The 72,089-nt window shown below is 37.7% G+C and overlaps 1 protein-coding gene across 2 annotated transcripts; it reads left to right on the top strand.

The window, feature by feature from the left end:
- The first annotated feature begins 31,624 nt into the window (after nt 1-31,624).
- On the top strand, nt 31,625-57,604 carry SLCO4C1 (solute carrier organic anion transporter family member 4C1). Of its 2 annotated transcripts, none has more exons than XM_048932288.1 (13): nt 31,625-32,082; nt 37,424-37,687; nt 43,560-43,754; nt 46,172-46,268; nt 46,566-46,687; nt 47,533-47,648; nt 47,943-48,087; nt 49,754-49,949; nt 50,636-50,726; nt 52,557-52,744; nt 54,446-54,510; nt 55,448-55,585; nt 56,711-57,604. In XM_048932288.1, the coding sequence occupies exons 1-13, from the start codon at nt 31,851-31,853 to the stop codon at nt 56,833-56,835; spliced, it is 1,974 nt and encodes a 657-aa protein (XP_048788245.1). In that variant the 5' UTR covers nt 31,625-31,850; the 3' UTR covers nt 56,836-57,604. The 2 variants fall into 2 exon arrangements, with proteins under 2 accessions (XP_048788245.1, XP_048788244.1); XM_048932287.1 differs by having other exon boundaries at nt 31,626-32,082; nt 50,573-50,726; nt 56,711-57,603.
- Nucleotides 57,605-72,089: the final 14,485 nt, after the last annotated feature.

Here is a 72,089-nt window from a genome sequence, read left to right as displayed (position 1 = left end):
CCTTACATATGCTGAGAGGTAATGGTAAATATGCTGGAAGATATATTCATTAGTTCAACTGAAAACGAAAGTTACGTTAGTGATAGGCATCAGAAACCTTCTAAATCTTCTATGAATCTCCTGCTTTTTTTTTTTTTTCCTTCTACTTCTCATGCTGAGCCCTTTGTTGCTCAGTAGACATCCAGAGAATCAGATACAACCATTCTCTCTTTGCAGCACGAACCTCTTCATCCTCTTATCCTGGATACCAATTTTGAGGACTTCTTCTGAGCAACTGTGTAGCAGAGAGACCTATTATTTGAAGCCTCTCTTGTGCTTAATCGGTAATATCCAATACAAATGGGACTGCTGGATTTTAGAATTGCAGCCTTCTCGAAATTGAGCCAGCTTGTGACAGCCAATTTGAGGAGATAATGCCCAAAAGTTTGAGATTAAACAAAGCCCTTCTATTCCAATAATAATAATAACAACAACAACAAATATAAATTTTATAAAAAAATATGAAAACTTCATAAGAGTGAAACCATCCTGGTCACTGAAGACCTCCTAGATTCTGTTTGTTAAAACAGTTTAAGCCTCCTTTCACTTCCGTACTTCTACTTTGATGACAACTATAAATGAGATAATCTCAGTTTACATTATTGCAGCTGACAAGATAAAGAGATCTGAAATGCTGTCCCATGCCACTAAATGAAGAGAGAAAGAGCACCCAGATATTATTCCACTGTAATAGATCTAGCAGTAGTCAAGCTACTGGAGATGTGGTGGTTTGCCCTGAAGACATTTAATATTGTGTAAAATGTCCAGATATATGCTTTCATACGCTTGATTTTAAGCAACAACAACTCTTACCATTCTGAAAAATGTGTTGTTCTTTAGAGTCTGTAGTTCTTGTGTAGTGCTTGCTTTCCTTTATAATGGGAGCAAGGATTCTGCAGATGATTTCTGTGTTACAGATGAGGCCTTCTGCCTCTCTCCTATATCTTGGTAGGCTGAGTAGATAAAATCTGTCATGGATGGTCAGTCTCTGCTAGTATTCTGTAAGTCTTTGGACACTGCAACTTGTGTTATATGGGACAATCCCTAGTCTTGAGGTTTGGTGAAACTCTGAAATACCAACAGTTACCTAAATAAACTGAAATAACTGCTAGTGCTGAAAGACTTCTTTCACTTCTCCTTTCTTTGTTGGGCATTTCCTTCCTTCCCCTTGACTTCTAACAGTTTTCTTTCTTTTTCTTTCTTTTACAGTTATTTCAAGATTTCTGCTTTCCTAATACACCCCCCAAAAAATAACCACTGTGACAGATGTTTGAAAGCCTCCCTCTATATCCATAACTTCTAGTTTGTACGAGACTAAAAAACAGTTACGGACATTAAAAAAATAATGTACCTCCTGCCATAGTAAGGCATGTTGGAAAGAACTTACACTTTTAGAGAAAAACTACAGCTTATCCATGAAGAAGGAGAAATAAATTGTGTGAATAAAAAATTTAGTACCCAAGAATCCTTGCACATTCGGAAATGAGAAACTGAATTTTTATTCCTTAGATGAAGCCCCTTTATGAAAACTTTGTGAGTATACAGTGGAGCAGGATAATAGTTCTCACAATATCTCCTGCTCCTGAGTTTAATCTGAGTGCTTAACTCTATCCAGTAATACATCCCTTATGACAAATCTGATATCTGAAACATCATAAACTTGATAACTTTAACACAAGTATTCCTGTTCTTTCATACTTGGAATCAGATTAGATATGATGTTACTATACTACTTTGTTTAAATAATCACTTTCTTCATTTTAAATTATTAAATTTAGAATTTGTTTTGGGAGCTTTCGAAATTTATTAAAAATACACAGACAACTTCCTCCTTTACATTCTACGAACCAGTGGACAACAGTTAACACTAGAGAACCTCTGGTCAGCAAAAACTAATTGATGCCATCTTGTGGTAAGTAAAGAAAATGCAAAAATAATCAATCCACGTTGCTGCATCCTGGACAATTATTTACTATTTCCTTTTCCCTCGCTTGCTTTTTCCCTATTTCTTCATAAATTTAGTATTCTTTTCAAAGTCTACCTTAGTTTTGAAGAGATACTTATACAATTGAAAAAATGTTAAAGTAAAAAAATAATTTATGCGGTCCTCAGAAAAATTCTTTCATCTGAACTATCTAATGTGATCAGATTAAAATATGGAAATATACAGCAAAAAGTTAAGCCTCCATTTGCTGCCCAGGTAATTTCTTGAGAGAGGTTTCCTGTCTTCTGATGGCATGTAGAGACATAAAGAAGACTCTACCACATCTAATAAAACAAGAAGACTCTTACCCACTTGTTGTCATTCAAGTAGGGTCAAGAAGACTGTAATAAGAAAATTGCAGAACATTAGAAGGGATTTTACATCCCTTGGAATGATGCTGAAGGGATCAGAAGCACAAGTAGCGTTCTCCTCTGTCCTCCCAACTGACAGTTGGGACCCAGAAAAAAGGAGAAAAGGTCAGGTAATTACGGGCTGAGAGGTTGGTGACAGGATCAAGGCTTTAGGTATTTTGATCTTGGGCAGGCCTTGGACACTGACCATCAGGTAGAATGTGTCTGAGCAGATGGGGCAAAATTGTTCTGAGGAGCAATTTGGCTGAATTGATTCCCAGAGCTCTAAACTAGATCCAGTGGGGGAGGGAGATGGTGTTCCTTGTGACAGAGAAGGGCCTGAGAATGCTGTGATTTTAGAAAACTGTGGGGAAAAACCTCTCAACTGTCCAAAAGGATCTTGTGAGGATCCAAAAGGATCTTTCAGAAAAAAATAAAATCTTCAATAGCAGAACTGAAATCTTTCTGCATCTTGGTAGAGGTACCTATGCCCTCTGCTTCCCTGAAGTACCTCTATAGCAATGCATGCAGCATAGAAATTAAACAGGGAGAACTAGAGATTTGTGTATGGTCACAGGCCCATGATCTCACTGCAATCATGGAGATATAGTGGGACATCTCATATCATTGGAATATTGCCATGATGGCTATGATGGTTCTGTTCAGGAAAGAGAGGGTGGAGAGGTAAGGTAGTGGAGCTGCTCTTTATGTGAGGGAGCAACTAGAATGTGTTGAGCTCCACCTGGGGATGAATGCTGAACAAGTGGAGAGCTTGCTGGAAAGAATTAAGGGGTGGGATAACATAGGTGACACAGTTGTGGGTGTGTACTATAGGCCACCTAATTAGGTGGAATAAATTGATGAGGCTTTCTACGAACAGCTGGAAGTAGCATTGTAATCCCCAGTGCTAGTAATTATGGGGGACTTTTATCATTCTGATATTTGTTGGATAGACAGTGCAGCCAGGGACACACTATCCAGGAGTTTTCTGCAATGCATTGAAGAGAAAATAACTTTTTGATGCAAATAGTAGAGGAACTGACTGGGAGAAGTGTGCTGCTTGGCCTTGTTCTTACTAACAAGGAAGGGCTAGTCAGAGATGTGAAGGCTAAAGGCAGCTTGGGATGCAGCAATCAGGAGATGGTGGAGTTCAAGGTCCTGTGTGGAAAAAGCAAGGCAATATTTAGGATTGCTACTCAAGACTTCAAAAGAGCCATCTTTGAGCTCTTCAAAGACCTACTTGGAGGTATTCCATGGTCTAAAGCATTAGATGATAAGTAACCCATAAAAGCTAGTTAACACTAAAACTTCACTTCTGAGCTCAGGATCAGGGTTTTAGATCTTAGATGCATCCCTAAGAGTAAGAAACTGGGGAAAGGTGACCGGAAGCCTGCATGGACGAGCAAGGAATTCACGGGTAATCTAAAAGGAAAGAAGAAGGTGTGTGAAATTTGGAAAAAGGGCCTGTCCACCTTGAAAGAATATACAAATGTTGTCAGGGCCCATAGGGAAACAGTGAGGAAGGCTAAGACCCTCTTGGATTTAAACCTTGCAAAGGAGGTAAAGGATAACAAGAATAAAAATTAAGTATGTCAACACTAAAAGGAAGACAAAGGAAAATGTGAATTCTCTGTCAAATGAGCTGGGTGCTCTGGTAACAGGGACGCTGAGAAGGTGGAGATTCTGAATGTCTTCTTTGCTTCAGTCTTTAATGCTAAGACTAGCCCTCAGGAATCCCAGACTCCGGAGGTAAGAGAGAATCTGGGCAAGGAATTCTTCCTGGTGGTCGAGGAGGATCTGGCCAGAGAGCATCTAGCCAAAATCTGTACACAAATCCAAGGGCCCTGATGGTATACTCCCACATACGCTGAGTGAGTTGGCAGAAGTGATTGCTGAATCATTCTATATCATCTCTGAAAGATCTTGGTAAGTGGGAGAGGTGCCTGAAGACTGAAGGATAGCCAGTATCACTCTGGTTTTCAAGAAAGGCAAGAATGAGGATTCAGGAAACTACAGGCCAGTCAGCCTCATCTCTGTCTCTGGAAAGGTGGTGGAACAACTTATTCTAGATACACTCTCCAAGCAATTGGAAAAGAAGAAAGTTATCAGGAGTAGTCAACATCAATTCACCAAGAAGAAATAATGCTTGACCAAATTGATAGCCTTTTATGGTGCCATCACTGGCTGGATAGATGGGGGGAGAGCAGTGGATGTTGTGTACCTTAACTTAAGCAAGGCATTAGACATTATCTCCCACAGCATCCTTGTTATGATGAGTGGATAGTGAGGTGAATTGAGAACTAGCTGTCTGACAGAGCTCAGAGGGCTGTGATCAGCAGCATAGAGTCTGTTTGGAGACCTGTAACTAGCGGTGTTCCCTACAGGTTGCTACTGAGTTCAGTATTGTCCAGCATCTTCATCAGCATGATGATGGGATCCCTGGATGAAGGGATACACTGCACCCTCAATGAGTTTGGTGATGATACAAAGCTGGGAGGAGTGGTTGGCACATTGGAAGGTTGTGCTACCATTCAACAAGTCCTAGACAGACTGGAGAGTTGGGCAGGGAGGAACCTGATGAGGTTTAAAAAGAGCAAGTGTAGATTCATGCATCTGGGGAGGAATAATGACATGCATCAGTACAGGTTAGGAGCTGACATGCTGGAGAGGAGCTCTTCAGAGAAGGACATGGGTGTTCTTGCTGATAGGAGGTTGGCCATGAGCCAGCAGTGTACCCTTGCGGCCAAGAAGACCAATGGTATCATGGGGTGCGTTAAAAAGCGTGGTCAGCAGGTCCAGGGAAGTGATCCTCTGCCTCTGCTCTGCCCTGGTGAGGCCACATTTAGACTACTGTATCCAGTTCTGAGCTCCTCAGCTCAGATAAGACATGGATCTCCCAGCAGAGGGCCACACAGATGAGAAGGGGCCTGGAGCATCCCTTGTGTGAGGAAAAGTTGAGTAACTTGGGTCTGCTCAGACTGGGGGGTTCTGACTAATGCTTATAAATACCTCAAGGGAAGTGGGGTGCAAATGGATAAAGTCAGGTTCTCGGTGATGTGTAGTGATAGGACAAGGAGCAGTGGCCTAAAACTTGAACACAGGAAGTTCCATACAGCTATACGGAATAAATTCTTTGCAGTAAGGGTGACAGTGCACTGGAACAGCCTGCCCAGAGAGATTGTAGAGTGTCCTCAAGACTTCAATACTTTCTGATCAGGTTTCTACACTTGAAAATATACTATATTATCCCATTTGCATTCAAGAATATTAAAACAGATCCTGATAAAACCTTGCTCCTGAAATGTGTCTGAACACCTATCATTTTGTTTTTTTTTCTAGAATAAGAAATTTCCCACTCAATTTTTTTATCTCTTACTTTTAGCATCTTAATTGTACAGCTAGAAATTTAATAAAGAGAACTTAGTGTGAGTGGCGTATTTGCTTAACATTCTACTATATCACCACAGGGAATGAAAAAGACAAAAAAAATATATTTGTATGAGGTGATTTTTAAAACCAAAATCAAAGATTCACCCATGTTGAAAATGGTACTACCTATGCTAAAAAGAAGAATCCCACATTTGAAATGTCTGAAAGTAATCATGAAATGAGATTAAGTGTAGCAAACGGATGTAAATATATGACTATGAAAACGTACAGATTGCTAGTTCTGAAAGCTTCTCACTAAAACTTCAATTTTTCATTTCATGTAACATTTCTAGTTTAAAATTAATCAACATTTCATGCAATTATATAAAATCCTTGGCTCACAGTAACTTGCTTTAAACCTGTGAATCACACCTTTCAGCTTTTCTCACTAATGTTTGTTTAAGCTGGTCATAAGAACCTCCTGCAACAGTATAGCAACACCAGAAAATCTGTTCCAGTTCTTTACTATCTTTATTGTTACCCTATTTATCCCATTGTTTAATCCAAATGTTCCCTGCAGCAAATTTGCTATTCAGCCTGCACACACAGAACAGGTTTTCCTTTTTTAACAAAAGAACTTACAAAGTTGGGAGTTTATATTCCTCTTTATTTTTCTTCTCCTGAAGCTGTTCAAGCTTCCTCCTAGAACATGCTGTCTAGACTTACATCTTTGTAGCTCTCATCCTTATTGATCTACATGTCCCCTGAAGCATGGTGCCAAAACACTCTATCAGTGCCCAAATACTTACTGCACTACAGAAGCAAAAATTCACCTCATGCTCTCAGTGTCTGCTCCTTTCTGTTGAATCTGTACACTTCCTTTTTCTTCAGATATACATCACTACTCACACAGACTGCATTGTCAATGACTATGAACTCAGATCCTGTTTTATAATCTGTCACCCAAGCTTTTGTCTCTTTTGTCTTACATTCTGTATTTATGCAGCTGTCAATTTCTGCCTACAAATATGCTTGTTAATTTGAAGCCATTTCGTTATAGCTGGCTTTGGATTTTTTATTTTTATTTTTATTTATTTATTTTTTTATTTTAAGATCAGTTCTCCAGTTGATGAAGATTCTTTTGCATTTTTGTACAGTTTTCCAGATGTTCTAGATTATAGTTCTGTGCCATGTATAATTACAATAATCATACTCTCTGTAACTAGAAAAAAGCACAGTGTTTTCAATCAGTTTTAAAAATCTGAAATTGCTACATTTTTTTGAAAATGATTTTTGTCCTTTAGTTTCTCATGTGCTGAAAAAAGGAACCCCGAATTTAGAGCAGTTTTCATGTACAGCATTTAAAAAACTTCCTGACTTCTACTCATAATCTTGCTTGTAAGCAAGAACAAGCTGGGACTATGTAAGATGCTCACAGCCCCTCAAAATTGTTTCTTTGCACTGCAAAAGGTTAATATCTGAATTTTTGCTTCATGACTTGAAGAAAAGTCACTGAATGGTGAAAGGAAATTTCAGGTGTTCTACAAGAATGCTTGCAAGAGACAGGTTTCCTTACTTCCTCATTTTTGCTCTGACAAGGTTTACAGGTAGAAAATTCAGCATCTGTCTCATGTATTATTACTCAGTACTCTGTAATCACTTATAGCTGTAAATTATAGGGCTGGTGTTATTATTATTATTATTATTATTATTATTATTATTATTATTATTACTGTTATTATTACTGTTACTATTATTATTTTCAGTGAAAAGATGTGATATATCCAGCCTCAGCTTCAGAGCCTCTTGAATTTGATTTGGCTTTTCACTGTAAAGTGTGGGACAAGTTAAACTCTTTTTTTTTTTTTTTTTTGTTTTTGTTTTTGTTTTTGTTTAGCATTGTTTCTTTCAGCAGTGTAGATTGCATTTGTATTTCCATGGTGTTTTTTTTTAGGATCACTGTTATCTATCTTAGTTATAGTCATAGCATTGTGGGTGGAAAGAAACTAGGGTTCAGTGGTTGTGGAATGCTTCTGGTGCAGTCAGCCTTCTCAGTCATTGCTTTGTCACTATGTCATGAACTACAAAGGCTCTTTGATGAGTTGAAATATTTATAAGAAGGAAATACCTTGAAGCAGCGTGTAAGCAAACATTTATTTCATATTGCACAAAACTTCCAGTGAATACAGATTGAACTGGCTCGTCCATCCATAAACCAAACAAAAGATTATATCCTTTTATTGGAGGTCTACATTAAGCAATACAATAAATATACCATAACCAATCTCAGTGTAAGAACTGATGGAAACTGAGCATTATTTCTTTGATATCCATTTTAGGAAATAATGAAAATTACATCAAAATAATAAAAAAAAATCAAAAGTTTATTCACCTGCTTTTGTACTTCTGAGATGCATCCAGGAAGAACAGTCAAGTATTGAAATATTTAATCTTTTCATGTACAAGTTCATTTCTATCTATAAGCATTATTGCTAGGAAGAGAATAACAGGTGTCCTGTAGAAATATCTACTTACCCTAGCAGTATGAATCATCACAACAAAGTTTTCTGCATATTCAGGTTTCAGTAATGAAAGCAATGTATATGTGATCATGGCTATCCCAAAGAAAGCCATTGAAAAGCATGTTGTTTAAAAGAAATATGACACATTCAAGTATTCCTGGGAGCTTCTCACAATATACTCAACATACAAAATACTTATTCAAAAAGAGTTAAAGCTTGAATCTCCTTTTTAATCCTCTAACAAAGGATGAAAAGACAGAAATCTGACAAGATAATTGATTTGAAAATGGAACTGTATACCTGAAAGACTATTTGCTTTTGTGGTCACATTCATATTTTTAAAGAAAAAGGCGTCTGAGGAAATCCAGATGAAACAGTTGAAGAAATGCCTACCTCACTGAATTACTGCCATAGCAGTTTGTAATCATAAATAAGATCAATGATTTCAGTGCTCTCTCTGTCAAACAGGGATATTTCATATTTTCTTCTACACTATTTCCACGTTACCCTTTTTTTTTTTTTTTTGAAAGACAGCAACAAGAGATTCAACACTGCAAACCAGAAATAAATTCTTACAATATTCAAGCACAATAATCATGTAGTTGATGTGAGTTATATACCACATACCATTCATTGATTTCATAGGTAATATTCAGTGATTCTCTCTTTCTTTCTGTCTATCTCCTCCCTCCTAAAATTAAAAATAAAAAAATAAAAAATAAAAAGTCTTTTGGATATTTTGGTTCTTGACAGATTTATCTCTTCTCTTTAAACACAGATCAAGTAAGTACTCCATCTTATTGCAATTCTTTTTTCTGGGAAAAATAGAGAACTAATGAATCATACCAGAAAAGAATCTACTGTTTTTCTCCAGAAGACAATCACTCTTGTTAGAAAATGCATGGCTTTTTTTTTTTTTTTTTTTTTTTTGTTCACAGTTCACAGGATTTGCTGCAGTCACTGTAATCAAAGTTTCATATCTGCATAATAAGGAAGTATCTACACAGAGATACTGCTGCAGGAACTGTAAAAATATCTGCAAAGATCTGATGAAGCTTTTCACAAGACACTGCTAACAGTTCATTCTCAAAGTGCATGCAGTTTCCTTGGTCACTTGTATTAGCTGGGTGGTGAGCTTCTGCCTAAAGTAATACTATTCAAAATAAGTGGGTGCTATCTGGAACAGTACATTCAGCAGAAAATTCGCCTAAATGGGGTAATGGAATCTGCTGAATATTTTAATATTTTTTATTGATGTAGTGGTTAACCTCATCTAGCTCTAAGCACCATCTCTTGCCTTCCCTCACTTGACAGAATCACAGAATCACAGAATCACAGAACTGTAGGGGTTGGAAGTGACCTCCAGAGATCATCAAGTCCAACCCCCCTGCCAAAGCAGGTTCCCTACAGCAGGTCGCACAGGTCGGCATCCAGGCAGGTCTTGAACATCTCCAGAGAAGGAGACTCCACCACCTCCCTGGGCAGCCTGTTCCAGTGCTCCGTCACCTCACTGTGAAGAAGTTCTTGCGCACATTTGTGTGGAACTTCCTATGCTGCAGTTTCCGTCCGTTTCCCCTTGTCCTGTCTCCACTCACCACTGAAAGGAGTCCGGCCTCGCCATTCTGCCCCCCACACCTTAGATATTTATAGACCTGGATCAGGTCCCCTCTCAGTCTTCTTTTCTCAAGGCTGAACAGACCCAGTTCACTCAGCCTTTCCTCATAGGAGAGATGCTCCAGGCCCTTCACCATCTTCGTGGCCCTCCGCTGGACTCTTTCCAAGAGATCCCTGTCTTTTTTGTACTGGGGAGCTCAGAACTGGACGCAGAATGGGGAGAGAATATGAAGAAGAGCAAGTAAAATTGTAGATCAAGATGAAGGCTATTTAATAGGTGAAGGACAAAAGAAGTGATGGAAAGACAATCAGTCATCATCTCCCAAAACAGTTTGATACTCAGCCACTCTGAGCAACCTTGGAAGCTGAAACTGCTCCCATCCTTATTGTACTTCGACGTTTTGTTGGTGAGCACAGTGATGTATGGTACGGCACATCCCTGTGGAATGTTCAGTTCAGTTCTCCCATCTGTGTTCCCTCAGCCTTCTTACTGAGGGACTTAGTAATGTAGGGGAGGCCAGAGTGGGGAAAAGGACAGTCATGATGCTGTGCGAGCACTGTTCAGCAAAGCACAAAACAGTGGTGTGCTACCAACTCTGTTTTAACCAGAAACTCAAAATGTCTGATGTGAAAAATCGTATGATAAAATGAGAAAAAAATACTCTGTAAGTACATCTGCCAAGTTGTTGCATGTAGTCTACTGGTCTGTAATTTATTCTTTTGACAATGATGACAATGACAGCTGCAGGAAAAAAAAAAAAAAAAAAAAAAAAAAAAAAAAAACATAAGCAGAAACATGAAAAATAGCTTACGAGTGTTCTTCCTCAATAAAAGGTGTGTTGTTTCTATTGACAGTTCAACTTGCTTAACCCTCCTTGTCTGGACTAGATCCCCTAGTAATAGTCTTTGCTAGATGACACTGAGAAAGAATAGCTGCTATCTAAAGAATAAGAACTGAAAACATTGCCACACTAGAATATTAAAATGTCCATCAAAGTGTTCTTATCAGAACTGCAGCAAAGTAGCTCGTACATTTAATAAAAATGACAAAATGGAGCATTATGAAATTCTAAAGGTAAACCTCCGTGCTAATACTTTTTTGCTGGTGCTCTCAGAAAAGCAGCAAATCCACTCAAAATTAGCTAACGAAATAAAATCTCATAATCACCACCACCAAGACAGAGAGTAGATATACATATTAATCTAATTCCTCACACAGATAAGAGCACCTAGACAGGAAACCAATCAACATGAGTAAATAAAAGACTAAAGACCTCTAGCCTGACTTAATCACAGTTTCTTTATTTGAATAAAATGGAAGAATTAAAAATGTTAGGTAGCTGTGAAGAAGATTCTTGCAATTTCACTGACCTTTACAAGGCAGAACAAATAGGGCTTTGACTTTGGTGAAGGTCTCACAGCAATGTACAAAGACATAGTCAATATTAGAATATGTCCACGTGGTATTTGTGTTGTCTAAACACACAGCTTAGAATACACTCTATGCATTACTATCCATCTCTTTGTAATGCATTCAACTTCTGAAGGAATAAGTGATTTTCAGTGCTCTCAGTTATTGAGTTACTCCCTCTGAGAATTGATTTCCTGGAATAGAGGATCCTCAGCAGCCTGTTCAGTAGCATCCCTCTCATTTTGTGCATGCTTATTCATTGCTTTCTCTAACAGTATCTTAAAGTGTGAAAAAATTCCATGTAAAGCTTGATTCTTTCAGTTGTTTTATTGGATAGTTTTCTTCACAACAATATGCAAGGCAGATCATCAGGAATGTTCAATTTAGTGAAAGGATAAAAAGTAACCATGGTTATGGTTCCTACTGTCAGGTAGCAAAAAGCAAGGTCAGTGGTACCTATAGGACAATCATTTTTCTGCTTCTGTTTGAATGAGTTAATTCGTATGAAATGAATGCAGAATCAATCCCAGTGTATACATAAGTACATTTGATCCTTTATTTCTTACTTCAGTTCTAAAATTATGAAAAGCATGTCATTTCATTTCAACAGCCATTCCTTTGTTCACACAATAATTAGTATTTTAGCTCTAGTCTTAGCCTTAGTATTTCAATTTAGTTTTTATTGCTTTCTAAGAATCAGAAATGATCTCTTATACAGAAGCCTAATATTTACATTTTGTTTCCTTTCATCAATTTTTATATTTGCTCACTGGTATTTAAACTATTCTATTTGCTAACTTCTAAGATCACAACTATAGCAGCATAGAATGTGAGGAGAATTATCTGTCTCTTAAACACACCATTCCAGCATTTTGTTTTTAGCATATTACTAAATTTGATAAGTGCTTAGTCATGTGAAGTCAGAGACTGTCCTATAATCTTCACATAATGCTTTCAGAATTTAATCATGTCCTAGTTTTCTTGAGTCAGAAGTAAAATATTCAATTTATTTACTTGAATAATTATAATAATAAAAATCACTGATATTCTTGCTATTTCCATTTCCTTGCAGCTTGTCCCAGAGCAATAGCCAAATTCCTCAAATCAACTTTAAAAAAAATTGAAATTAAAAAAAGAAAATGCTGTATGTTATTCATTAGATTTATATATTGCTTGAATAGTAAGAACCCAAGAAAAGGAATGGGTATAATATAGATCAGAACAATTAAATACAAGGGGAATGGACACACAGGGGTAAGAAAGGGTAGTAAATGAATTAATAAACATTCTTTCCTCAGGGTTTTGGGTAACAGTGATAATAGCAGCATGACTTGTAACTTGGAAGTGGAGAGGATTTCAGAGAAAAGATGTGGTATTTGCTTTTATTCATGTTATTTTCACGTTATGAGGACATCTAGGAGAAAATGAGGGACAACATAAAATACAGGAATGTAGTTTCTTCATTCTGGAGTGAAATTCTATTTTAAGTGTAACCAAATTGGTATTACAGTTTTTACAGCTTCCTTTTATCTGAAAAAAATGTTGTCCTAAAGAGAACTAAATTACCTCAGTTCTAATCCTGCTAGCAATAAAGTGAATCATTGCTTAATACAGCAGTAATTTTTTTTTTTTTTTCTGAACAGATGATTTAGGGAAGTAAATGCTGGGAGGTAGACTTGAAATTGTGAAATTTGGGAAACTTTCATAATAATATCTACTATTTGGTTTCTCCATTTTCATCTTTTTCCTCAGTTACCACTGAGATCACTGACGATAGAAGTTCTGTTACTACAGTAACTAAAAGAGTTTCCATCCATGCAAATGCCAGCACAAAAAAGTACAGTTTCCCTAACTATTAGTCCATCTAAATCCAGACATCTCCTCTCACTGCTATTTTAACATTTTAGTTCCTGTGTAATTGCTAACTACTGAAAATAAAGGTCAGAGAGGCCCACATGCAAACCTCCATTTAACTCCAGCTCAGTTTAGTGAAGGAGCTGGTGCTTCCACAAAAGATGGAGCAGCCACAGTGACTGAATTCTTATTTTGCTGTTAACAATAGCCTTGAAAAGAGCATTAGGAAATCCTAAGTAATGTCTATTGAATAGAGCTGCCTATTATTAGTTTTTAAACCAAGTGCTGGGTGTGCTTGAAGTTACTGACAGCCCTGTGCCTGCCCCCAGGACCGTCCCACCTGCCCAGGCCCAGATTCCTATGCCGGCCTTTCTTTCATCACTTTCTGCCCCAGCAAGGCCACAGCACTGCTGGGCTCCAGCTCCAAAATGCCCTGCCTGGCCTGGGCTTGAGCCCTATTCAGCTGGGCCCACAGCCCCATGGAGGTGCCCAGTGTCAGGGCAGGGGCTACCCTGCTCCCAGCTGGGTCAGGTCCCATAGGGTATTGTTCTTCAACAACTCCATTCCACCAGAGCTGCTGGCCCCTACAGCACAAGGGATGGGCTCCCACTGCTGCATAGCATGCTTCAGCTTTCCTTCCCACCGTACTTGTATCCATTCACAGTGCTGGGCTCTTATGCTGAAGGGGCTTCCCCTGGGAAATTAGTTTTAATCCAGGAATCAGTATCAGAGAAAAAAAGAAAAGAAAAGAAAAAAAAAAAAAGAAAAGAAAAAAAGAAAAAAAGAAAAAAAAGCAGAAAGCAGCAGGAGCAAAGGAAACACTTTTTTTTTTTTTTTTTTTTTTTTTTTTTTTTTTTTTAAGCTGCTGCACCTTGTTTTAATAAACAAAATCTGAGGTCAAATGAAGTTCTCAGGTCCTTTCACTAACTTTTAATTATGACATTATTATATTTCACACTTGTTCTCTCTCTCTCTCTCTCTTTTTAATAGATTATTAGAAGTTACCAGTTCATTAATCATTCTGTGTGTGTGTGTGCGCTCTGGCAAGATATACAATAGTACCAAAGTATCAACTTGTCAATTGAAACAGTGACAATAATAAATGTGGAATGTCAAAAGAGGCAAATTTCTAATGAAACAATAACATTACTAAACACAAAATATTTGTTACAGCCATATAGTTTATACCCAACCCATAAACAAGCCTTTCTAGAATTTTCATTTGCCTGCAGAGACAGAATGACATGTACTATTATACTCTGTTTAGTGATTGAGGAGAAAAGAATTGCTGGTCTTACTCTGATATCTTGTCAGGGACTTACAAAGTGAACAGAAACATTTCACAAAGATGGTAGTTCTCTTAGTTAGATTCTCTTAAGCAAAAAAATTGCCTAAAACACAGTGCAAAATAGCCATAAGAACTCTAATTCCTGCAATTCATCATCCCAGGAATTATTTCAGAAACTTATTTAAATTCAGATTTCCATATGTAGCTCTTTAGAACATGCTTATTTTGATAACAGTGCTGAATAATGCAAATAAAGATCTTGTCTTATTTTAGCTCAGAGTATGAATAAATAAAATCCACTAGCAAATAATTAGCATCCAAACCAGTGACATTACTTAATTACAAAGTAATACATCAAATATGTAAACTATATACCTAACTTTCCTCTGTCCTGTAATTGATTCAGATTACAGTCTGTTTTGACAATCTTGACAATGACCAGAGCATCAGTTTGGAGTGCCATTAAGACACGATTTAATTTTGCTTTACTATAGCTTACTATACCTAAGTCTTCAGGTAATAGTTTTAACTAGACACAAACGCAATAAATTGCTTCTTAGATCCCTGTTCCAAGCAGTGGTACAGAGTTTTTTTGTGCTTACTTTCTCCACTTTGGGCTGCTACTCAAGTATCTCTTGTGAAATTGTACTGCCTAAAATTGGAATAAATCTACTCAACCTTCCCTCTAGTTTCAAGCCAACTGAAACCCAGAAAGATTTCTGAGACTAGAGATGGAATGTTGAAATAGGGGAAAATGACTTCCTTTTGGCTAAAAAATTTTGCTGAGCCAAGCCCACTCTGAAGGAAGAAGTGAAGTTAAATGTAGCACTATTCCTTGCCTGGGACATTTAAGTATACTAACATAAACAGTCTATTCAAAATAATGTTGAATATTTCATGTTTAAATGTTTAAAAAGAATGTTTAAAGAATTTTTTTAGTGAAAAGAGTCATTTTACTTAAGCAACAAACACATGCATATTTTTTATAATGTTTTATACACTTTGTACAGACATTACACACTTAAAAGAGTTTCCAATAAAAAAGATACCATCAACATTTCTTTCAGTTTACAAGTGTGACAGTCCAGCTCATAATTTCTTTGCAGCAAAAATCCAAAGAGTTCAGAGCCAGGAAAATACCAGAGCAGAGATGGAAAGTCTCAATCAGGCCTCTTTGACTCTAGGAAGGTGACAGATGTAAGGGCCCATTTATTAATGAGGGGAGGATTTGATGCCCCTGGAATAGTTGCCATCTGACATCTTATTGCCTGAGTTCTGAAGACTTTGTACTGGTAAGGTACTTAGTGGCACCACCAGAAGCACCTTGACTATTAACTAGTCTTTTATCTAGAAGTGGAGAAGTTAATATTTAAAGCTTTGTATGTGTTTTCGTTAGAAGAATCAGACATGCTTTGAAAGTAGAAGTGGGAGAGGCTAGAGATAGGAATAAAAGATATAAGGAACTTCCTTGACAACCCACCTTCCCAGCTGTCCCTGGCTGATTGATTATTGCTCTAAGCTTCTCTGAGAAGGGCATACAGTGACAGCAGAACTGATCTCTGCTTCTCCGTGCCTGCTTTCACAAATACAGCTTTTGGAATGTTCATTCAGTGCAGTTTCTGTGATGGCCCATTCTTGGATAAAGACATGGGCCATTGCACTTTGCATAAATGTACATAAAATAAACTGCAGCTCAGTCTTGTGGATTCTTCTTTCTGTTTTCAATAGCAAAGCAGGAACTCACCCTCTTTCAGAACTATCACTGAGATTAGATGCCTCTTTTTTGCACCGCAATGAGTTCTATCTTAGGGGCACAGCTAGAACTAAGAATGATATGTTAGCATAAAAAGTCAATGCTATAAGGTCATAATTGGAAAAAAATAATTGCTTTCTTGACAATGAGTTCCTTTGCATTTTCCCAAAAGGTAACTGTGAACTAAGTACCTGCCAGTGTCTGTTACGAATAATATGAATATTATGAAAATATATGAAAATATTGTGAAAAACATACGAATACAGGAATTTTATAGGTATTGTTCTGCAAGAAGTTTCAGTAATACCACTGTTTTCATACTGCAACATAATTTCAGAAATAATATCTAAAAAAGTGGCATTCACACAGTCAGTTGTAATATTATGCTTCCCCTCCCCCCCAGATAAAAACCACAAAAAAAAGAAAACCAACCAGCCAAAACAAACAGCAACTCCACAGTTTCCTTAGTATTAAGGAAAGATACTACTGTGAAAGTAAACATATGACTGATGATATTGTAGGTACCAAGTGTGCATCACAGTAACAAAGTGGTTACCATAGAGCAGACTATAACTGGGTCCTGCATCTGCTGGTGTTTCAAAGAGAGGATGTAATACTTTCTGATGCTGCAGCTGTGAACACTGCTGGAACGTGTGTCTGTTGAATATTTATATCATATGCATTTGGCAGTTCACTTGTTTTCACAAGTTTTATGACACTGTAGTAAAGTTGTCCTCTTCAGAGGCATACCCTGACAGTTTTGCCTGTTGATCACACCAAGCTGATCAATACTGGGATGCATATGCAAGTTCTTGACACACCACTGCCAGTTTAACAGGGTGGGCAGTAGCTAAACAGTTGGCTGAGGCATAGATACTAATTTATGACCTACTAACTCATAGCATGGACTAAACCTGCATGTGCTTTCAATTCATGCTGCAATCACAGTGTAATGACCACTGCTGAAATGAAGCACTCTATTCATATTTCGACAGAATTGTTCCTAGGCCTTAAAAACTTGGAAACTCAATTCAAATAACTGCAAGATATTTAATGTGTTGAATTCCATCCTTCTTTTTCTAAGAACTTTTGATAAGACAAATTTGTATTTTTAATTTTGCCTTTGAAAACAGAAATACAGGTAAGCCAACAAAATAGGAAAAATAGCTGCAGAGATTCTAAAGCATTTCTTTTATGAAATAAGTAAACACTTTCTTAAATACACAATTACAAAAAGTTTGAGGTCTAAATCAATTAATGTGTTGTTAAACAATAACATGTGGCTGATGAGGTGCTAGATTGCAAGTAGACGAAAACCAGAATAGCTGTAAGTTAAGTACTTCCAGAGTATACTAATGTTTGTGAATCTAAGCCTAAACAAAATAATAGTGAAATAAATAAATTGATCTTTTCAAAATCTGGGCTGGTGCTATCACACAATGTGGGGATGATCATAAACTCCACCAAACGTGTTCTTTTTTTTTTTTTTTTTTTTTTTTTTTTTCCCTTTTTTTCTCCTCCTAGGAATGAAATCTTATTTATTTACATTTTTTGAGTCCTCTCTTTGAACTTTCAAGCATCAGGAATGCCAGCTGAAATCTGAAATTCCAGGTAACTCTGAACACTTGAGACCTCATGCTGTCATTATCGTTTCTCAGAAACAGTGTTCTTCTTTACTCTTTCACTGTATTTGAGTTCCATTTTCATGGCAGCTCCATCTGAAATACCAAAACATATATCCATTTTACTACTGAAACTGGAACAGAGAGAATTCTCCATCTATTATCCATTTTAGAAAAGTAGAGAATTGACAATTTGAGACAAACTACTGATTTTTATATTCTGAAATATTATTTTCTTAATATTAGCATCAATCTAAATTTTGGTTCTTTGGAAAAAAAATAAAAATAAATATGCTAGTGGAGAGAAAGAGGACTTCTTTCCCACACCTGTAAATGATAAATACTAGAGTTTTGAAGTGATGGTCATGTACTTAACTGAAGATAAAGAAGTCTATTGCTTCAGCATTTTAGTAGAATATAATGCTTACAACGCAGAGTCCTAACACTCATAGAAATTTTTGGAAAAGTTCTCACTCAGATATATAGATTTGAATCTGTCTTTACATTTTTTCCTTCCTCCAAGGAGAATTTATTAAAAAAAAAAGGATTATTTAGTGGCTAGAAGTGGCTGATCTCAATGTAAAGTACGAATTGAGAAAACAACAGTGGAATGGAGTATAAATACTCTTTTCCCTTTAAAACTTGCATTTATTTTTTCCTCTCTCCTTCTTCATCTTCTCCACACTTATTTTGGCTATTTCCAACAGATCTGACTAATCAGATTTCTTCTTGAGGTCAAAACCAGAATCTTTGACAGCTTAATCTAGTTCTGAAAGAGAAACAGAGTTTCTGTGGAATAATACTGATGTACAAGGTGATACCTGAGTGGACACTGCCTACCCACTTTGTTCAGGCTAGATGCAAACCCAGTGGTTGATTGTGTGAAAAATTATTCTGCATAACTGTTTCTGTATTTAATTTTTTTCTTATGAACATTTTAGTCATTAGCTGCACTGTTGGCTTTAGTACTGTGGATTTAACTTAATGCTTATAAACAAATATGACATAAGATTACCAATTACTTATTGCATAATTTGTAGATTCTGTGGATTGCATTTATGAACTACATTCTCAAAGATGTCACATGCAACACAGCTGTCCCTGTGAAATATGATTCATAAAAACATTCAGCAGCTTTTTTTTCACCCTGCTGAAACATACAGATGATGAGATTAGTTTTAAGGTCTTGTGGTTTGACTCCAGCAGACAGCTGAGCTCCGTACTGCTGCTCACTTACTGCCCGCCCTGGGCAGGATGGGAAAAAGAATCAGAGTGGTGAAAGTGTGAGAATCCATGGGTTGACACAAAGACTGTTTACTGGGTCAAGCAAGCAATTGTAGAATTAGCAAATAACTAAAGCTATCTATCTTTCTTCTTCTCACAAAATGACTTTTTCAATCACGTCGTCTATTGTTAAAAGCATTTACTATTATTCCATTAATATTGGCATCCACTGTCCCTTCACATCCCGTGCAAAATATTTCCTAAACAGATTCATCTATATTTATGGAAAGATATTGCTGTATTTGATGGTTGCTCATTGGAGAATACACGCTGTGGTGCTCCTACTCACACAGACAGTCCTATTGCTGTCAAGGTGAGACCATTAGAATAGATAAAGTGTACAAAATGAGTATAGTCAAAGGAAAAATAAACCTTGCTTGATGATGTAAACAACAAGATATCTTTCAGCTTCAAAAATATCAAACTGTCATTCTTATGTCAGGCTTTTGAAATAAGTCCAATCTCTGCGATACCTACCTGAGATTCCAGAATACTTCAACTGAGAATCAGCATTTGCAATTCCACCATGAAACTTACTTATTGAAAAGCTTTTTCTCTTTCCCTTTTCCTGTCTTTATGAACAAATTAAAATTCTCTTTTGAGATTGATTCCATTAAACTATTATTTCAAATGCATACTTACATTATATTTCCAGTACTCACATGTTTTTGAATGTTCTACCCAGACAACGGTGCATGAAGTTGTATGTGCAATTTCCCTAGGGAACAAATCCCCCAGCAGAATTTGATTTAGAACATTTTACTTGTGAAAAATTATGTAATAGTTCTGTGAAAATGTCTGACAGTACACCAGTTCCCAGTGTCCACTGGGGCATGCACTACTGCAACTTGTAATTTTGACAGTTAACACTAGTTGCAAAAATAATGGAATCATAGCAAGGACAAGCTAACATGGTGCAGGGCTTGCTAGCAAATTCCTAATGTGTGGTCTCTGTAAACTAGTTTCAGCTGGTATATTTAAGCAAGATATGTTCTTTCTTTGCCTTTCCATTCAAGCTGAGACATCTATCTCTTGGATAACATGCCAGTCTTAATTTATTTATAATGCTTTCCATTCTGCTTAATTCCTTCTCCAAGTTTCCCTTTGATGACTACCAGTCTTCCAGAAGCATATACTCTTCAGTGGAATCGGTTTGTCACTTTCTCCTCAGTAGTTACCTACTATTCTGAAATATTCTTAAAGTCAGAGTACATTTTAACAACTGTAGTAGGTGAAGGCAATGCAACAAACAACTTAAAATTTTTGTAGGTCCACAGGTGTAAGCTGGATGCTTGGAACATGACACTGCTGAGTTCATCTAATACTATAATAAAGCTTGTAATTGGAAGTAAAATAATAGGACATTGAAGCAGACGGAGCCCCTGCCCCTTCACAAGCTGCATCCAGCTCCTGCTCCTGCCCCTAGGCCTAGCCTAAGCTGTGTTGGCAGCATCCCCTGTACCCAGCACATCCAACTGACCAGACTGAGTGGCTGCAGCCAGCAGTGGCACTGTCACTGTGGGATAGTGGGTTGTTGGTGAGGACCTGCAGGCTGTCAATGGCTGCCATCCCTGCTCCTGGTTCTCCTGCCATCCCCCAAATAGTGCATCCCTCTGTCTGCTTCCCTGGCCGTGGGCTCCCTACAGCAAACACTGTTTCTCCCTGGCAAGACTGACCAAGACTCTCTTTCCATTGTGCCTATGAGTCTAGCAATGATGTATCCTTATTGTCTCTAAGCCTGGCTTGCTGTTCACTTTCTTTGAAAGGCCCTTTGTAAAAGTCTTTGTAAGGGCTTTCCTTACCTTTGTTATTCTTTTTCTTGCTACAGGTACACAGCTAGGTTACAAAGCCCCACTACTCATCCTGTGTTTTGAAGGTCAAACAGACAGCACTAGGGATGTTCTCTCTGAAGTTGATATCCAGGAGCTAAGGAGTTACTCAAATTGGCTGATCTAACAACTCCCGTTGCCACTTCTTTCCAGAGCAAACAAATATTTTAGACTTTCTGCTATTTGGAACATGGTTTTCCCCACTCAGGCCACCTGACATTTCACAACCAAAACAAAAACACTAGAAGTTCGGGCATATGTCATTTTTAACTATACAAACCTGAACTACAATTGTAGTTCAAATGAAAATTGGTAATTGGACTAATAATTATTTCTGTTAAAACAATATTTGTTTTGCACTCAAGATGGTTCATATCAAATTAATGCGAATTCAAGCAACTGACTCTTAACTTATAATCCATAAACTGGTGACAGAATGAAGCACTCCCTGATCCATGAAGATCTTAATGTGCACTGTTGATAGTGCTATGTCTCCTGCCATTTTTTATGGGTATGTTGAATGTTGTATGTTCTTCTGATATAGTTATTGATTCACTGTGAACTAGATGTGTTTTTTCACATCTTTGGTAATTTGGCTAAAATTGATTTGATAAAAATGAAAAATACACACTATTTTTTGCTTACATCTATTTTAAATAATCTGCAAATTCAATCTACTTCATCAGTAAGATATTCAGTGATATGCTGGAGCAGGAAACTCTGTTTATTTACAGGTAAAAATATTTTAAACTCCAGTTCAGTGAGTTCGAGTTTTCATTTTTCTTTTCTTTTTTTTTTGTTTTTTGGTTTTTTTTTTCAGTTACAATTCTTTGTTTTAATGTTTGATTTTTAAAGTTAATATCACTATCGTTATTTTTTTCTAGTCTAAGATAAACATAAAATGCAAGCACTGCATTAAAAAGCTTCCATTTTCAGATCCCTGTCTAGACAAGGCAATTTTTTACATCATAATTTAATAATGGATTTATTTTATAAACATATTCAAGGGATTTCATCAACTTGACAATTTTCATGCACAAACAGCTTTTATATTTCAATCATACAATTATAAAGACTGAGCACATTAATTAGAAAATAATCTATCCAAGAGTCATTCACAGAAACACAGGTTTTGGCCAGGAGGATAATAGCTAGTGAATGAAATCAGACTTAAATCTCTTAAACAAGCAAAAGTTATATTTTTGTAGAAGGAGGGAAAATCATGGGAAAACCTCAGACAAGTTTTGCTGCATTAATAAAAGAAAATAAAAATGCAGGATTGTGCAATTTCAGCTTTATTGCACTTACTGGAAAAAAATGTGCAGGAGAAGGCTAGAACAGTTGGAAACGTTTGACATAAAAATACTTCTGGAAATGACAGCAACAGATTCAACGCTTGTACATTTATGTATATTAATTCCCTTTAACTACCAGCCATCTAGAATGAAATATTTAACTGTTTCTAAGCCTTGCTTGTGCACTGCATGGCTTTAATAGAAAAACTGCTTTAAAAAAACACATATTTTTAAAAAATCTTGATCCTTTGCATTTCAAAGGATGTTTGGTCAACTGATCCATACCTAAAAAACAAATGACTTTCCAAAATCGGAAATGTCTCAGAAAAAATGTGAGATTCCTGATAAAATCCAGCTATCTCTTCTTAAGATTAATTCTTAAGATGAAAGACACCAAGTGTTGAAACTGAGCTGCTCAAATCTAACAGTCATAAGCACTCGGACTTGTTCTCAACACTCTGTGGGATGCAGGTGCCTGGTGCAGAAGAGGCACTGTCACAGACGTCAAGGCACATGGGGCAGCAATTGTCCATGTCTACACTCTCCAAGGGCTGTAGTTGGCTGGGAAAAAAACAGAGGTGATGAGCTGCTCACTGTCACCAATGCTTCAGCAGTCAGTGTCCTGCTAGAAAGGGAAGAAAAAAATCACAGTCATTTGTTGTTCTGGGGAGGGGTCCTTCAAGAGGGCATCTGCCTAGAATGAAGTGCCCCTGCACATATCCGCTCTGCTGCTGCCAGCGTTCCTCCTGAGTGTCCCTGCCTTGTTCTAAGCAGGACTGGGGAAAAAGCTGTGATGGCTCTGAGAACTGGCACTGAAAACCACAGTTAACAGCTTCCAGAGTGCACCAGTGCCAAGGCAATCCTTCCTTATCATTCCGGTCTTGTGAGAATGCTCAGCTGGAGAGAAGGCATGAGCTGGCTCTGCGTGCAGATGTAAACAGTGAGGGACATACAGTCTGTAGGAACACAAGAAAAACTGTTGAGAGCAGCAGCTGTGGAGCAAGATAAACAGCATGAGAGCCAAGGACACTTCTAGAAGAAGAAAGAACATCTCACAGATCTATTTGTGCCTGCATGCATGGTTGAAGAGTGTTTTGTAGAATGCTCTGTTGACATGTAAAGGTGGATGGGAAAGCTAGAAAAAGAAAACTTGTGAAGGTATATAAGAGATGTGAGAACTTGTAATAAACGATGTGGATTGTTCACATCTGAGTCCATGCTCCAGATGCTGCAAGATTGTTCACATCTGAGTCCATGCTCCAGATGCTGCAACAGTCATAATCTGCAATTTGGGAACCTCACCTCCCATTGCTTAGGGAAATCATCATCCATCATACAGAGATGTCACTGTCCATGATTTGTGGACATCACAATGTGCCATCTTCATCTGCAGCACTTGCTCCAGCAGCATCCTGACCCCAGCACACATATCTGGTTTTTTTCTACAGTGTCCTCTGTCCACTCCATTCCCCACATTTTGTGTACATCATATTACTCTCAAAGGTTGAGTCTTCTCAAGGCTCCATCAGGTCATTTTGGCTATGGCATACAATCTCCAGAGACATACATCAGGAGAGCTTATCCCATAAAACCTCATGTTTCCTTCTAAGGCTTCAGGACAAGTCCTACAGGCTCTCCCCACACTACTATGCTGCTGACTTGCCCTCTGGGCTACCCTGTTTCATCCCAGATGTGCTAAAAGTAACATCTGACTTGCTCTCAGGGATTTTCTCCTACCTCCAGGGCAATTAAACTGTATGGCTGCTTCCAGCCTTGTGATTTTGGTCTCCATTTGCTGAAAGGGGTTGCACTCAGCCCCCTCATGGAGGTGCATGGTCATTTTTCCAGACAGGTTTCTGGCCACCAGACTGGGATTCATGTAGCAGTCCTGTAGTGCTCTTAATATAGTGCTTCTGTAGTGCTTCCTGTTCTCCACTGCTCTGCCCAGAACCAGCTACTTACTAATGGAGACCTCTTCCTGGGAGACTGGGGTAAAGTGGGCAGCTACAAACAGTCTGGCTCCATTTGTCTCTGATCTCTGCGATGCAGCAGCTACCAAAAGTGATGAGAAGCTTGTAGCCCAGCTGTAGAAACCAGTATTTTTCTAGCTCTCTTTGGGTGCTGTAGGCCTCAAGGTACCTCCCAGTCTTGCATATGACAATGGCAAGCAGCACCTAAAAAAACACAGAGCAGGACCTGAACAGCCTATGGCACTGGTGGAGACATGTGGAGAGACATACACTTGGTGAAGAATAAATTCTTAAGACTCTTGGAAGCCTGCATCCAGCTTGAAAATTTTTCAGTGCCAATCTTCCTGCTTCACTTGCCAATGCTCTGGTTAGGGCCAGACACTAAAGTAGATCTTTTCCTGTAAGTGAGGGGAAAACCCAACAGCCTCAGAGGATATTGCCTGATCACAGAGTTATAAAATTGTTGAGGGTGGGATGGACTTCTGGAGGTCTTCTGCTCCAAACCCCTCCTCACTCAGCACCACCCAGATCAGATTCCCCAGGACCATGTCTGGGCAGCTTTGAAAATGTCCAAGGAAGACTGCACAGCCTCTCTGGGCAACCTGTGCCAGTGCTCTATCACAAAAGTCCTTCATGATCTTTAGATAGAACCTCCTGTATTTCCAGTGTGTGTTTATGCCTCTTCTTTTGGCACTGGACACCACAGAAAAGATCCTAGTTCCATACTCTTTGCACCCTCCTTCATAGAATCACAGAAGCCTTAGGGTTGGAAGGGACCTCTAAGGCCATCTAGTTCAACTTCCTTCGATGAACAGGGATTTCAGATATTTACAGACATTGAAGAGATCCTCCCTAAGCTTTTTCTTCTTCAGCCTCTCTCCTCTTGGAAAGGTGCCCTATTTCTTTTGACATTTTCATGTCATTTCATAAGACTCACTCTGGCATGCTGAGGGACCCAGGGGCTGAACATAATACAGCAGGTGTGACTTCACCAGAAATGGGTAGGGGGGATCTAAGTACGAAGTAAATTTAGCAGAATGAGCAAAAAGATGTACATTTTCACGTGCAATATGAATGTTACAGGTTAAATCCACTGCTTCAAAAAGGAAGGAAGGAAGGAAGGAAGGAAGGAAGGAAGGAAGGAAGGAAGGAAGGAAGGAAGGAAGGAAGGAAGGAAGGAAGGAAGGAAGGAAGGAAGGAAGGAAGGAAGGAAGGAAGGAAGGAAGGAAGGAAGGAAGGAAGGAAGGAAGGAAGGAAGGAAGGAAGGGAAAATAAAAAGGAAGCAGCCATCACGGTAAGTCAAGCAAGTCTTTAAAAGAGAAATGTCTTGGAGTGTCTGCTCTTCCTCTCCATATGCAGAATTTACATCATAAATCATTACTAATCGCTTGCCACTAGAGGTCATGTGTTTGCTGGCGGGGGGGAAAAAAAAAGACTGATGAAATTTCACTCATTTTGTTCCAACAAGGAACCAGGAAAAACTGAACAAAAAAGACTACTCACCTCCAGGAAATAATGAAATGAATGTTAATGAAAATCAGAAATTATTACTTCTGCCTTTATCTGTTCATTAAATTCCAACAGCTGATAACAATCCATTGAAGTCACTATGAAGAAATTAATGACTGATAAAATACTTTGTAATATTATCACTGAATGTGCTTATAGGTCAAACAACATCAAGTTTGCAGAAAACAAACAAAGTTTGACAGAAATGGAAAAATCATGGCATCAAGATACAATCAGAAGATGCCTTGAGTTCTCATACTGTGGTGCATTCATTAGGCCATATAACAATAGGAATAAATGTAGAAATTAATTGTAACACACAACTTTAACCTCTTTACTATCACTAATCATGTTTAACAAAGCATTATATTGTTAGGTGTACTGGTGAATACATTTAAATGTATATATATTTAAATGTATATTAATGTACATTTAAATGTATATAACAAGATAAATTGGATAGTCTTCCCAGGGATAAAATGTCACAGAATTGAGAACAGAAGACTTTCTCCTTCGGTATATATTCAAAACAGAAAAAAAAAAATAAATAAAAAAAATAAAAAAAAGACATTTCTGCTTTGGGCACATAGTATTGACAGAACTAGACATGGGGCAGAGTAAGAGCTGCATTACTTTAATTAGAATGGATACAACGTAGAAAGGATACAAGGCACTAAAGCTGTGAGAACTCCAAGGTTAATGTTGAGTTGGTGGAAGCACGTGACTGCCCTGAGGCATGATGTAATTTAGACTTACCTTGAGTTAGGAGTTATGAGAAGTGCTCATAGTTATCAATGTGCTTTGTTCATTTTGAAAAGAATAAATATGTTAAAGAAGAAAGAAAAAAAGATCATTTTTGCTTAATAATATATGTCTCTGGATTGAGCTTACGTGTCACTGCTCCAGCCCGTTATCAGTAGTAACTAATAGTAGTCTCCCTGTCCTTGTTTTCCTCTTTTTTTTTCAGAGTATTTTCTCTCCCTGCTGTCATGAAGATGAGGATTTTGAGACTAGTATGATGGTGCTTGGAAAACTACTACTGTTAAGCTGCCATGCAAACCGATCCATATACTTGGAGAAGTGTTAACTGATTCTTTGAATATCATAAAATAGATAAAAATTCAAGATCCAAGGTTTCTCTTCACTGGAAAAAAATCCATGTGAAAGAAAGAAATATAGATCGCTACAAAAGTAATGCCTCCTATTTATTATCATGGATACAAAAGAGCACAATAACAGTTCTTGATAGATCAAATTTCCCCTGGATGGGGAGCAGAATAAACATGATTCAGGAGGAGACTGTTATAGACCTACTACTCCACCTACATTGCTACAAGTCCATGGAGCCAGATGGAACCTGAAGGTGCTGAGGAAGCTGGTGGAAGTAGCCAAACCACTTTCCATCATCTATCAGCATTCCTGTTCAATCAGAGAGGTCCTAGATGACTGGAGGCTTGCCAATGTGACCCCCATCTACAAGAAGAGTCATAAAGAGGATCTGGGGAACTACTGGCCAGAAAAGGTTATGGAGGAGATCATCTTGAGGAGGATGATACATGTGCAAGACAACTGGGGGATCAGGTCCAGGCAGTATGAGTTCATGAAAGGCAGATGATGACCTGAATGAGTGCTTTAAGTGCACACTCAGTGAGGTTGCAGGTGACACCAAGTTGGGAGGAAGTGTTGAACTATATGGGGGTAGGAAAGCCCTTACAGAGGAATATGGACAGGCTGGATTGCTGGGCTGGGGCCTGGAATGAAGTTCAACAAGGCCAAATGCCGGGTCCTGCACTTTGGCTACAGCAACCCCATGCAATGTCACAGGCTTGGGGCAAAGTAGACAGAAGACTGTTTAGAAGAAATGGACCTGGAGGTAGAATCATAGAATCATAGAATCACAAGGCTGGAAACAATCTATAAGATCACCTAGTCCAACCATCTCCTCATCACCATTGGCACCACAAGCACTAAACCATATCACGCAGCACGTCATCCAGGCGCCTCTTGAACACTGCCAGAGACGGCGGCTCCACCACCTCTTTGGGCAGCCATTCCAGTGCCTGACCACTCTCTGAGAGAAAAAGTTCTTCCTTATGTCTAAAATGGGTATTGGTTGATGCTTTGCTGAACATGAGCCATTAGTGTGCTCAGGTGGCCAAGAAGATATCATAGTTTTATGACGATGACAGAAAACCAATGGTATCCTATCTTGTATCAGAAATAATGTTGCCAGGAGGAGCAGGGAGATGATGATCTTTCTGTACTTAGCTCTGGCAAGGCTGCATCTCAAGTACAGTGTTCAGTTTTGAGCCCATCACTGCAAGAAAGACATTGAGACCCTGGAGCATATTCAGAGAAGGGCAACAAAGCTGGTGAGGGGTTTGGAACACAAGTCTTATGAGAAGCAACTGAGGGAGCTGGGATTGTTTAGTCTGGAGAAGAGGAAGCTCAGGGGTGACCTTATTGCTGTCTACAACTACCTAAAGGGAGGTTGTGACATGGGAGTTGGCCTCTTTTCCTATGTAACTAGCAATAGTACGAGAGGAAATGGCCTCAAGTTATGGCAGGAGACATTCTGGTTGGACGTTAGGAAATACTTCTTTGCCGAGAGGGTGGTCAGATGCTGGAATGGGCTGCCCAAGGAGGTGCTGGAGTCACCGTCCCTGAAGGTGTTCAAGAAACATTTAGATGTTGTACTGAGAAACATGGTTTAGTCGGAAATTCTGGTGAGAAGTGGACGGTTGGACTGGATGATCTTGGAGGTCTTTTCCAACCTTGGTAATTCTGTGATTCCCACTTAAAGAATACTATTTTTCATCATACTCACCAACGTTAACTGTGCATTTTCACCAGCAATGAACAAGAGCCTGCATGCTGCACTCATAATAATTTGCACCATTGGAGTTGATCACTGTTCCTATTGCCACTGCTGAAACACACCACCCACTGCTTCACTGTGCTCATCCACTGTTTGGTCTCAAATGTTCTGCAAGTATTGATGAATGTCAATGGGTACCATTTTTTCCACACTCGGTGACACCATTTTTTTTCATCCGCACTTCCATGTCAGAACCATTTTTTTAGACTGCCCTCTGTTGCTGTCTGTCAAACAGCAACAAAACATAATGCAGTATTGGTGGAAAGCTTCACCCTCCACTGCTGTACTATCAACATCTGTCTCAGAAGTCATAGGCTGAAGTAGTAAAATAGGAGGCATTCCTTTTGGAGCCCTCATACTTAATTGAAGAAAGGTAGCACTGTTTTTAACTATTTTGAGAAAATTCCATCCTACACCAAATAACTGAAAATGATACGCTACCATAGTTGCTCACCACCATTATTATTGTAAGATTATCCATAGTGGAGAAAGATTGAATCTTGACTGCCTCTGTATCAGAGTTGAACTCGTAGGGGAACATGGCATCTGAAACACTCCATGAATTCTAAAAAGTGGCCTGGAAAATGTGTTGTAGGAATCCAGTATAATCTATATTGCATGTTATTTTATTGCTGGTAAAGTCAACGGAAGTATTGTAGTGATAAAATGTGTCATTTTTCTGGGAGATAAGCTTTTTACAAGGAGATAGTGGGTTTGCGTACCTCTTAACCTTTAAATGAGAGGGGAATATCACAGGCATATCCATTCAGCTTCATACTTCTTTTACAGACGCATCTTTCATTCCTATCCCTAGCTCCCAAATTATTCACAAGGAAGAAACTATGGTTTTATTTTCTTTATTTCTTTACACATTCACAGATCTTATCTACCATTCCTATGTCCTATGTTCATGTCTGATCTACAACATGATGTACCATGCGACCATGCAGCAGGAGAACTCCAAGGACTTTTGAGACTACAGAAGCAGTAATAGATCATATACTAGGCTGTAAAGTTGGAAGAAGGTGGCAGATTATACTTGTTCCACAAATACAGAAAATTTATTTGATATAGCAAAGTTATTCTTTAATATACTTGTTTGCCTCTCTGCAGTGTATTCCAGTGTGATTTTTATGACAGTGTTTGGAGTTAACCATCATTTTCCTTTCTTCTAGACTGTAGTTTCCCATTCCCACTTCACAGGAACTTCGTACCAGAAAAAGACCTTATGGATGAGTAATTGTTGTGTCCTTATTCCAGTCAAAATTTGATCAAGCTCCATCTAAAGAGCTTCGTTATCCACTTAACACATTAGAAGTTCATTCCAAAAGTTTAGACCTTTGCAGTCTAAAAGCCTTCTAACTCCCAAGAAAATAATGATTTATCATCATCAGAGATGAAGTGTTATGGACTGACCACAGTCCCCATTCCCCATTCCCTGTAAACTGTATGATTGCATTTGCGTTTTGAAGAGCAAACTCCATCCAGTTCAGCAGATCATTCATTCATCTTAAAGCCTTCCACTATTTTTAACTTTCACTCTTCCTGTAAAACTGTTGTGGACTGACATTTTCAGGTGGGTTATGTATGTGCTCTTGAATGTCAGGAATTTAAACTTATTTCATGGTTCTGAATTGTTTCTCATATCAATATAGCGCTTTATAAAATAATTTATTTTATTTATCTTAAGTGGCTTGCTGAGGAGTAACAGTATCATTCAGGCAATGTAACCAAGGTGTCATACTTTACTGCTTTCTCTCTGCCTCTCTATCTCTGCAGCTTTCTATTAAAATCTGTATTTTACTAGCATGGCATAAACCCTCTTGAGAGTTCATTCATTTAATTCTCTCGATCAGACAGTCTACACCTAGACCAGATAGCACAGTACTATCCCTCCTATATTTTCTTAAAAATGCATTCTTGACTTCAGCTACGAACATTATTTTCCTTAGTCAGCTCCATTTCTCTTTTTTCCCTTCCCTTCTGTCACTTTCCTGTGAGGTTAAAACCAAAACCATCAGCTGAGGGAGGGCTTAGGGGGACACGGTATGTGAAGTAATGAAAACCATGAGCAGATTGAGGGGATATACTGTCGTAATATATATACTACCAGTATAATTATTTAGTAGTTTATTGAATTATTTTTACTACTTCAGCACTCCACTGAAGATCAGGATTCTATTTCAAGTGACACATCTTATATTGCAATTAAAGAAAAAAACAGTGAAATGCAAATCAGTGTGGTGTGGTTCACTTATTTATTTATTTACTTACTTGTTTTCAGAGGACCTTATAAGCTCATAATGAATGCCTGAAAATGCATGCTTCCCTCTGACAAGCTGCAACACCAGAGGAAAGAAGATGGGAATTCAGGAGGTGGGTTAGGGTTAGGGGTAGTGTGGCATAGCTACAGTCACTGCCGGCATCTCCAGTTTCAGTCACATTTCACTTGTCTCTAAACTGCGTTGCACTCTTGAAGAGGAAGGACTCTGCAGGACAAACCGGTACAGCCCTGTTACTGCCGGTGGCGGTAGCTCATTAATCCCTGAACTCCTTCCAGGCTGCTCTTGTACAGATTGGTGAATTAATTCCTGCTGTAGGCACAGACCAGCACTGCCTGATGCACCTGACAGAGCCCCACGGCCGTGCCTGCAGCACTACTGCTGGTTCTCAGACTGACAGCTCCCTCAGCTGGAAACTCTACCGTACATCAGGGGAATAATATTGTCTAAAGATGGCATTTGCCAACAGCAGGTCTTTTTGTAAATGTGTTTCCACATCCAGGATGTGTGCTAACGCTCTTACCTAATGCTGGAAAGTACCGTATCTGGAAAAACATCGTTTCCATTTTTCCCAGCTGTGTTTAAGAGCGCTTTGCAGAGCTCGGTCCCGGTGAAGCGCACTCACGAGACCTTTCTCCGGTTCACCGTCTCTTACTTCCATTCCCCCCAGCCCGACTGCCGACCTTCGTCCTACCTCGCTCCGGGGCGGGCAGCGGACGGAGCCTCGCGGGAGGAGCCGGGGCCGCCTCCCCGCGTGCCGCGGCTGGCAGCGGCCGTTGGGCAGATCCCGGCTGGGAGGCGGTAACGGCCGACACGGGGCTCTGGGGGGCGGCAGTGAGTCCGGGGCACGGCCCGAAGCGGCTCGGGCAGGACAGGGTAGGGCGCGGCCCTCCGCCTCGGGAGGAGGGGAAGGTGCCGCTACCTGCCCACGGCAGGGCGGGCCGCCCTGCCGGTATTTAGGGGAGCGTTGCCGCCCCGGGCGGGTGGCTGCGGTGCGATGAAGGGCGACGACGGTATCGAGAACCCGGCGTTCGAACCCCCTACCCCTGACTTCGGCGGTCGGCGCCGTGCGAGCCCCGCCGGGGCAGGTGCCGCTGCCGATGCTCCGCCGGCGCAGGAGACTGAGGAGGGGCCCTGCGGCTGGGGCCGCTGCACCCCTAAGGCTCTGCAGTTCTGCAACACCCCGGAGGGCTACCTGGTTGCCTACAGCCTGCTGGCCATCTTCCAAGGTAACCCGTCCCGCCGAGCCTCCTGCTGCCCTCAGGTGTTTCCCTTCCCCGGATCGGCGGTAGAGGCGGTACATCACCATCAGATCACCATCAGCCCCCCGAGGTGCCGGGGTCCGATCGTGATGCTGAGCGGTGGGGATGAGAACACCGAGGGCTGGATGGGGAAGCTGACCCTACAGTATTAGTCATCGTACCTGACTCTATTCTTTATTCTTTTTCTTTCTTTCTGTTCTTTCTTTCTTTCTTTCTTTCTTTCTTTCTTTCTTTCTTTTTTTTTTTTTTTTTTCTTCCTCCCCGGTGGCCTCTGAGCACCACTGACTCCCTTGACCCTATCAGCTCTTGACTGCTGTATATCTTCCCAGTCATTCACAGGGAAGTGATGTTCTTAACAGGCTGAAAGGTAACAAATTACTTGCATACACTGATAGATAAAACTGGAGCGCACTACCTGTGCACTTTGTTACCTGCCTTCTAATTAATAAAATCTCTTGGCATGGCAATGTGGGACTTTGGGTGAGTAGGATGGCTTTCAAAAATCAGGTTTTGTTCTGTGGATCCCAGTCAGTCTGTCATCCAACCAGCAGCTTGGATTTTGGGGAAGGTGGAGTTCCAGGTATTGTATTCTTGTCCATCCTTTTTGTATTTGGTAACAAGACCTGTTGGGACCTCAGTGAGCCTTAGGCTTAGCAAGTTGGAATGATAGCTGAGGGAAAAGAGTAGTGTTGGCATACCAAATGTGTAAACCTGAGGACAGGAAAGCTGAGATCCTCATCTGGATCTTCACTGGATTCATATACTACAGACTATACCTTGAACTTTATTGGAATAGCTAGAAGAGAAGGCTGTGTCTCCCAGGGGGAAAAAAACAAACAAACCAAAAAGCCATAAACAACTGCCTTAAAATTCAACTGTGTTGCACATGTGTGCGCATCACAGAATCACAAGGTTGGAAACGACCTGCAAGATCATCTAGTCCAACCATCCTCCCATTCCTATTAGTACCACAAGCTACTAAACCATCTCTCGTAGCTCCTCATCCAGGCGCCTCTTGAACACTGCCAGGGACGGCGACTCCACCACCTCCCTGGGCAGCCATTCCAGTGCCTGACCACCCTTTGAGAGAAGAAGTTTCTCCTAATGTCCAACCTAAACCTCCTCTGGTATAACTTCTGGCCATTTCCTCGGGTTCTACTATTTGCCTGGGAGAAGAGGCCAGACCCTTTTGCACCACAACCTCCCTTCAGGAAGTTGTAGAGTGCAATGAGGTCTCCCCTGAGCCTCCTCTTCTCCAGACTGAACATTCCCAGCCCCCTCAGCCGCTCCTCATAAGATCTGTGTTCCAGACGCCTCACCAGGTTTGTTGCCCTTCTCTGGACACGCTCCAGGGCCTCAATGTCTTTCTTGCAGTGAGGGGCCCAAAACTGAACACAATACTCGAGGTGCGGCCTCACCAGTGCTGAGTACAGGGGATGATCACCTCCCTGCTCCTGCTGGTCACACTATTTCTAATGCAGGCCAGGATGCCGTTGGCCCTCTTGGCCACCTGGGCCATCCTTTGCCAAGACAATGAGTAGCCTGTACTGAAGGCAAACAGGACCTGAATGTCAGTTTTCCTGTGTGGAACCAGGATGGTCTTGGGAGGGCTGGGCTAGAGACTCTTAAAACCTAGAGAGCTGCCTGTTGCCCATATATATATTGGAAAACTCTCAAGTGTCTCTCAGGGCTTTTTCAGGATTTGATTTCAGCCTGTTCTGAACCTGTTCTTTCCTTAGCATACATGTTTTGAGTTAGAAAAAAAAGCATCTAGAGGATTTGAGGTGGAAGCAGCTTTTCTTTGCCTGTATTTGAATGGCTGCACTGTTGTTGGGAAGGCCAGGAGGTGGTTATTGTTACAGTTGTCTCTCCATAGCTCAATTTTTTTTCTCAAACAGTAAAGAGTAAGGGAGGGGCGGAATGATTTATTACAGAATGAACTGCTGTGGTAACTGAATTGCTAAAGATTTTAGAAGAATAGGGGTAGGAAACTAAAAACATCCTGAAATTGTCTTTGAAAAGTTTTCAGAGTTTTATTATGTACTAAAGAGCATCTTGACTTCTTCCAGCACTTCAATTTGTGAAAACAGTGTTTCTTAAAATTAGCAAGCTGACTGCTTGTTTGCTTGGCTGAATGAAAAATTCAGTATCACTTGAATTTATCTCTTAGGGTTTGTTCTCAGTCATAAAGCATATGTCTTAATCTCTTAAAATGCTGTGTGGTGTTCCTTAAGGCTTCTTAGTCTCGTTATCTAACTAGAGATTTGGCAGACCTCAGAGGAACACTTGTTTAATATAGTCTAGATTTTGAGACTTAATGATAGTTCAGAGCTCACTTACTTTGAAAGCTGATGTAGGTTTGGTAACTATGGACTCTGTGGTGGTATTCTTAAAGATGTTATCTGAACTTTTCTGAAAAAAAAAAAAAAAAAAAGCCAACAAGGGAATTGATCACTGGGGGCTCACACTGTCACTTCAGAAACAGAGAATGAGAATTTGCTGACAAGAAATTTAGTGTAATATGTGACACTTTGCAGAGATGTTCTGCTGCTGCAGTTGAAGGATCTAGATAGCAACACAAACTATGTAGGATTTTGAAGTTAAAGTACTATCTTGCTTTGAATCTGAAGTATTTCATTTATCCTCCAAATTATAGAAATAATCACTGAGAATGATAAAACATATCTACAAGATTTCCTAGTGTTAATGTACCTCTAGTTTATTTGTTAGTGTGCTGAAGAATAGTGAACACTCTTCCATTTACAGAGGGAGTAAACACGGTAGGTAGTTTCCAGCAGTGCGTGCTTAACCAAAGAGATGTATTTGTAGGTTACTTTCTCCTAGTAGCAGCTGATTTCCTGTGTTTCAGCTTCTTGGAAGATTTGAGCTGAAACTTAACTCTTCATTTCTGGAAGTTTTTGTTTCAAGTACAGGTAAAACCTGTATTTCCAGTATAGAAAACTCTTCTTTGCGCAGAACATGCTTACATGACTAATACCTGATTTCTGTATGGCACTTGAATTGCGTAAATGTATGACTGCATCATGTAATACTGTAACTGGATATGCTGCAGTTCATATTTACAGTAGAAAACAAGGTAAAAATTATCTCACTTTTTTGAATGCCAGATAGTTTGTTTATTCCTTATGTCAGTAGTGTTTTTTTTCAACAAATCAATGGAACTGGTCTTTGAGACTGCTCCAGGCTAATCTGGTTGAACACTCCAGATAGCACTAGTACTTTATACACTCATTAGTTTTGTCACTGGAAAGACCTTTTATTTTAATTTAACTTGATGTTTGCAAACCATCACCTTAAATATGTGATATGTAGAATACCTGCCAAGCACTTTTTGGTAAGCGGATAAAGAAAAAATGAACTTCTTTCCTTCTTTTTTGTTGGAGCAAATGAAATTCATTTATAACTAATCTAGATTTTGTGGATCACTTCACACTGTACTCAAGCTTCTAACTTACGTGGGAAGACAGTAAAGTTTTGGATGAGATTAATTAAAACATGATTTCTGTACTACTACTTAAGTGTTAAGATGTCTTCATTTTTCAGATAAAGTGGAGATCAACTAGGTCTCTTCTTTCCTGAAGAGGCTTTAGTGGTTAATGACTAGATAATGGCATTGGAGAAGTTAAACTGCCATTCATCACATCTGCATTTTACAGATGAATCTAATTATCCAATAAAATTGCGTTGTAGGTTTTTTTTTTTTAACGGATGTAAATTTAAGTTAACTGGTAATCTGCAAGCAACAGTGTCTTCTAATTCAGTAATCAACTTGTGGAGTAGCTCTCCTCCTTCATATGAATGTTTTAAAGCTGCAGCAAGTGTTCAAAGTGCTCTGCAAATAGGAGTATTTGTTTGTTCATTCCTTCATGCTTCTATTGTTCTTTGGTCACTGCTCCTCTGGAGAGAATGAATAAAGCTGCCGAAGAATTAAAAAATGACATTGAGGCACACCTAAATAGTGCTGTTCATCTCATATGAATTTAAGTATCGTGCCTGGAGTGGTAGGTGAAATTATTATCCTTAATGAAGTGACAATAGTAAGATAATCAAGATTGTGCTGAAAGGTAAAGTGATGGCAGGGATTCTACTGATTAAAAAATCAGCTGGTTAATCAGTGTTTTTTTTTTTTTAGTATGTTGTGGACTCTAAGAAGGTCTGTTGAAATTCAGCTTTGTGTAATTGCATCTCTTGATAGTGCAGTGCTTGTTGAAAACTGTCTTAAATCCATTGCTATCCCCAGTGTTAGTCCTCCCGTGCTGTTCCTGGAATGGCAGCAGAGAATCATGTTTGAATTCTTAGAAATAGGAGGGATAAATGTAGGGCTTGTGCTGTAAGAGGTGCTCACAATGTTTTGATTTCATTTGCAACTGCGATTTGAAGACCTCCTAACATTTTCCTTCAGTGTTTTATTAAAGGCACAGTTTAGACTATGGTGTAGTTATTTGACAATATTATGAAGCATAGTTGCTCATCTGATTAGTATCAGAATGTTATTTTGGGACTATTAAAGTAAAGGTATGGGCATTTAACTACTTTCTCATATGGAAGCAGAATGTGTGGCAGGATAAGAAATTCAGGCTAGTACCTGTAACCAGCTTGCACTGCAAACTGTGGCTAACATAACTTATACTTTTGGCTGGGTTTGTTTGTTTGTTTGTTTGTTTGTTTCATTTTTGCCACTGCATTAGGCATAGCAGCTTTTGTGAGGCCTTTGTTTTTCCAGGTCATCTCATACTTCTGCATGAGAGACATTTTTGTCAGTTAAATCACTTTGGTTGCTCTGAAACAGTTGCAGTGTCTTTAAATTGTTTTACATATTTTTAACTTCATAGATAAAGATATCTGTTCAAAGGCCTTGTATCTTCCTTTTGTGGTGATAGGGAGTAAATACTATTTATTTGATGTCCATATTTAAAAGATGTGTCTAGTATTAAGTAACTTGGTTCAGTCTTAGTTTGTGTCCTCGTGCAAATCAGAAACTTGACTAATTTTTTTAATTTTCCTGAAACTGAAATACATTTTATTTGAAATTTGCAACTCAAACTGAATCTGGAACCTTAATAACATTAGCAGACCATGGGGTATGACATTTTGCTGTACTGAGTAGCTGAGTGTTAAATCTCTCCCCACAGGAGAGAACAAAATTGAATAGATTCCGTGCAGTGTTATAACAACCGTGCAGTGTTAGTCTTCCTCTGGTGGTGGAAGATGATGGTAAGTTTGTCCTTGCAACCCCATCAAATTAAGAATTTTTTATTAATTACATTTCTGTTGTTGTTTCTTGTAGGCGTTGTGGTAAATGGCCTGATTAACGTCAGTATCACAACAATTGAGAAGCGCTATGAGTTGAACAGCTCCCTTACTGGCTTGATATCTGCAAGCTATGACATTGCGTTTTGTGTATTGTCACTGTTTGTATCTTTCTTTGGAGAAAGAGGGCACAAACCACGATGGCTGGCTTTCTCAGCTTTTATGCTAGGATTGGGCTCACTTGTATTTTCCTTACCGCACTTCAGTAGTGGAAAATATCACCATGGAGCTAAACTTGAAGGTAAGCTTATTCTTATGTTCTGAAAACGTAGCTTTATTTTTCATTATTCTTTGTAGCAACTTGGTGCAACTCTTACTTTGGGCAGCCTAGTTAATCTTTGTTGAAGTTGTAAAAATTAAGTAGTATTTCCTAGTAGTGAAAGTAAATCCATGAGTTCACGAGCTGTTTCGGTACACTGAACTTTCTTTTTCAGAATAGATCTGAGGTTGAGTAAAGTGCTTTTTTATTTGTATTGATGAGTGTAATCAAAATTCACTTAGACTAAAAAATGATCTGGTATTTATTCATCAGTAAGAAGGCAGGTTAGGTCAGTGATGTGGAATAAACATCAAAGGAAAGCTGTCAGAATTACTGTCTGTTGAAAGGCCACTACACACTGCAGTTCTGCTAGATTTTGAACTATTATCAAAGGTATGCAAAGGCATGTTGAGTAATTCATTAAGAAGTTTTACTGGGTTTGTCCAAAATGCTGACTATACTTACGTTGTTGGTTTTTTTTTTTTTTTTTTTTTTTTTTTTTTTTTTTTTTAAGTAAAGAAGAAACATGCAGTATCGAAATCATGGTAGTATCCAACTCTGATGTCTTACAGAGCTTTGCTCGTAACTCAAGACTTTGAGTGCTGTGTATTTAATGCCATCTGCTTGTATTTCTGTGTGGTGATACACCTGTAACCAACAAGGAAACATCCAGATATTTTAAAATAAGGGTGACTTAATTTTTCACGGTTATCTTAATTGTTATTGCATTGCTTAAGCAAATTTCTTTAGTGACTAAGTATATCAACATGCTAACTGAAAAACTCAGTAGCTATTAAGCAATCTGGTGGAATGTTCTCAGACTTCCAGCTGCTGATACTCGTTTATATTTTTTCAAGTGTTAATCACAAGATGCCATGCACTTCCATAAGCTGTCAAGATGTTGACTATTAGTTAAATAACTTTGGTAAATTACTGTTCCCCATTGAATAAATGAAGGCCTGAGGCAAAAGTTAATCTAGCTTTTAACTTAATAGAGCCAAATGAAAAAGTTTCAACAGATGATTACACATTAAGCTTGTTGCTGCTATAAGAGTTACTTGCTTCTGGCTATACCACATACTCATTTCTTTGCAATTACTATTTATTACTCTTATATCTCTCTAGTATGTAAGGGAAGCTGAACTTAATCTAAAGGAAGTTCTGACCTGTTTGTAGCTTTGTTTTCTATCGCAGTGAGATACTGGCAGCACAAGAGTGTTGAAGGTAGATAGCAAACTATTGCAACTGGTTTCTTTCCCTTACTAGCAATTTTGATAAGTATCTGCGTCTGTTCCTGTTTTGTCAGTACATCTGCCATTTCATCTGGCAGTGAAGATGCTGTAGGAGTTAATACTTTATTAGGGTTTGTGTTCTACGCTGAGTTTTGAAATCCAGAATCTGTGCAGAAAGTTTCAAGTGGCACATGTGTTTTCTTCTTCATGGCCCTATAAAGCTAACTGAATTCATACTTAATTTTTTGACTATTGTAATGCAGATACTTGTGCTGTGACAGTGAACAGGTTTAAGCTGACTTAAACAAAACACTATCAAAAATAAATGGCTGCAGAATTCAGGAAATGTGTATTATGGCAGACTCAAAGCAAGTTTACAGGTACTGTACAACAGCGTCCTTTCACATTGAAGTTAACCAGAGTACATGTTTTCATTGGATGCCCGGTTTAGCTTGTTTTGATGATGACGTATCTTAGCTGCACATTTAGTTGTAAAACTTAATAGTACCAAACACAGTCCAAACCTTTCTTGTTGCTTATCATTTGGATGAGTATTTTAAAGACCACATACTGGGAGTGAACTCAATTTATGAGTGCAACTTAAAAGTTTTGCAGTCTATTTTTTTGTTAACATCCGCTTGGTACTTAGCACCACCTAGTTTTTTTACTTGATTATTTCTGTTCATCTATTTGTAAATCCAGTGAGCTTCACCTATAGTATGACTTTAAAGTACAATTCAGTATAACACTGATTGACTGCCAGGAAAATTATTACCTAATCTAGAAATTGAAGTCCTGTAGACATCCTGGTAATTACTGTTTTACCACGAGGTATCTGTGTACTTCTTTGTAGCATAGCATGTTTACCTGCTCAGAACTGTTTCACTGGAAATATTATTGCAGTGTAAAAATAGTTAAATCAATGTCTTACTTAATGAATAGCTAACCAGTGGACTGTCTCTTTATGAATACAAAAACTCAAACGCTTCTGTCTTGTCTGATCTCCAAAAATTCTTGAAACTCAAAATTGTGATGTAGATATAATCTGTTTTGTTATTAAAGATCCTTGTTTAGGATCTTTAAATCATCATAGAATCTTCTGATCTAGCTCTGAAATTTGGAGTCAGGAGCTCCATCTAGTGGGTTTTTTATAATTCAGCAATTATTTGATTACTCTGACACAGTATGAGGGCTGTAAAAACCACAGTTGAAATGGTGTTATGAGCAATATATTTTTTACGTTTATCTCAATTCCTATTGAAATGACTTTCATGTCAAATGGAAAATTTAGATCCTCACTTTGAAAAAGGAAGACTCTCATTATGAGGATAATCAAGCATTGGAAGAGGTTACTGGACAGTCTCTCTTTCTAGGGCTTTTCAAAACCCGTCTGAGCTGAGTTCTGAGCAGTTTCATCTGGTGTCGGTGTTGACACTAGACTGGGAGGCTGGACTAAACAACTTCCAGATGACTCCAGCAGCCTGAATTATTCCACAAAACCCTTCATTTCTACTATTTAAGTTTAAATGCATGTGGTGTGATTTAACAAAAATGGAAATGACTTGAGCGCCTTTCCGCAGTTCTCTGTAGTGCTGGAAACTCTGAATGTAGACCAGTCAACTAGGGGCTGATAACTAGTGAATCTCTTCAGAATGGCAATAATTGATCTCTTTTCCTGGAACATACAGAGGACAAATTAAATAATGAAGGAGACTGTGGTACATCTAAAACATGTAAGAGGGCTATGGGGTGAGCAGAATATGTGAGATGCCAGCCTCTAATTTGACTGTTTTCTTTCTTCACCATTGGCATGCCTGTGGATTTCCTGTTGGTTTTTGTTTCTGAACAGACCACCAGATAAGTCAGATAATGGATAGAGCTGCTGTTCTTCACACTATCTGGTATATTTCTCTATACCACTTATATATTACAGGGTTACAGAACATCCGTTCACAGAAACTAAGCATTTGTCCCAGAATTCTGAATCTCCCTTAAAACAATCTTCCCCATTCAAAACCTACAGGACAGACAGATATTTTTAAGCTTAAGAGGGAACAGAAATTAAGCTGTTCTTTTATTTCTCCACATCTCACTTTTTAATGTACTAAAAAAAAAAAATCCTACACAAACAAAACAGCCACATCCAGTGTAAGATATGAGTAAAGCTAGTCTTGATCTGTATTATTTTCAATTTATGTAATTGCTAAAGCATGTTGCAGTTCTGCCTTCTTGGCTAGCATGTTGCACTAGCATTAAGTCTTTGGGAATACTTCCCCTTTACATAACTTGTATTCAGATAGGCATATTAAAGTAAAGAATGGAAGGAGATATATAATTACCATTTTAGATAATATTGTCATTAAAACAGTTCTGCCCTTCAAAATACTAATCCAATGGTTTTTAGAAAGAAGAGCAGTTTTATAGAGGAAAAGTTGGATAGAAGTGGTTAGTTACCCATCTAAACTTCTCCCAGAGCTTGGCTTATCTCAGATTAGACTTTTTTGATTATGTAAAGCCAGTGCTTTCTCTTCCACACCGATCATAAGATGGTGGAACTAATATAGGTTAGATTAACCTATGGCACATTACCAGGCTATTTGACTGTTCAAAACCTTATACTAGTAGAAGAGGGGGATTATTTGATTTTTCTGAGGTAAAGACAGTGAGTTGTCATTTGATGACAATTTTGACCCTGAATTAAACTAATCTCATCACAGATTGTTTCATTAGTGAATACTCTTTGGAGAATTTTCTTGAAATGAAATATGAAGTCTATGACTGCAATCAGTAAGTGCATGTACATTTGCTTAGCTAAAAATCAGTAAGTCTAGTGGATGATGCAAATACAAAGATTATAATTGTATTAAAGTATACATTATTCTCATAATTTCATAGAGATAGAGTTTTAATTGTATGATTTGAAAACAAAAAGTGTGATAAATTTTCATCTTTGCATGAGAATAATTATACTGGCTGAAAAGCCAGAAAACTGACAGAGGGTATACTCAGTTAGTAACACAATGGCATAAGGCTTCTAAATTGATGTGGAAGAACACACTTGGTGTGGGGACAGGGGTTCATGAAGAAGCAGTCTGTCAGAGTTTGGTGACCATTAGCCTGTGGAATCTTATTTCATGAAGCTATCCCACGGATCTCAAGCTAGACTAGTACCTTAATAAAATTCATGCAATTTTCTTAAACAGTTTATTACTTATTTTCAGATAAGTACAGATAAGTAGTAAGAGCAAGGTACTCTTATTTAAAGTACAAAACTTAAATAAGTTAATGCCGACTCAGACTTGCCTAATTGGCATTTAGAGTTAAATGGTAACTGTAGGTGTTCTCTACATGCTGTACACAAACATGTATGTTAGCAGAAAACTGTAGGAAGTGCTTCATACTAAAACGTACCATATGTGGTTTCAAAGAAACATTAAAATGAGGCTTGTTCCTGACTGGGAAAGATTTAAAATGCTAATAACTCCCCTTTAATCATTCAGAATTGGCCACTTTGTATACTATAGCACTAATGTACCTGTTATGTGGTACATGACTCTACTACAGGTATGGAGCTGCTGCTTCTTTAGAAAGGAAACGATAAAAGCCAATGATGCATTTATGACAATGTTGGTCAGCCTTCTTTTTTTTTAAAAAACAAAACAAAACAAAAAACTGAGTGGCAGGATTTTTCTTGTTTTATGTCTTGTGAGCCCAAAGCATTCATCAGTGAGCTTACCTGATTCAGAGGTTGTTTTCATATTTTCTCAGGATGGTTTGTTTTCACCAAATTGACAGGTTTATTATTTTCCTCGAGGTTGTATGTTCTTCTGTGGAGAAGCTTGGAAAGAAAGAAACATGCTTTTCTTTTGATCTTGTCAGTTGGGATTGTCTGTTACTGAAAGTGCAGTAATAGGAAGGGGAAGGGAAAGAAAAAACATACTGTCTTCATTTCTTTTCTTTTTTTTTTTTTTCCTTTCTGCATAGAGGCATACAGGAGCACAGCAGATGCATTCTGCTCTACTTCCTTCCTGTGGTGATTTGTGTTGTGGGATTTCTGTGTGTGAGGGTGGGTTTATTTATTTATTTATCTATTTATTTATTTATTTATAACTGACTGTGGCACTTTGTTCTCCAGCAGTCCGACTTTCCTCTTGCTGTTCAGGCCATTGTGTTTCTTTGCTTAAGAATGGAGGCTGTTGCTAGCACTCCTCAGAACTACTGTATGGCACAAAACCAAACTTAAATATCTGTTTCCTAGCAGTGTTCCCTAAACTGTTGAATACCATTTGACTTTTTTTTTTTTTGCGTACACTTGGTCCTCAGGCCAAAGTGTTTTAATAAGGCTATTTCATCCACATTTTTGTATTGGTAAGGAAAAAAAACCTGTTTTTGTTTGCTGTAATCATATTTCTTTAAGAGGATATAATGTAACTGAAGGTTAGTGTAGTCATGCATAGGGTATAGTAGGTGTGAAAACTAGAATAGGAGTCTGGGTGCAACAGTGCAGAATATATGCACTGTCATATGTCATGTATAATATGTACATGTAGAATAAATACAAGTTCTTCAGTTGTAATGAGCTAGGTAGTATGCTTTTAAAATTTTGTTGTTTATGTCCTCAGATACATGTCAGATTTCAGGAACAAGCTCTGCTAATTTCACTTGCAGTACCAGGACAAAGTCTTCACTTTCCAATTATCTCTATGTCTTTATACTGGGACAGCTGCTGCTGGGAGTTGGAGGAACTCCTCTGTATACTTTGGGGACAGCTTTTATTGATGATAGTGTTCCAAAGCACAAATCTTCCCTTTATATAGGTAAGTTTTAAGTCCATTTATAATACATTGTCTGGAAAGATCACAGATTACAATATCCAATGAATTGTTTTATGTATTGACCTAAGGCTCATCTTTCATCATTGTATGCTAATGTGCATGAAGTAGTTTTATAACTTGCAGAGTACTGCTGTAAGTATGAAGTCTTTTCAGTAGTATTTTTGCAGGGTTACCAGGAGGTTGCTTTGTGTCCCTCTCTTGCTCTTCCGTCATCTCAGTAACTGAAAGGGCTTAATATAGCCTTCATATAAACAATATGTTCAGGTAAGATGTCTACTGCTAGTATCTGTCCTTTACCCATACCTATTAGCTCTGTACTGACAGTGGGCAGCCCTATGTATACAGGGACACTTATGAGCATCGTGTGATCAGTGCAGTCTTCTAGTCACATCCAAATATGGCACTTAAACATACTTCCGATATATATTCCTGCCTTACTTGAAAGTAAAGAGATTACCTAGTAATGCAGATAATAGATTTATATTTACTATCAAGCTCTTAGAAAGCTAAAGAATAAAAACTCGTAGTGTTAATCTTTTCTCTTAGGGGGAAATCATTGAAGTCATCATCTACTTGCATACCCTTCTTGCTTAATTGTTCCAGACAAGCCACCTCATCTTCTGCCAACCAAGTGTTAAATATTTATATTAAATCAAGGCAGCCCTTAATTTTGTTTGTCTTTACTATGAGTTAAGGCTTGTACATTTTCTGAGGATAGTGAAATAAATAGAGCAAAGTTAGTACTGTTGGTATGATTAAGGGATCAAGAAGCGTCTTGAAAACTCAAGAGATGTGATTAGTGTAGAGGCTTAAAATGTAATTGACAGTATAATAAACCTGATTCATTTGCAGTCTTTGGATACCTGCTGAATTTAGCAGAATAGTGTATTCTACTTGATAGAATAACAACTGGAGGGAATTACAGTGAGAGGACAGGTAGCTACATTAAGCCTATAATATATAGTCTTTTTTAACCTTAATAACATTGTATTGAAGATTAAAAATATATGGTATTGCTTGATACAAGAAGGCTTGTTCAAGGCAAGGAAAAAACAGACCACCCTAAAGTTGCTCTTAGTGCCTATAAATAACTGCTAGCACCTTAGTCTGAAAGTTGGTAAATTCATAAGCTGTTGTTTTCTTCCTTCTTGAAAATAGGGATATTTTGTGAAGACTTCTTACGTTGCTCAGTAGAGACATATTTAAATCTAAAGCCAGGGAACTGTTAAGAAGTTCCAAATGATAATTTAGGTTGAATAGTTTGTAGGAGGAAATAAGGATCATGGAAATTTGAAGTTATATAGGATGAATGTGAATGTAGAGTGTTTCTATTAGCTTATCATTATAACTAAAATAGAGGTAAACTTAGAACTCATCGACTGCATATTTATTCTAACTTTCTGGTGTGTCAGTGTTCTGTTTCACTCTCCCCTGCCACTACTTCTTGCTATCTTAAGAGAATGAAATCATATAATACTCATAAAACAGACAATCTGGAAACATCCTAGAAGTCTAGGTTCTTCAACATGGGGGGCAGGAGGGGAGGATGAAAATCACAGAGCTTTGGCAGCAGGAATGCATGTCTTATTTTGACAGCTCTAGTTTGCAGGCAGTCTTTCAACTAGTAGTAGAGTTCTTCTGCCAACAGTGTTAATATGCCACAGAAGTATCTGATAGGCCAGAAAGGCTGTGACATCAAGAAAATCTTGTACTAACACAAAAGCAATATAGACTTAAGACTGCTTTTCTGTAGCACATAGTTACAGCTGCAGCTTTAGTGTTTTTCACCTAACTGCCAGGAGTAATTAAAATCCATGGCTTTATATTATTAGAATTACATCAGGAAATTGAAGCAAGTTCTCCACAAACTCAAGTGGCAGATATTTCTCCTGTCAGAAACTTTTAATGGAAGCCTGCACTGTAATCTTGTCGATTCTTTAAAAAAAACCAAAAAAACAAAAAAACAAACAAAAAAAAAACCAAAACCAAAACAAAAACAAAAACAAACTGCATTCAATTGAAGATCAAAGTATGTAGGTTTGTAAAGACAGCATGCATATGCTTCTAACAACTGATGCTTGTAATAATTGCAATTAAGAAACTTTTATGAGAGGTTGTTTATGATTGCAGGACAGGATGTGCTAAAGGTAATCTAACAATGTATGTAAACAGTGCAAGTGAAGTGTGTGTCTTGGTATGTTAAACCTCAGAGATGTAGCTTTAATGAGTGCTGCAAATTTCTGTGTGGAGGTAAAGGTACAAACTTTTTCTTCTGCATACTGTACCTGAAGCAATGATACTGAAAGAAGAGGTTGAATTAAGAAACCACTTGGTCTGAAGTTGACTTAAGGAATTTCCTGAAAAGGAGGCTTAAAAATGTGATGTATTTTCTCTTCCAGGAATTGGCTATGCCATGTCATTGCTTGGGCCTGCTATTGGCTATGTCTTAGGAGGACAGCTACTTAATATTTATATTGATATCAAGATCCCAGAAAGGCAAGATGAGTCTTCTAGTTCCTATTTTCATTGCTAATAATACTTATTAAAATCTTCAAATCTTCTCCACATGAGGAAGGGAAATGGTTTGGTTTTTTTTTTTGTGTTTGAAAATACTGATCATGAGTGTACTTCGTATTTTAACATGTAAACAACAAATTTTAATGCACATAAATAACAAAGTGACAACATTCAAGGACCTTCTGTCTCATCTACTTTTAGAAAAAATTTTCTATCTCACTGACATCTGAAATCAGTGACATGATTTCATCAGTTTTTCCCAAATTATTTTTCCAGTACACAGATGGACCAAGATGATCCACGCTGGCTTGGAGCATGGTGGATAGGATTCCTTGTATGCTTTTTTGCAATTTGGTCTCTGATAATACCATTTTCATGCTTTCCGAAATACTTGCCGGGTAATTTTTTTTTTTTTTTTTTTTTTTTCTTAAATGGGAATGAGAGCTGCTTTGTAAAGGAGATCTCTTTCTATCTCTAGAGTGCTGGACTCAGAGGCTGATTCCTCTGATTCTCAGTTAATTATGTAGTAGCCCAAGCCTTATTGAAATAAAAAGGTATTTATTACTATTTAGCCTTTAAAACATGGGGAATTAGCCAGAGGAAGGATCTTTCAAGTACTAGTGGAAAGTAGAGCAGGACTGGAAACAGGTAGAATATGGGAACTGACAGTCAGAATCTGAAAGATGCTTTCAACTAGGTGCTCACAGGACTGCATTTAAGTAAAGATGTTTGCTTATCACCAAAAATCATAAGGAAATCTACTAGCTTAACTCTTGCATTGTTGTCTTTGACTACTGCATTATAGCTATGGGTAGAATATGAATTCAAGTATTGCAGAGGAGTCTTAAAAAGAAGGTTTTAATACATTTTCTGCTGAGGCAGGTAGTTGCTTGGAAGAGCATCTATCTAAGAGAAAGATCTAAAAGAAAGGAACAATGAAGTAGTGAACCAGGCAGAACGTGAGGATTATGAAAACAGTGAATGGACTAAGAATCTAGAATTCTTAAGATGTAATTGCTAATATCTTATTACAGCCAACGTTATCAAAGGGAAGAATGAGGCCTTTAATTAAAATTTTCCCACAGCAATAAATTGTTGATATTCTCTGGCTCCAAGTCAATAGAAATACTCAATTAGTCTTATGGTAGAAAGGAAACGTTTATTGTAGTATTTCTTTCTACTTTGTTTTGAGCACTGTTATTCAACATCTTCTTTATTAATAAATATGCCTTTTTTGCTGTAGGAACAGCAAAAATACAGGCAGAAAAAGTCTCTGAAACCCATAATGATGGAAGTGAGGCACTTGTTGAAACAAAGAATATTGGAAAAAATTTTAAAGACTTTCCTATTGCTCTCCTGGTAAGAAAATATAGAACTTAATACAACTGATATGTTCTGAGAATAAGACTCTTTTCAGGTGTTAAATGAACGTTTTCTGAGGTAACTTCATCTTCAAAGTGCTGTGGCAGAAGTTTTAAGAGTCACTGAGAAATAAAGCATATTATGTTTTGCTGATGTTTTTGACTGCTAACATGAGCAGCGTATTAGTGAAGTTCTGCATGAAAGTATCTGCTTGAAAATAAAGTGGCATCTTGTTTACATGGTGCAATGATGAAATAACACTCTGGAAATTACACAAACTTTTCTCCACAGATTTTGTTGAAGAATCCTGTGCTTATGAGTCTAATACTAGCCAGCACCTCAGAAGCTTTAGTTGCCACTGGCTTTGCCACATTCCTACCAAAGTTTATAGAAAATCAGTTTGGAATGACATCAAGTTTTTCAGCAACTCTTGGAGGTAATGAGGTTTTTTTTTGTTTTGCTTTTTATTGTTTGTTTCTTTTTTAAATCTTTAACATATTTACTAGGTTACAGCTGGGAGCTAATATAGTCTTGTATTTTCTGAGATTTTTGAGAAGTTATTTGTTTGAAAACAGCTAAAATTGGGTTCTTACAGCAGAAAAATCTTTTAAGCTCTTTATGCCTATCTGAATTAAAACCCAAGTTTTTAATTTGCCAATGGTGAAAATCTGAGTTGTCTGTATGTTCAGTAAACTAATAGTAACTTTCAAAGTGGAATGAAAAATTTGTATGCTAGTGACACTTTAATTTATTCCTCTATTTTTGATGAATGGCATTTAATTTTCTTTGTTTAAAATCGGCTAAAGGAGCATGAAGCTGTGGTCCCTCTTATTTTTGTTACCTGATAGGCAGAAGTAATAGGTAGAAAAAGAAGGGCTTTGAAAAGCTAGTATTGTAGAAATCAATGTGGTAAGTGATGGAAAAGCTGCACTAGTTAGGATCACGTGAGTAAGTCTGTAGTCATCTTCCAAGGATAGCAACAAGATCAAGGCAGGTAGGCCAAGAGGTACTTGCATTATGGCCAGCTTTGTATTTCTGGAACATCTTGCTAAATTACTCCAGCTACTGGTGCAAGCATATGGTAGTTGAAGTGCTCTTTCTCCACTAAGTCTCAATGACTTAGTCCTCTGGGTAATACTAAATAGCTACTGCTATTATTATTTAGTCATCTTTGCTTCAGAGCAATGTTATCTGTAAGTTTCCAGCAGAAATGCATTGGAATATATGCTGAATTGTTAAACTGTTGTCAGCAGTGGAGGGAGAAAACTAATTTTTCCTGTTCTAGTCTATTTTACTTTGAGTTTGATATTTGTAGTGTTAATTAGATGTAGAATTTTGAAGAAATGTCCACGGTCATGTTGAAAGCTAGACTTACCTGAACTAAGAGCAACCTAGTCTTGAGTGTTATACTTTGAGCCTTTCTCTATGTGCATATGTGCCTGTACAGCTCTGCAGCTGTATCTCAGGTCTCTAAATATCCCTTGTCAGTTCAAGTTGTGCCTTAGAACTCTGTTTTACTGGGGTTTAGCTATATTTAAGCTTTCAGTTATCTTTCTGAAGTTCCAATAGTGTGTAGGGATAAATCCGTATAGATTGAGAGCAAAACTGGCCAACTTTGGTCTCTGAGAACTTTAGTTTTTAGTTTCTGTAGATGCTTTGTTGTATCTTTTGCTGTCTTCTGTATAACTATGTTCTGTTGTTTAAAAAGTTCATAGCACGAATTTGGAACAAAGAATATAGATGAGAAAAAATACTGAGAAACCATGGAGTAGTATTTTCAAAAAGCAGATTGGTAGTGTTCAGAGTTTTCTGCCCAGAATTAAGTACCCTTAAGTAATCTTGGTTTGCTTTGTTGAGCTTCAATTTTGTATGTCTAAAGATTACACTGTGAATTTGATCTTCTGGAAAGACTACAGGTAATATAAAGACAGGATAAATTGCTTTCACAGAAACTATTACATTTCTTACTCTACACCTTAAGATGCAACCCATAACTGTTACGATTTTTTTTTTTCTTACATAACATGAAATTGCTCTCTAAATTACTTCACTTACTATGTGTTGCACTTCTGTATAATTGCTGCTTTCTTGTTTTCCTCTAGGGCTTGTATTAGTTCCGGCAGCAGCAATAGGCCAAGTCATAAGTGGCATCTTGGTATCCAAGTACAAAATGGATTGCAAAAACATAATCAAGTTCATCATAGGCACTTGTTCAGTTGCCTTTCTGTTAAACACAGTCTTTTTAGTTGCTAAATGTGGGAATGAGCCTTTTGCTGGTGTTTTTGAAACATATAATGGGTAAATATATTTTGATGCATTTTTGGTGCTGGTGTTTGTTTAAACTAAGAAAACTACATTAGAGTACAGAATCTTAAAGTCATAATTTTACCTTGATGTATGAAAACAGAACTGTTTTATTAAACTCAAGACGTTGTTCTTGGGATCTGTGTAATAGATGAATAAGAAAACAATGATATGTATGCAACTTTTAAGTGCTCTGAGTAGACAAGTCTGCTTGTCTGGGGATGGTGGGAGGGTGCTGTTCTAGATGTAGTATTATGTTACTGAATTTTAATCTTGCTGCATTTTTTCTTGAAACTATAAATTAAAGAACTTCAAGTGTACATGTATGTGGGAGGGAGAAAAGAAGAGGAACTGGGTTGAGATACAAATCTTTATCTTTCTTTGTTTCTAAATTGAAAAAATCTGTGGCAGTAATAACAAAAAAAAAACTACTTACATCTCCAGGAGTAATTCTCTTTTATTCTATATTTACTAGAAATTGCTTTGTTTTTGAGTATGAGTTATTTATGAGCATGAATTAGTCTTTGGACTAATCGAGATTTGTTCTTCTATGAATAGTGTATTACTTATCTACATGTCTGCTGCTTATAATTAGTTTAAAACTATTATTATTTCAGAACAGGCACGCTACATAACTTAACAGCACCATGCAATGCTAACTGCAGATGCTCCACTTCCAGATACTACCCTGTTTGCGGCAGAGATGAAGTCCAGTACTTTTCTCCGTGTTTTGCAGGATGTACATCGTCTAATCTTAGTAACAAGAAAAAGGTGCTTTATAGTATGCAAGTTGTTGACTTAGCCTGTTTGTTTTTCATACAAAATATGTTCTATGTGGCAAGTGTTCTCCCATCAGTATGATAGCAAATAAGTATCACTAAAGTGATGTTTACTACGGGAAAATCTTACGTGAATTGGAAGCACATACGCTTGTAAGTAGGGTGAATGCTGATATGTTTCTCATTTTCTTAGTGTCTCATTGCAGATGTTACTTCCACTAGGCCTTTTACTGCTGAAAATTCAAAGCAAATCCAGGTTTGATATATTGAGTTGATCACAATAGTAGAAATCAGCAGCTGCCTTGACATTAAGTTACAATTCTTATGTAGTATCTTAAAGAGTAATATAATGTTTATTATATGCATGGCAGTATGCTTCTGTGTGTTTGCAAACCTGGAAAGTCACACCCTGGAAAGTAATTTTCCTCTACCGTGAATGTTAGGAAGTTATGAAAGTGGCTGATTAGTTCAGCAGGGGAGACTCTTTTCTCCTTGTTTCTGCTAGCATAACAAACACTTGAGCAGGGCTGTGGGAGTGTAGGAAGAAAAGCCTTAAAGGTAGGCAAGTTGAACAGATTGGCTGGAGACTTCTTATATCTGATTTGACTGTTTTGTTTTGTGTGTGTGGTGTTTTTTTTTGGTTGTGGTTTTTTTTTTTTTTTTTTTCCCAGTGGAAAGTTCAGACTTTGTTATTTTTCTCTTGAAAACAAACTAGAGTGGATTTAAATGAAGAGCTTAAAACTATTCAGTTTGATCATATCCTTAAAAAAGCAGCCCAACATCACTTCTGTCCTGTTTAAGTCTTCAGGAGTAGTCTTGAAAAAGGGAAGCCTTCATTTCTTTTCCTGTCAAGTACAGCCTACTGTGAAAACCAGTTTGCTTATAGCAAAAAGCATAAAGCCATGTGATATGGGGCTTGCTGACAGCTCATGTAAAGTATGTGGGCTCCTGCGTTTATCTCAGTTGTTCTGCTGTGGTTGAAACTGAATTTGTATTACCTAAGCTTGAAGATAAACTGGAGGAAATAATGACATAAGTAGCTTTGAATCTAAAGAATGAACCTCATTTAAGCAACAGCAATTTTGTAGTTAAAATTGCTTAGAGTAAGATTTTTGAGCTTTTGGAAATAATCAGCAGCTTTGGTTAATAAGCAAGGGAGCAGCTACCAGTAGTTAATTTAGTGAAAACATCTTTTGAGAAACATGTTAGATATATTGTGCTGTGAGAGATCTGTAGCTTTTGGATATACTTTCTTCAGACATGAAACTTTTGAAAGAACTAGTTGGAAAGAAAGGAGCATTTCACCCAGCCCCTGAAACCTTTAATGGTGTTGTTTTTTGTTTCTTGGCTTTTTTTTTTTTTTTTTTTTTAAGAAATGATTTGTGTGAAACCAACTTATTTTCCAAATAATGTGTTTAAAAAAAAAAATCTTCAAAGATTTGCAGTAGGATTTAAGTATGAAAGGTAGCTTTCCAAGGTTTATTCTGCTGATGTCTGTTTATAATATAGTGTACTGAGTATCTGTGTCTCTGACTCTAGAATATCTTTATTTTAAGCTTTTTATGTTTGTACCTCGGAACTTTCTGCACACAAAATAGAGGTTGACTGTTTTGAGTACTGGTCAGGTGGTCATTGGATCAGTCAAATTCTGCTGAATCAATTTAAAAAAATTGGGGTTACGTGGTCATATGGTCAGAAGGAAGTAGACTACTTCCCACACTTGAAGTCAAGTTTTTTTTTTTTAATTCACTTGGATGCAAATGCACAATACCTACCGTATTAGAATGATGTCTACTTAATTTGTTTTATAAATTATTTTTAGACTTACTACAACTGTTCGTGTATTGGGAAGCTGAAGAGAGAAAACGTTTCAGAAGACTTTCTCTTTGAAGCTATATCTGGGAAATGTTCAACACGATGCAAATATTTACCTTTATTTCTGATCTATTTCTTTTTTGCTGTTGTTTTTACGTTTATGGCTGTTACTCCGTCTACTGTGGCCGTTCTCAGGTATGCTTTTTGGGCATTAGAGAAAACATGTAAGTGAGAACTGAGATCAGTGAAACCCTTTAATTCATTTTAGTCTGTAATATGGATTCAATCGTATGTGCAAAGGATTTTCTGTTGTGGTATTTTGTGCACTTAGCAGGCAGTACTTGAAGGAGAGATAGTTGTTCATTGTAGTTAAGTAGATAATGTTTGAATCAGTAAAAATAATCTTTTCTACTTGCAGAAAAAGTAGAAGCAAAGCTCACTATTTCATGGGAGCATTCATTTGACCTCTGGTCAAAAAGCAAGGAATAAATTTGCCATGTTTTTGGATGGGGAAAACATTCAACTGCTCTGTGTATGGTTAGTTCCAGGACTTCAAGTCTTCCTAAGAAAACAACAATCAGTCAATATCTATTTAATTCCTATTGCTAAATTCAATTTTGGCTGTAGGAACCGTAGACTACCTTTGCTATCATATTAATTTTGTTATATTGGGATTCTGAGGTAGTTAATATGAAATGTGGCAGCGTGTATGTGTCTGATACTTGTTGTCTTGGCTGTCTTGCATAAAAGCTTGATTTATTGTTCTTTCAATGTGTATATGTGAAGGTAGAGGTCTTTAACTTGATGTTGAAATTTGACTTGTATTTCTGAGGGGAAAAAAAAATATTTGTGGTGTAGATATATATGCATTTTTACCCATGGTACTTGAGGAGAAGGCAAGGTGTGGTGGCTGTTAAATGTGTTGGGTTTTTTTTGCCAACTTTCTGGATAGTGGAGATGGGCAATGATACTGCTGTATCATTGCTGTAGTTTGAAATAGACTCTTTTCAGGGGTGGTGTCCACCTGGGCTTAAGAGTGTGTCATGTTAGTCTGTGGTCATACAAGTGTGAAATGCTGCCCAATCTTCAGAACTGAATTGACAATTTTATTTAGGTGATTCTGAGTAATAACATTTTGAATTTGGAATCTTTAAACTCTTAAATTGAAACTGTTACTCAGTTCTTGAGTACTATAGAGCAGTTCCAATGATCAAGAACTAATTTGAAGTGCTCAATGTGAGTTAAATTACTGCAGAATATTTTGATATGTATCTCTCCAGCAAGCCTATTCTGTACACTTGAAATGCAAACCTGTGTGTTTATGACAGTATTCTAGTGCTAGAAGTAAACACTTGCACCATAGAAGACTGCTTGTTCTCCTACCTCCAATTGTCTTTGTGGGTAGGAGAATCCTAACAGATGGCTTTCACTGCTCATCTTGGATGAAGCACTACAGTATACTTAGTACAGGTTGAGTAAAGAATACACTACAGAAACAAAATCACATAAATGACATAGAGTAGGTTGCACTTTGCACATTGCTTTTTCAAGAATAGTTGCTCAGGATAGCATTCTAGCATTGTCCTTTAATCCTTGGTTGTTGTCTGGTGGAAAAAATGTTCAACAATATATCAAAGTGCTGCTAGTAAGTTAGATTTTTACTTACTGCTAAACATAGTTTAATATACAATTCCTTGATAACCCATAGGAGTTGCTTCTATTCTTTTGTGGAAACATGTATTAAAGTTCTTTAGTTATTTGTTTTGTGCTGGATTTCTAAAATTGTGTGCAGTCAGCAGGCTAAAATAATATATTCAGATAAAGCATATCCAGTGAGGAGAAATAGCTGGGAAAAGAATCAGTTAAGAAGTTGTTTTCTTGTAATTTTATTTACAGATGTGTGCCAGATAAGCAGCGCTCATTTGCTCTTGGAGTGCAGTCAGTGTTTCTACGACTACTAGGTATAAAACTCTTGCTGAAACTCCTGTCTCTGAACAAGTTGCTTCTCTAAGACTGTTTTCTAAACTTAATGATGCATTAAGAAACTTCCAGAGGGTCTTGTAGTAGTATCTTACTGGCTTAGGAAATACACTTGTTAGAAGGCAAGTGCTATCAGAACTCAAATTCCTTGAATAGATTATGCACATTCATGTTAGCTCTTCCTGCTGTCACAGGCAGGAATAAAATGTAGGTAACTATCATTCTTCCTGCAAAAGGTACCCTCTGTCACCTCCCCCAGTGCTGGAGGAAGTTGTATTCTTAAAGTTGAGATCCTGCTAAGAAGCTATGCTATGGAAAACAGTATCATGTGTCTAGCACATGAAGTTTACAGTCACAGGAAGGTGACGGTCTTAACCAGTAACGTTACTGCTGCATATGCAATTGTATTTTTAAAGGGGACAGATGGAATATTGCTTTCCCTTTCAAAAACTTTTGAATGTCTGAAATTGTAAAATTACACATAAATTGCTAATTATTCAGTTTTTATGTGGAAAATCACTAAAACTCTAAATAAAGATAGCTGGATAGGTGAATCAACTTCAGTTAAAAAAAATTACACTAAATGTAGATATTCTCTGAATTGCTAATTTCAAGGTCTTATTTTTGTCTTGGATGCTTTAAATGGCATAGATAATACAAGGCTGAGTCAAGGCTTAGTTACTGGCTAGGTTTGTATATAATTATGTAATACTTTTACATAATTTACTTTTTGAGATCAGTTGTCTGTCAGTGTGAGTGTTATTTTGGTGAACATAATGAAACTCCAACAATCCAGGTCATTCTACTGATAAAGTGTAACAAAAATAAACATAATCACAGGTAGAAATTAAATAGGATGCTAAGTGTTGTAGAAACCCTTTAACAATGTTAATATGTTGCCATGTTGTTGTTGTTTAGGTACTGTTCCTGGACCAATTTTGTTTGGCTTTGCAATAGATAAGAGTTGCTCTCTGTGGGATGTTGATGAATGTAAAACTAAAGGAGCCTGCTGGGTTTATGACAATGAAAAAATGGCGTATCTTTTGATGAGCATGAGTAAGTGACTTCATACTAAATACATGTACAAGGTAATTGATGTATTGATGTTAGCTACCTTGACTACTAGGTGGGGGTTTTTTAAAACAGCCTTGAACTGTTGTTTTTTGTTTTTTGTTTTTTGTTTTTTGTTTTTTTTAATTAACAGTTAAAACAACAGCAGCAATAACAATAAACTTTGTTTTTCCCAAATAATAAAAAGCAAAATACTGGAGGAGAAGATGCAAGACTCCATTGAGTTACTCTTAAGAATAGCCTAGAAGAGAAAACAATAACACACAATAATTTTGCTCTTCTGAATTCTGAGGGATTGGCACACATTTCAGTCTTATCTGTTGTGGTCTGCTGATAGCTTAAGGTCTAAAGGACTTCTGTACTTCTGTCATACTCTGGTTCTTTTCACTCAGTTAACTTAAGAATTCAGTTAAGTGTCTCTGAATAGTAGCAAAAAATTTTCCCAAGTTCTTTAACAGGCTGTTAGTTCTGTGTGTGTGAAATGCACATCTGGAGGAGGGAAGGCAGGCTGTGATTTTCTTAAAATGCAGTTGTAATACCTTCTAGTGGTTGTAATACTTATGGTGTATAAACTGAATTGCTAGTACTAATCTTCAAGCTGAAAAATGAAGAGTCACATCATCAAATTTTGGAATCTTTTGGATGTGGATGTATTTCAGTGGTAGAACATGATCATGTGTAAGACAAACACCACTCAGTACCTTTGGGTAAATTGAATGACTTTTTTCAAGGTAGATGAGGGAGAGTACTTGTCATAGTCACTTCTAGTTTGTGGCAAAGAGTACTGATGCAATAAGGAACAGTAGTGAAGAAAGAAGTAAGGAAGACTTGCACTTCAGGCTAGAATGGGGTGAGGAAATATAGAACTGAAGTAATAGTAATAGCTGCTGATGCAGGCAAGAACCAGAAGGCAGATAAGCTCTCTAAAGTCAGTTGGAAGTTTACTTGCCCTTTGAGTTAATCTAAAGCATATTTTTAATTGATATTATGAATTTCAATATGTTTAACATCTGACAGTGTGTTTCACTGTGTGAAACTGTAAATGGCTGAAATACTCGTCTCACCATCAAAGATGACTGCAACAAAGACTCTTCTATTCTCTGCATTTAGGTGCTGCTTGCAAAATCATCACGATCATCTTTGTGATCATGGCAGTGTTTTTGTATAAACCTCCACGGCCAAGGCCAGTTCTGCCACAGAAGGATTCAGAAATGGTATCTGCTATACATGCATAAATTTTGAGCAAATCAGTGACTTTCAAAACAGATTAAGAGTAAGCTTCACTGTGTACATTTAAAAAAGACCCTTAAATTTCTAGTCTCATTTATAACTTGAATAAAATGTGGTAGAATATTCCAATCTCTGTTATCCCCCAGGCCCTCACCTTGTCTCCCTTTCCCCCTCTCTCCTCCCCCACCCACCCAATCAAAAAAAAAAAGGCAAAAGATAACATGAACTGGATTGGCTGACTGTGAGCCACATATGTGGAACCTGGTTCATTGAAGGGAACTGTCACTGTTTAAAATGGGGATTATTTCATTGTGCACACTTTCTGAACTAGTATGTTAGGTACAAGTTTTGAGTGTAGATATGCCAGGGTATGTGCAAGTAAGGACATGTTTTAAATAGTTTTACATGTTACCTTAATGGTGTACACTCACTTGCTAGTATTTGTAGAAAACTGTAAATTGTTATAGGTAGATGCATTTGTGACAGCAAAATGTTATTTAAGTGCCTTAGTTTCTATTTGAAATCTGTACAGAAAGATGCTGTTAAGCTCCTTTCTTTAGGCATAGTTAACATTTTTTTCTATAAAACTGTGAAAATAAAATCTATTTTCTTACAACTTCTCTGTATGCATCTTATTTCTATGTGACTGAGTCCTAGACTTCTGAACTCAAAGAAATGCTGAAAAATGGCAGAAAATAGGTATGCAAGTAGCAAAAGTAGAAAAACGTATCTTCAATTATTCCTCTTTGTTTACTGTGCACTATTCTTACTGTGTTCTTGCTTAGTGCACCAGCTGAGACTTAGCCACTGGTATCAAATATTAAATTTCATTGCCCACTACTGAAATTATTCAATATTTGCTGAAATTTTTCAATGAACAAGTTAATGTGCTTATTTTAGTTAATATAAGCCAACTTTCTTTTGTGCTGATGATGCAGTTTTATGTAGCTATGTATACCTGTTTTCTCTGGTTACATGGACACACTGAGTCTACTAAAAAAATTTTAAAGAAGCACTGAAGCAAAGTAATATTTAATCAGAGTATCTACATGCAGCTTTTGAAGCATGAAGATGGTAAATAAACAACTCAAGAAGACATTGTAGATTTTTTCTTTTTTTCTTTTTTTTCTTTTTTTTTTTTTTTTTAGCTAGAACTGTTCGGAAGAGTGGAACTAAAAACACAACAGTAGAATGCTCAACCTTAAAGCACAAGGCTGCATGTTTTTTCAGACAGAGTAGTAAAGCAGTAGAATACATCTAAGCTTACTCTTTATCTAGTTGACAGTCTCCTGGTAACAGAGCTGCCTTATAAATGAGCTAATAGAGCTGGTTAGCTTCCCTTGAAATGACTAAATACTGATCTTCTAGAAGTCTAACAGCCTAAGACTTAGAGTTTGGTTTCTGGCTCTGAGTTGCTCTCTGTAGGGTGTAGCAAATCATAATTGTTTTAAAGGTGTGTGTTACAGTGGCTACACTGGCAAACTTGCTTCTCTCAGTCTGACTTAAGATGTGAAATCATTGCTTAATTTCTACTGCTTAACATGATTGAATATATTACAAAATTGTGGAGCAGAGAAACAGGATATTCTTCCTCTTCTGAGGAAATTATTAGAACTTGTAGTTGCTATTGGAGTGGTTATTTGGGTGGAGAAGGAAGGAAGTATTGCCATGGTGTAAAATTACAGTTAAATTAAAAGTTGCAACAGCCTTCATTTTTGACTTGCTAAAGATTACACTCACTAATTCAGGGGAGCATGAGAATGATCAGAAAGAAACCAAATATTTAGAACTGCGAAGGCTTCCTTATTTCCTTTGTATTATAGCAATGTTCATTCTGCAAACAATAGTAGAAAATAGTGTGTCAAAGATTCTACTAAGTTGAGACAAACATCACAGACAAGCTGACGAAGTATAGCTTACGTAACTGAAGATGGATTAAAAACTGCCCAAATGTCTGAGCCTTGCGGATTGAAAGTCTAGTTGGCCCTAGTGATCTACCCATGGGGCCAGTCCAATTCAAGTTTAATGACCTGTATGATGGATTTTAAGTATACACTCAACAAAATCACAACCAAAAACCTGAGATGGGTGGCTGATGGATCACCAAAGATGAATGGTGAGAAAGTAGTGAAATGGATGAAGTTTCATGAAGTTCAGCAAGAGGAAATGCAAGGTTTGGTGTATTTGAAAGAATGGCACCAGGTGGGAATATGCAGTCAGAAGGAAAAGAGTGAAGGACACTGGTTTTATGATGGGCAAGCTGACTGTGACACAGCGTAGCCCATTCTGCAAAAATGCCACTGGGATCCTTGGCTACATTAAGTACAGCATTGCTAGCAGTTTCAACTCTACATAACACAGCTGTAGTGCTGTCTGTTTCTGATGTCTTCAATACAGGAGATTAGCAGATGTATTAAAACAAGGGAGGAGGCAAGGTTATAAAGATGACTGAGGCAGAGCATCTTTTATGCAGTTTGAGAGAGAGTTTGAGAGAATGTTCCATCAGCATGGAGAAAACACTTAAGAAATAGGTATAAAATCTCATGGCAGGGAATGAAAAGGAGCAAGCCAAACTCTTGTCAGTAGTGCCCAGCTGATTAGACAAGAATAAATGGTCACAAACTGAAACATTACATTCTATTGACACTTAGTAAGTTGTGTTTTTTTAATTATTTTGTTTTAAACCCTCAGGGTTTAACATTAAGAACATCAAACATTAGAACAGGGTATAGAATCTCCATTCTTGGCAATGTTTAAAAACTGGATTGGCTCCTGTGCAGGGTTGTTGGGCTAGATAATCGCAAGAGGTTGTTTCCAAACTAAACAGATCTGTGATTCTGTGAAATACTTGTCATTATGGTGGCACTTGTTCCCCATTCTAAGTGATGTGTAACTTCTGTATGGATTCTTGCAAAGGAAGAACTTTCTGTTATTGCACAGTGTCCATTTTTTTTTTTGTATGTGTAGTGTAATGCTTGTACATTACACTAAGCTGTGTTTAGCAGCTAATACAATGTGAATGTCTCACTTGGTGATACCAGTTCTGTTTATCAAGGTAAGCAAAACGATTCCAACAGCAATTGACAACCTTCTGGGATTTGTGTCTGCTCTGTGAAATACTGTTTAGATTGCTTGGAGCAAACTCAAGTGTTATCTAAAATAAAGGTAATTTAAAACTTTCTGAAATTTGCATCTTCCAGCTGACGTGATTATTTTCAGAAGCAATTCCTAGTTTAAATGAAGGCTGTCATCGTAGCTGAACACAGGGTTTTAATTAACCTCTGAGCCAGAAGGAAGCTTCTAACCCTGAATATAATGCCCTCTATTCCTAGCTGAAGTGAAGTCTCAAAAATCTTACTGAAGTCTCTTCTTGGGGTCTGTTATTTTCATGACTAATAGTGTTTTTATACATTTCTAAAAATTTTTTAAGTATAGTCTGCTTATTCACAGTAGCTGATTTTACTTCTGTTGTAGCTTTTTGATAATCTAAGATAACAGTAAAGTTTTGGGGTTCTGTTTCTTTTTATGTTATAATGTGCTGCTTGCTTGTTATAGCATGGAACTCCACCATAATGTAATGCAGATACTAGCAGAGTGCAATGAAGAAAATACAGATTTTAGGCATTGACTTCAGAAGTGCATTTTTCTATTTGACAGCTTACCTATAAATTTGGAAGAGTACTAAGATCTTCCAGGGTTATTTCTCCTTTCCTATGACAACAGGAAGCCTTTGTTAGAGAGTGCTACAAATTTGAAAATGTTTTGGCTACTATAACTAGGGCTGAAAAAAAAAAATAAAGTATGCATGCAGTAGTTCACCTGACTAGACTGATCAGTAAAGAAGATGGAAAAAGCAGGCAAAACCAAAGGATTAACAGGACTTGTTCCACACAGAATATCCCATGTGAAAAAATGGTAAGTACTTCTGATATAGATTGTGTAAAGGATAAAACTTTAAAGAGACAGCTTATTCTAGTGGTTGGTAACCCTACACATAGCAGGGGGTTCAAACTAGATGATCATGTGGTCCTTTTCAATCCAGGCCATTCTATGATTTATCCATTGATATTAAATTGATCATTGAGGACAAAAGCCCGTTCTCCCACAGAAAGTAGGTAATTTTCATTGTATCCTTGATGTTTTCACACTAAATACAACCACAGATAGTTTACATTTTCTGGAACATTAATTTAGGTCTTCAGGTCTTTTATTTGGTGAAAGCAAATGTTGCAGTATATTTAAATGAAAAAAAAAAATGCTTTCTGTCTCAATTTTTTTTAATATTAATTATAGTTCTTGTCTTGCCTGGTCCTCTGAGCAGGAGGGCCATCACTGTGGGAGCAGTGACTTCTCATGTGTGGCTACTGAAATTGTAAGGAAACCAGCTAAACATTCCTAAGCCAGTGCAGCCTGGCAGGACTCACCTCACAGTGCTGAAGGAGTTAGCAAATGTTATAGCTGGGCAGCTCTCAACAATTTGCCAAACGTCTCGGGAGTCTGGGGATGTCTTTGCTGAATAGAAGCTGGCCAATGTTATATTATTCTACATATGGCATGAGAGAAGACCAAACTACAGACCTATATCTTATCTTCATCTCTGGAAAAGTTATGGAAATGATTATTCTGCATGTTGAAAGCCATGCAGAGAAGAAAGCTGATATCATATATAAATCAGCGTGGGTTCACGAAGGGTAAGTCCTCTTAGTAATTTGTTCTCAGTCTATGTTAAGGTCACATGCTTAGCAATGAAGGGAAGGCAGTGAATGTAATCTTTATGGATTTTAGTATGGCCTTTGACACTTTCTGTCACAGTATTCTTCTTGACAGATTATTCAACTGTGAGATGAGCAGATTCATGCTGTGTTGAGTGATGAACTGGCTCAGCACTAGAGCTCAGAAGGTTGTAGTGAACAAGGCTACAGCTGGCTGGTGATCAGTTATTAGCTGTGTTTCCTAGTGCACAGTACTAGAGCTAGTCCTGGATAGCTGGGACAGATTAGTGCCGAACACAGGCACTAAGTAGAAGATGAGTGGCTGGAGAGCAACTCAACAGCAGCAGCAGCTCAGCGTAAGCCAGCAGTGTGTTCTGGATGCCAAGAAGGCAAAGTGCATTTTTGAATGCATTGAATACAGGCAATCAACTACGAGAGATGGTTCTCCTGCTATATTTAGCATTGGTGCTGCTGCACCTTGAATACTGCACGCAGTTCAAGGTGTCCTCAATAGCTAAGGATGTTAAGGTACTTGAAAACACGTAGAGAATGGCAACAAAGCTGGTCTGGAAGGCATGTCCTGTGAGGAGTGGCTGAGGGCATTGGGCTGTCCATTCTGGAGAAGAGGACCTCGTTGCCCTTTGCAGCTCCCTTAGGAGGAGAAGTGTAGCAGATGTTGATCTTTGCTGCCTGGTCAGCAATGACAACTCAAGGAAATGGCGGAGAGCTGAACAGAGGAGATTCATACTGGGCATTAGGAGAAATTACCTTGCTGTGAGAATGGTCAAATGCAAGAATAGCTTCCTAGATTGGAGGTTCATGCCTCAAACCTGTCAGTGTTCTTACGGCATTTGGACACTGTAACATGCTTTAACTTTCGGATACCCTGCAGTAATTAGGCAGCTAGGCTCAGTGTTCTTTGTATGTCCCTTTCAGGAGAACTATTCAGTTCCATGCTGTTCTCAACTACCTTTCTTTCATAGATGATCTGGCATATGTCAGAAATACTCTGAAGAGTTGTTCTCGATGTATTTAGCTTTAAAGCCACCTGTTACTCTTCCTCACTTGAGAAACTGCACTGCATTTCTGAAAATAAATTTTTCAAAGCATGTGAATTGATCTTATAGACTTATTCTCTGTGTGAGCATACTAAAGCTACAGCAAAATAGTCCCTATGATAGATATTCCCAACTGAAAATGTTTCTAAAAATGTTTCTTTCTTTATTTTCTTCTTGTAAATGCTCATGAAGCTCTTCCAAAGATGGAAAACAGCTGTATAGTAATTACTTGTAGACCTTACAGTAACAGGACAAACTTTTTTTTCTTTTTAAGGATTTTTGACTTTTCTTTCACTGCTTTGCCACAGCATTCTAGCAGACAGAATATTCCTCCAGTCAATCTAGCATTTTCATTCATTAGGAAAGTCATGACTTTTTTTTTTTTTTTTTTTCCCCTTCAGAGAAGCTTCAGCACTTTTTTTTCCTTGAGAAATGAGAAATTGGGAGCATCTAAAACTCTAGAAAATTATTTTGGCTAAGTAAACAGGACAGATTTACAGTGTCTTACTGATTCATGCTGTAAAGAATCATGGAAGAATGTGAAGTTTTGTGATGTGCTGTATGGTTGGAATTGGCAGTTCTGCTAATTGGTTATCTACAAATTGTGTCACTTTAAAAATTTAAATGTTGCATCTTCAGTTTTCTCTTTGGCACTGTGACAAATAGCATGTTTGGTTTTGCATTAAGCTAGTTGTTTGTTTGCTTGTTTGTTTTTTGTTTCACAACCAAACATTGAGAAAGCATAACTAAACTTTCAGGAAAAAAAAGGGTTGTAAGCAGAAGTTGTTTTACTGTCCACTGTTGCATCATATCCTCTTTGCTTACAGTAGGTAGATACAACCATACGATTCAGTCATTCATATTTTCCTTAACCTGATTTGCTTGATCTGACAGCAGAGCTGTCATTGTGGTTAGGGCAACATACAAAGCAGCCTGGAGGATATGTACTTTTAACTTTTGTTTTTCAATAGTCTATAAATTATTAATGGATCTCCTGCTCACAAGGGCATAACGAAGGCTAGTAATTACAGGAGTCCAGAGGACTTACAAGGGAGTGATGGTAGCTTGAGGCTGAACTTCTGATCCAAACTTTGCTGTTGCATTCCCTTTTATCAGAAAATTAAGACTCTCTATTCAGCAGGGAAAGGACAATGATAAGAGAATCACAGCCTATGATTGGAGAGTGGAAGCTGAAACTCTGTTCAACTGAGATAATTCTTTGAATATGCACACTTCTACAGAGTGTGAAGGTATGTATACCTTCACACTGAATTTCACTGCAGTGGAAGGAGAACGTTCTTTCTGGATTTGTGAATGGTGACTGAGAAAACAGAAAATGTGAATATTATTTTCTGTGTGACCATCTTACACAGCATTATTTAAAACTAAATGTATAAAATACTTTCTACACACACCTGGCTTTCAGTGTCTATCTTCACATGACTATAGGGACTTGAAAAAAGAAATGAATTTGAATGAATTTGGGCTGCCTTTTCATGTGTATGCATTTCAAAATCTCTGTAAGATGAGTGCTGGAAACTGGCTGTACAACTTCTCCTCTGCAGCTCACAAAATAACTTAGTGCACAAAATAGAAGTACTGAGGCATATGTGAAGCTTTTCTAATTGTTATTAATATTTAAGCATTCATACTGAGCATGCACGGCTTGAAACCTCGCCTTGAATGGAGCTGAAATATAAGCCAGGAAAAGAAAATTCAAGCTAAGTATGGAGACGGTCATTCCCTCCATTCTTCCCTTGATACTCCATTCATACTTAATCATAGCTAGGCTAACTGCTGGCATGTTTCCCAATTCTCCTCTATTTTGTTATGATATTATCTTTCAAGAAACAAAGCAAGGGGAAGAACTTATTTGGAAATAAAGACAAAGCCATAAAACAGAAGCACTAGGTGTTTAAAAAAAAAAAAAAGAAAAAAGGGTAGGTTCTTGCTATTTATTTAAGGAGAATCCAGGTGGCCAGATAATTTGAAAGATTTGTTGTACTTGATGGAAGTTGGTGTAAGATTGAAAGGATGTGTTAACCTATAAAACTGTAAGATATGACTGAGCTATGACAGAAATTCAAACTGGGTTGAGAAAATAGGTTTTTCTCCTACCTAGCCACCTTATAAAAATGTTTTGGTTCTTATGTTTTAATCAGCGAGATTAGATATTCACCCTTAGAAAAGACCACCAATTAATGCAAATTCACATCTCCACCTTTGTGCTTTGTGCTTCTTGGGCATCTGTTGCGATTCCTTTGAATGGCAAACTGTCAGGCTGCAGATAATGAAGGCTCCAAAACACTGAGGTAATTACCTACAATAAGTGAACTGAAGCAGTTCCAGCAATATATTGCCAAATAAGCCCACTAAAACAGCTGTAACAGGAGATCTGAAATGAGACGAAAGCAATAAGAGCTGAAAATGAGACACACGGAAGGAAACTCATACAAGAGATGAAGAAGATTACATTGCTGTTGTATTTTGTTCTAGTCAAGGTGAATGACCTTCATTTGAAATGCTTTGTAAATGAGTAGTTGGTGCTTAAGGGAGTACAAGGACGTACAATACTTGATTGCATAGGGGCATAACTTTCTGGAAACAAATGATAGATTTGACACTGTGGGAATGTTACAATATAAAGTAAGATAACTAGAAGTAACAAGATTTAAAATTCTTAAAATTTCAAATTATTATCTTCCTGATGTAACTGTAATTTACACTATTGGAAGGCTGCGTTTTTCATGTACATATACTAATCTGACATTCTGGGGAGTTTTCAGTTAACTGGGTTTGCTTTTTTACAGCAGATACATTAAACTTACCGAAAAGTCGATCAGCTTTCATCAGAACTGATGGCTGTCTGCCATGAACAAAGCTACAAGTCAGCTGTCTATCTATCTTAAAAGCTAGAGGTCAGCCTGACAATTGTACGGTAGATCTGGAGGAGGAATGGCTGCTTGCAAATGCCCAGTGGGACAGTACTGAAGATGATGCTGAGGGTGTAGAGCAAGTCCATAGAAAAACTGGCTTAGTTTTAATACTTATGCTCATGGATCAGTTTGTTTCTGTTTGTAAATCTGGTATCACTTTTGTTTATTTTATTGTGTGGCCCTATACCTCTCTGTTCTTGTCTTACTCTGGTCTGGTTAAGGTTTTTGTTGCTGTCATTTTTTTCCAGAAAATGAGAATTTTAAGAACCCTGTAAAGAGCAACTTCATTCTTCCAAGATGTTTCCTTAGGAGCTGGAGGACAAAATGCAGTTTTCTAGTTTAAGGTTTAAGTAACTAATACTGAGAGTAATCAGGCAACTATAATTTAAAACTTTCCAAGGGAACACAAATTTCTGATACACTTAGTTTTAATTCAGATAGATTTTTTATTTCACACAGGCATAATTTTTACCATTAATTACCACTTTCTGTTCAACGTAGAGAAATAAATTGAGAAATAAATTTTGTTTTCATGTCTCTCAGTTAAAGTAAGAAACTAGTTGGAACAGCATGAGAAATTCTGTAAATCTCAAAAACAATAATAAGCAATTGTCATTTTCACTGCTTGGAATATTTTTGAAGATATTAGCACTACCCAAGAAAATTTATCAGAATAAGATGATTTGATACGTGTGTTGAATCCCTTAAGCTACAGAGGAACGATGTGTTTACAGTAAAATATGATGGAAACAGATGTGAGTTGGATCAAAATTGATCAAATAGAGCATCTGTCCTGATTGTTAGAAGCAGGACACAGTGCCAGCTGATGTTGAATCTTTCATCAACCAGCACCCCAAATCCTTCTCCTCAGGGCTGCTTTTAAGCCATTCTCCAACCCATTCCCTATGCTTGGGGTTGCTCTGACCCAGGTGCAGGAATTTGTACTTGGGCTTTTTGAACTTTATGAGGCTGGCATGGGACACATCTCATGTCCGTCTAGGTCCCTCTGGATAGTATCCCTTCCCTCTAGTATGTCAACTTCACTACTCAGCTTGGTGTCATCTGCAAACTTGCTGAGAGTTCTCTTGATCCGACTGTCCATGTCACCTACAAAAATGTTAAATGGCATCGGTCCCAGCACCATTCTGTGTTGTTCAAGAACAGAATATGAGCAAATCAAGGCATATTCCTAGGATGATGCAATTTAATACACAGGGAAATAGACTGACACACAGTTAGCTGTTTTTATGTTTAACTAGCTTTTTGCTAGTGGAGTTTCCTACTCTGAAGGAAAACATTATTATACGTTATTTGTTAATAAAGATTATGATACAATGATATCAGTTTCAGAAATCTTAGAAAGAAGACACGGAATTGCCACAGGCATAAATCCAGAAGAAAATGTGCAACTAGGTTGAATAGACAAAATGTATGGCATTTTGCGTATATATAGCTGTGAACAGGTATTTTTGGAGATTACTCTTCAATTTCAATGTTTGGTGAAACTTGTTTGTTTGGCATTCAATTCTAAAATAGGTGCGTTTCAACCTGATTGATGTAGTTGATTATACTAAAGTGTAGCACAACATAAGCACAATGATGTTTGTGGTTTTTTTTTTTTTTTTTAATAATTAACCAACTAAGCTAAATTAAAAGTGACCTAGTTAAATTCTTCCATTTTATGTTTTGTACAATTTTGTGCATATGTATATACACAGTCTCCGCATATCTGGATCTTTTGAAATCATACAGCTGACATACAGGCCTCCTTAGCATCATTATGTTCTCTGTAGAAAAAGTCTAAAATCTTTTTGTACACATAGTGAATGGACTACAGTGTTGTTGTTTATTTGAAGACTGTGTTCTTTGGGTTACTTTAATTGGTATTTCATTGGCCTGTGATTCCAGCAGCAGTTTACAGGGATAGCTTAATTGCTTGATGCATTAATTATGTATCTCATTATCCTTCACTTTCATATTGAAATGAATAAAGCAGAGAGTGATAGTTGCTAATTTTGTCTTATAACTTCATATTGTTTATGGCAGACAAAATATTTTCCTTTCATTTCCATTTTTAAATTTGATTTGCACACTAGCAATATCTATCACATTCCATATGGAATTAGAAATGGGTAACATTCATTACTTTTTGATGTGAGGAGGCAAAGCCATGACAACACATTAGAAAGCTATGCTGATGAAGTTTATTGGTATTAGGCTGAACAAGAATGTTACTTCAGCATACTGCATAACGTCAGTAGTAGCTGGTAAGAGAACACTATTTTGCAGACCAGCATATTATATGTTTTAGCATGGACCTGCTTAGAAAGAACCAAGTGTTTCTTTCTAAGTGTTTGTGCATGTCCTCAGAACATCCAGGGGAAGCTCTGCTGGAAGTCCTGTGCCTGCAGCAATTTGAAGAATCAAGCCACTTAATGAGATACCTGATGGGACCATTACCATGTCCAACTGCAGGGAAGCTTAGAGGTACCTGAACTTCATTTTAAATACTGAATATAGAAGCTCCTCATGGGCTACTTTATCCAACATTTCAGTTTTTTGCTGATTCAAGTAACTTTAGGTGAGCAGAATTCTTTAACACAGATGTCCTCAGAGGACTCTAAATTTCATTTTTGGTTAAAAAGCAAAGTCTTCTGTGATTTTTCTACCTGGTATTTAAAGTGTTTATTTGTTGTTCTCTCACATATTTGTGCCTCATTCTACTTGGGTGAGTAATTTCTTTCCAGAAAGGATATTATGAGAGCAAGAGTAATTGAGATAAAATTGAGCACTAGAGACTTCTTTCCCCCTGAATGCTTCTAAATTATTAATTGCACAGTGGTGGCTGCATGATCTAACAATATGAGCATAAATAGTTTCTGGCCCCTTAAAATTATACTCCTTATGGGAGTTTATTTCTTCAAGCAGGAACTTCATTTGCTTAAATCAGCATATTGGTAGCAGAAAATTAAAATGAAAGCAAAATTGTAGCTGTCAGCATCTGATGCAGGGCAATACACCAGTAACTATTAAATCTTATTGTTCTCTTCGCAGAGAGAAAGGGATGGCGACGGTATTTTTAATGTTCTAATTCAACCCTGTTGCAGAGCCTGTTTTTGAAAGAAATGTGTGCCTGTGTGTAAAATGTCTTTTCCTCTCTAAAGCATTAGCCTCAGAATCTTGGATTTAAATTTGCCTGCTGCTTCACAGAGAAGTTTTTCTTGCTTCACAGAGTATCCTAGCCTTATAAATCTTCTTACAAGCTTGGGTTTATTTTTTTCTGTCACAAACTCAAATCTGAAATATGCTGTGTCAGTGGCAGCGTGTTAGAAAGGCCTCCTGCCTTTTTTTTTCCTTGACAAGGTAAGCTGTTGTGGTAGTGGTGCACTGTTCAGAGGCCAGGGAGGTGTGGGGCTCTGTGCAGTACCTGTCTCCACCAGCCCAGCAGCAAGATGAGGCTCTAATGAACGCAACGCATGTAGGCCCAAGCGGCTCTGTGGGAGCAGTGAAGGTGTCACACATCAGTGCCACATCCCTCACAGGCATTTGGAATGTTGGGGCTGCTGCATTGGCAGAGAAGATGAGGCTGAAATTTTCAAGGGCCTGCCTGTATAGAAATGTAACAAACAGGACTCATTTGCAATTTCTTTCTTTCTTATTTTTTTTTTTTCAGATATTTTTACATAAGAATAAAGCTAATAAATATGCTTAGCCTGTCTGACCTCTTGGGACAACAGACAGAAGTTTTCTATTTTTTCATTCCATAGCTCTTCAAAAATGTGTCACTGAACACTGGAGTTTTACGCTAAAAGTGAAAATAAACCTGCTGGTGACAGGCCACAAACAGGATAGGGTTTTATGAGGTCATATACCTTTCGGCTTTCAGAGCTGTATCCCATTAAAGCAATTTCTGAAGCGACAGTAGTAGGCTATTGAGTGACAAGAAAGTACAGCTCAATAGCAATTGGTGCTATGCTCAGAAACAGTGAGATGGGGCAGTTTAACTCATTTACGTACCTTACTTTATGCGCACAGGTTCATTTTGTCCCTTATTCAGTTCTTCCTTCTTATTTCTTTAACAATCCTCTGATTTAATCTTCAGGAACAGACTGTACTGCAAATGTAATAATCAGTGAATACTCTGAATGACCTCTGGGTCCTAAGAAGGCATTCTGATTTTACTTTATAATGGGACAGTATTACTAAAGAACTGTGTTAGAGAAATATGGTACAGTACATTCTTGGTTATAATGCAGTTTTTCTAAGTTTATTAATGTATAACTTCATTTCTGGGAGATTTAAGACATGAGGTTTTCTTTAACCCTGAAACTGTGGGTTAATTTTCTACTTTTGAATGCAGACCAGCTTTCAGTATCTGCATTTTACAATAAATAGCAATAGAATTTAGTTCACAAGAAAACAGTAGAGAAGAGATGTGTGGAATTCTTTCTATCATTTCATTCCCTACCTGGACATTCAGTACCTCTGGGAGCAGCCACGGGTCTGTCTTTGTCTTGGGTCATCATGATAACTCCATGTTAACTGTCATACTTTCAAGACCATATCTTCAACTAGGCTGTTAAACTGAATTATTCCTGTTGAGTTTAGGAGAAACAACAAAAGAATAGTAAGTTTCCATATTGCCATAACAGCTTTAATTTGTGGTCCAGAATTTAGAGATACTTCAGTTTCTGTTTGCAGACTTCTCCGGATGCTTGGAGGTGTGTCTTTAGGTATGTCTTATTAACTGTATTTTAACTAACTCTATTTCTGTGTTAATTGGGGCTGGGATGCAGTCTCCTGCTTTCTAGCTAATTGTTCCAGTGAAGGCTTTTATGCGTGTATCTTCATAGTGTGTTGCAAGCAGCTGGGAACTAGTTCTACTCCTAGTCTGTTTTGACCAAAAGAGATGATTAATTAATGTGGTACAAAACTAAGGGTAACAAGAGATGCTGAAAGTAAAGACATTGCAGCTCAGGTTCAGCACCGTACTGACATGACTGTATAAATCAGTTCATACTGAGCAGATTATGTTTAAGGTATTGCTACTTCTAACCTCTCTGAATAGCAAGTGGTACCGTAACGAAAAGCATATGCTGACTGGGAAAGGCTGAATATGCTGTATCTGCTAAAAGCTTTCTTCAGTTCCTTTTCTTTTTTATCCTTTTTTTTTTTTTTCCTTCTTCTTGATTATTCAATAAATAAATAAACATCTTTACTTTGAGGAGAAAATACAATAGAATACATACAAAAACATGCAGTAAAACATGCAATTAAGAGAAGAAACAGTATGTCTTTAGAACAGCCATGTGAAGCATGGTTGGAAAAGTGTTTATGTGAAAATGACATCTTGATTCTCCTTATTTATTTTCTGTTGAAGCTTCCAGATCAGATGTGCTCAGTTAATAAGTCAAAGCAAGATTTTTCTAACATCCCACACAGCATGCCTAGTGATTTATCTGAAATTCAAGCTGTGTTCATTCCACTTCCTACTTCATCACTGATATAAACAGTCTGGAGTCTGAATTTCACTGGCAATCCTGTTGATGCATTTTGCAGATTAAACATCTCTCTTTTCCTCAGTTATTTTGGCTGTAAGACTTTGGCAGTATATATCATCATAAGTTTGAGTTCCAGGACATGGAAGGAAGCAAGTGTATCTCAGAAGAAAGAAAAGGAGAATATATGTGCAAATGATAAAGTTACTTTCTTTAAAATCATTTGATCAGAATTGTAAACTAAACAAACTGATTTAAAGATGATATATAAGAACCTCTTTGCGCAGACACCAAATACTTCAATGCTCGTATTAACTTTTGCTCTGTCTCTGTTCAAAATCAACCAGAACTTTTATTTTATGATGTAGAAAATTACCAAAATCTCAGAAATATGAAATTACTTCTAAATACTGCTTGGAAGTAATGAGAATATTTAGAAGGACGGTTGTCACTGTTGTGTGCCTGCCAGCTCCCTTGCTGGCTTGGAAAGCAGAAAAACTTAAATATCTTTTGGGGCACTTCTTGGGCAAGTGGGAGGCTCCTCCTTCTGCTTTGAGTCGAGACAAGGGTCCAGTCTCTCTTATCTTACATTTTTGTTGTCTGACTCCTCAAGGTTGGAAACTTAGCTTCTCTCCCATGCAGGGAAAGCCTGCAGGGGAAGAAAAAGCTATCGGTCTGCCCACATCACTGTGTGATGCTGCACATAAGTTTCTCTCTCCAGTTAAAGAGCATTACACTGCTTAGTGATTTCCTCATGCAATTGAGCTGGCTCCAGATTGGTGGAGTTACAGCAAACTCTTTACACGGTAGTGGTTACCCACCACTTCCCTTGATATTCACCCTGCCCTGGAGGATGAAGCACTAATCAAAAGCATGCCTTATCTGACTGCATCGAGATGCCAGCTTGTATCTTGTTCTTCTATTATTTAAAACTGCTTAGCCTTACTATGTCTGTTTACTTTTAAAATGTCTTCTATTGAAACAGGAATAAAAGAGGATACAGAGCTCTTGGAATGGGTCCAGAGGAGGGCCCCTAATATGATCAGAGGGCTGGA

This window comes from Lagopus muta, chromosome Z (assembly GCF_023343835.1).
Source record: "Lagopus muta isolate bLagMut1 chromosome Z, bLagMut1 primary, whole genome shotgun sequence".
Classification (NCBI taxonomy): Eukaryota; Metazoa; Chordata; class Aves; order Galliformes; family Phasianidae; genus Lagopus; species Lagopus muta.
The sequence above is the reverse complement of the archived record's forward strand: the minus strand, read 5'-3'. Positions and strand labels throughout refer to the sequence as shown.

Coding starts and splice junctions, on each gene's coding strand:
- SLCO4C1 (XM_048932287.1), top strand. CDS start 31,851: ATGAAGGGCGACGACGGTATCGAGAACCCGGCGTTCGAACCCCCTACC. Junction 52,745..54,445: donor TCTACTGTGGCCGTTCTCAG/GTATGCTTTTTG, acceptor TTTTATTTACAG/ATGTGTGCCAGATAAGCAGC. Junction 54,511..55,447: donor AGTGTTTCTACGACTACTAG/GTATAAAACTCT, acceptor GTTGTTGTTTAG/GTACTGTTCCTGGACCAATT.